The sequence below is a fragment of the Camelus ferus genome, chromosome 12 (assembly GCF_009834535.1).
Source record: "Camelus ferus isolate YT-003-E chromosome 12, BCGSAC_Cfer_1.0, whole genome shotgun sequence".
NCBI classification, from domain to species: Eukaryota; Metazoa; Chordata; class Mammalia; order Artiodactyla; family Camelidae; genus Camelus; species Camelus ferus.
The window spans coordinates 24356903-24428991 of NC_045707.1; the positions used below are offsets into that span (position 1 = coordinate 24356903).

Consider the following 72089-nt stretch of genomic DNA (forward strand, 5'->3'; position numbering starts at 1 on the left):
AGTCTTGAAGATATATTCTGGTATGCTTTTATCTTTTCTTTCTATGTGGATTTTGATTTTTTCTTTTTCCTTAAAAAGAGTGAGTTGACGTTTTAAGATCTATCAGTCACACATTAATTAGGATGAAGATTTGGTGCATTAATTCATAGCAATCTAGATGGTAAGTGTCTAACGTGACTTGTTATTTACAGAGTTTATACTCTCCAGTGTGTGTTTTTCTGGAATGTTATATTGGGAGCTACTTGCTTACTGTCATTTACATTGTCTCTTTCTCTCTGGAAATAGACTGCTGAACAAATGTTGAATTCCCCTCACAGCTGCCTTGCACTCTCCCCTTAAGGGGCACTTGTCTTAATCCCTAGTTTAGAATTAAAGGTTGGCTTCCTGAGGAAATACATGCCCAGGATGAGACAATTTAGACTGTCACATTTCCACAGGACACTTCGTTGTCGGCATATAAAATGAACAACCTTAAACTTTTCAGTAATGCAACATTCTGGGATGGAGACTAGGTGCCTGAATCTTGGTATCTGGAGTGCATGCCATGTGATAGACACTCCAGGAGTTATTTGTTGACCTTTCAGTGAATCACTTCTTTGTTTTCCCACAACCCTGTGAGAGAACCTTCTGTTACTGAATCAAGTTATGTTATTTTTCTGTGTATATATATATGTATATATATACACAGAAAAATATATATATTTATTGAAGTATAGTCAGTTTACAATGTGTCAATTTCTGGTGTACAGCATAATGCTATATATATGTATGTATTTGTTTTCATATTCTTTTCACCATAAGTTACTACAAGATATTGAATAGAGTTCCCTTACTACATAGTATGAACTTGTTATATTTTTATTGAACTACAGTCAGTTTACAATGTGTCAATTTCTAGTGTACAGCATAATGCTTCAGTCATGTTAATATACATGAATATATATATATTTGTTTTCATATTCTTTTCACCATAAGTTACTACAAGATATTGAATAGAGTTCCCTTACTACATAGTATGAACTTGATATATTTTTATTGAAGTACAGTCAGTTTACAATGTGTCAGTTTCTAGTGTACAGCATAATGCTTCAGTCATACATGAACATACATATATTCATGTTCATATTCTTTTTCACCATAATTTACTACAAGGCATTGAATAGAGTTCCCTGTGCTATACAGTATGAACTTGTTGTGTATCTATTTTATATATATTAGTTCATTTATTTATTTCCTCCCTGATCTTTATTATTTCTTTCCTTCTGCTGACTTTAGGTTTTATTTGTTCTTCTTTTTCTAATTCTTTTAGGTGGCAGGTTAGGTTGCTTGTCTGAGATTGCTCCTGTTTTCTGAGGAAGGCCTGTATTGCTATGAATTTCCCTCTTAGGACTGCTTTTGCTGCATCCCACATATTGTGGTTGTGTTTTCATTGTCATTTGTCTCAAGGTATTTTTTAATTTCTTTGATTTCATCATTGACCCATTGGTTTTTCTGGCAGTATATTTAGTCTGCATGCTGTCATTTTTTTTCTCATTTGTTTTTCTGTGGTTGATTTCTAGTTTCATGCCATTGTGGTCAGAGAAGATGCTTGAAATAATGTCTATCTTCTTAAATTTGTTGAGGCTTCTTTTGTGCCTGAGTATGTGGATATAACCTAGAGAATGTTCCATGGACACTTGAAAAGCATGTATATTCTGTTTTTTGGGCATGTAATGTCCTCAAAATATCAACCAAGTCCAACTGTTCGAGTGTGTCATTTAGTATCTCAATTGTCTTACTGATTTTCTGTCTGGAAGACCTGTTTGATGATGTTAGTGGGGTGTTAAGGTCTCCTACTGTTATTGTATTCCCATCAGTTTCTCCCCTGATGTCTGGTAGTATTTATTTTACATAGTAAGGTGCTCCTATATTAGGTGCACATATGTTAACGAGTACAGTAGCCTTATCTCGTTTTGCTCCTTTGATCATTACATAGTGTCCTTCTTTGTCTCTCTTTACAGCCTTTGTTTTAAAGTCTGTTTTGTCTGATGTGAGTATTGCTACTCTCACTTTCTTGTCATTTCCATCTGCATGAAATATCTTTTCTCCATCTTCTCACTTTCAATCTGTGTGTCCTTCACTCTGAAGTGGGTGTCCTGCAGGTAGCATATGGCAGGCTTTTGTTTTATTATCCAATCTGCCTGTGTCAAGTTTTTAACTGAAGTATTGTTGATTTACAATGTGTCCATGTTTAAAGTAAGGAAACTGAGTCATGGAGAATATTCTACCTAGGGACAGTTGTGTAGTAAGTGAAGGATTATGGAACTAAAGAGACATTTTCTTGTCAAAATTCACTGTGACTTCCATTACACCCACCTGGAAGACCATTCTTTTTGAAGAACTTTTTGCATTAAGAGAACCAGTTTCACAAAAGTTCTTGTTCATTTTAAATATCCATAGATACTTGCATTGCTCAAGAAGGGAGCCCCACGGAGCCAGTGCCACTTGCTAGCCTGAAAAGGAGAAGGGCTTTGGGCTCTAATGCCCCCAACACCTCCCCATTCACTTCCCAAGAGACCGCACGCAGCTCACTTACGCTCTCTGTATCTCTGCTTTCTTCAGCTGTAAAATTACGATATGAATAAGCCCTGAGCCCCCTTACAGGGCTGCCGTAAGGGGGCCGTGGATTTAAAGCTCTTTAAAGGTTTTGCAAGCTTGGCATCCAACATAAATTTAAAACTCCAGCTTCTTATTAAACTTTCTTGTTCTTTGCCCTAATACTGCTATGGCCTATATGACTTTGGATTTTTTAAAAGTCTGAGTTCCTTTTCAAAGAAAGTCTACTTTCTTATCATTTTACCAATTATGGAGCATGAGAATTTATCAGATGTGTTGAGGAATATTGCATTTAAATATCATCATCATAGGAAATATGATACCATTAAAACACAAGCTTGTTTCTCCGAGTTTTGGTGTTTCGATTTTATTAAGATACTTGTTCAGTAGGTGTCAGTTTAACACAAATCTAGGCCATTGCCGTGATAACAAGGTGTTTTGCAATGAATGCAGGTAACAGGTTATAATCTGTTATTAATTACTTGTAAGGATTATGTAGCTACCCTGGGGCCAAAGTATCTTCACACTTACCCTGGCCGGCAAATTACTTATCTATGGCACTAAGAATGCTAGGAAAGCTCACCTTCTGGCGAGCCTGGGGAGACCTTGATTAAAGTCAACTGAGCTTGTCTGTGTATCATTGATGCTGAGAACATGCTGATGAGTTCCCTCTGGAGACTGTCTCTCTGCTGCCTCCCACGGCCATCTCAGTATCAGCTTTTCCTGATTTTCAAGGAAGCCGTCGATGCCCTCTTTAGAAGGTCTGTCCACAGTCATTTTCCTCCAGTAACTGAGACGTTCGAGGGGCTCGGAGGGAAAGAACTAAACAGTCGCACGTAGGCTTCGGAGGCTTTGCCTTGAGCTGCGCTGTATTTCGGCGCTGCCTCTTCTTCTTTCCTTTGAAACATGACAGAAGACTCGTCCGGATGTGGCTGCTCTCTGGAGAGCGACTTTCCGCAGGGACAAGGGGGAAGAGAGGGGATGCGTGGGGGGGCTCCGGGAGTCACCTGGATGAGACCTGAGGGAGGCTTGTCCCGGACCACAGAGGATGTCCTCCTGCCCTTGTGTCTCGTGTTCACTATTTACAATGTCTGAACAAATTGCAAGGCATTTTATCTTCCTAAAATGAAAGTTTAAAAATGTCATTTCCTAATGTTTGTATTGGCTGAAGACTGTATTAATTCATCTAACAAATCCTTACTGGGCACTTCCAGGTATCGTGCTGACTGCTGGGGATGGAGGTGAACAGAAGCGATGCCGCCCTCGCCCTCACGGAGCTCCTGCTCTGACAGAGGAGACGGCTATTAGACGATGAAACATACTAACGGATGTAAAATCTTGTGATAAGTGCTCTGCGACATTTGATATAAACACAGGGAGTGAGAAGGAGCAGTCCAGAAGAGGAAACAGCACATGCAGAAGGCGAAGAGTGGGGAAGAGCTCAGCGCATTGGAGACGGAGAAAGAATGTCTGTGTGTCCGGGGCAGCGTGAATCTAGGGAAGAACGAGGAACTAGACCCAGAAGGTGCGAGTACTCACAGACTGCGGTAAGTAGTTTGGATAGTTCTACATCTTATTAGAAGGTTTTTCATATGATCCTGTTTACATCTTTTAAATATTACTCTGGCTACTCTTTGGAGGATGGATTTTTGCAGGAAAAGAGTAAGAAGGTTATAGAAGGGGTCTGGATAAGGTCTGTTGGTTGACATGTACTAGAGTCATGGGAGTGACCATAGAGAAAAGAAGTACACACTTTGGAATCCAAATGAAACATACTTGGTGTACTATGTATATGAGTATTAATTTCAGGCTTAAAACACTGGATGTTCTGGCTGTAAGAATATTGGGGAAGATTGGAGAAGAGCTATTGTGTATTGGAGGGGGAATTAACAACTTAATGTTCAGTTCTGTACATTTAAGTGTGTGATGCTTTCGGGGCATCGGTGTGGAAATTTCAAAGACAAATTTGATATATAAGCTGGGAACTCAAGTAAGAGATTGACTGGAGATGCAAACACGGACGTCGTCTCACAGAGCGCTGTGACACTCGGTGCAGAGTCACAGCACCATGTGGCAGTTAACACAGGGACACACGAAGGGATGCAGGAGGCAGCTCTGAAACTTCACAGATTTGGGTCTTAGCAGGAGAATGAGAAACTAACGGAGCAAGCTGAGAAGGAACAAAGAGAAGACAGCAAACAAGGAGAGTGTGGCGACGTGTAAATAAGAAAACGATATGCAATGTGATGTGTCACATGCTAAGGAGAGACCTAGCACAGATGAGCTCTACAGGTGTGCTTCAGGTCTGTCAACACACGGGCTGTCTTTGGCCACATCTGTAACAGTGGATTTGTGGGGACAGAAGCCATTATGGAAGGTAAAGAGATGGATAAAGCAGGGTCAGACCCCTTACCTCTTCTGCCTCCAACAGCAACCTGTTCCCATTGCCTTGGTCCCTCAGACCACTGCTGCATCCATTGGGAGTCACTGCGATGTGGCAACGATCCCTACTCTCCCCTGCTCCCTGCCTAGAGATGCCTCAGAGATTGGAGTCCTTTTCTTCCTCTGTTGACTTTGGTTGCAGAGAACTCTTTGCTAAGTTTTAATTATTTTTCTCCTTGGAGAATGGATGCAAAGTAGAGGCTAGAGAGACAACACTGTGTCACAGGGCGTGTGTGTGACATGTTTTGTCACAAGGCATGTATGTATGGGGAACACAGAAATATGCCACCCTTCAAAAGAAGGGACTCACTGGGCAGAGGGGGTTTGGTCACAAGGACACTAGCGGTCAGCTGCTCAGGGCACGCCTCACTCTGGAAAACTGCCTCGCCTGAGGCCATGCTGTCAACTAGCAACTGACTGAGGTGGGGACGTCAAGGCCATGCCATTTCGGTCTGCCGCAGGCTGTCTCTGACGGGCAGCTTTTACGTCTGAACTTCCCACGGGGCTGGCTGGGATTGTCAGACCTGCACTGCAGTTTGTCTTCATCCTCTTCCCAGTCTTGCTTTTCCATCCCCCACCGTCTTTTCACATGTGCTGACCCCCCATAAGCATCTATCATCCCAGACCTCAGTGTCTGCTTTCCAAGAACTCGACATACAACAGTGTATTCGTAGACGGTGACTTCTGGAGCCCTGTAATAATTTTTATTTCTTCCCATGGATGAAAATACACTGAAAGTTGAAAAAAGAAGATAATAATCTTTTGGACATTTGGGATACTTCTATTTGATCTTTTCCTCTCTGTCCATGGTGTTTGTGGATTTGCAATGATATTGGACGTGGGCATGTATATATGATTGAATAGCCTCATTTATCACTGAAAATCCCAACATAAATGCTTAACACGTGGATATGTTTATTTATTGCACTGGGATGTAGAAGTGATAATTGTGGAAGCTTCTGGGTGCTGAGTCCAATCTTATTTAACACTTGATAATAAATCCACAGGAAGGAGTACAAAGTGGAATCTCAAACTACATGATAGAGCACATCTTCAAAGAGACATAATGCATTCGTGGGTTTCAAATAGACGAGTGCCAGGAAGAGAAAGTGAGAAAAGAATTGCAGTGAGATAAATGTGAAGTGATGCACCTGGAAATAATTGCTTCCCATTTCTCAACCCAGCAGTCAGAGTGATCTCGTTAAAATGTGAATCAGATCATATCATTTGGCTGCAATCAGCTCTCCAGCGGCTACCCAAGTCAATCAGAAAAAGTTCCAATATCCTTATAATTGCCTACAAGCCCCACCATCACCTGGCTTCTTACTGCTTCCCGGATCGCATCTCTTCCTGCTTTCCCCTTCACACACCGCACTGTGTGCACTGACCTTGATGGCTGTCGATCATGCGTGCAGGTTCCCGGTGCCCAGCCTTTGCACTGGCTGCTTCCCCTGGGTGGTGTGTTTCTCCCCAGATATCTGCATGGCTCATGACCTCACCTCCTTCAAATCTCATGATATCAGGGAGCCTTTCCCTAAAAATTCTATTTAAAATTGCAACTCCATTGCCTTTCCCATTCCATTTTCCTCCAGATTTTTCATTGCCACCAACTGTCCCCTAACATACAACTTATTTTAGTTATTTGGACTTTTTTTCTGGCTCTCCCACCAGAATATAAAGGCAGATGTTTTTGTCTGTTTTGTTAATTGCTGTGTCCCTGCACCCAAACACAATGTCTGACACACAGTAGGGATCCAATAAATTTATTTTGGATGATTGGATAAATTATACTGCTAGTTTAAACAATGCAAGCACGATCCTTTTGTCTTTAGAAGCTCTAAATAGGGACAGTTTAAATTCCCACAAATGAGGACGTGTCTACGTGAAGGAAGATTTCTGGTCAATAGGATTCAATTTCTAGATAGGTTTCTTATGTGATTTATAGAGGCAATCACAAAGAGTGCTTCCTCGTAGAATTTTGGTGATAATTAAAGCCTTTTTGATATAAAATACTGGAATATGAACCATGCTTCTTAAAAGCACTCACAGTTTTCAAAGAAAATCTACATAAGTAAATTCATTAGAACTTTCATTTAAAGGAATGTTGTCAATAGGCCCTGATTGCCCACATGTCCTTGTGCTAGAGAGGATGTAAGCCAATTTTCTAGGAAGAGTCTGTATTTTACATGTGGGCCCTACTTTTGTACCTTCCCAGGAAGGGGGGAGAAGCTTTAATCGGGAACTCAGTCTTGCTGGTCTCCTTCGTTTTCCTCAGGGGCAGGTAGTGCTCGATCCAGGCTGGGTGTCCTTCAAGCTTGTGAGCCTGTATTGAACTGGTAACTCCAAACAGGTGCATTCCAGATTACTGTGTTCGCCACTGTACTGTATCTCTCTACCACCAGAGATTTACCAAGTCTGAGCTAAGGAGCCCTTGAAGAACAGACTATCCATTCAGTTCAATATTCTAAAATGTATTCTTCTTAAGTTTTTAATTGAAGTATGGTCAGTTATAGTGTGTCAGTTTCTGGTGTACAGCACAATGTCCCAGTCATGCATAGACATACATACATTCTTTTTCATTAAAGGTAATTACAAGGTATAAAATATGTTGTGAAACAAGCTGTATCAGCGGGGAGCTGAGTGCCACTGTAGCAGCGTATTGCCTCTCTCCTCCCACAGCGCCGTCCCGCAAACCCGAGCCTCTGTTGAAGGATGTTTAGAAAAGCAGCACCTGGAACTTCTGTTTATTGGAAGGATGTTGTGGAGGGGAAGGCTCTCTTACACTAAAAATAGCCGTGTGTCTCCTGAGTAAGTGGCTTTCTTTTATTTTCCGGGCACTGAGAACGATGTGACAGCTCTCGCTTTCTCGTATTCTCATCAGCAGCACAGCAGTCAGGAATCTATTTTGGTAAGCGTACCTGTTAGAGTGTCAGAGATTGGCCGGGAAAGCAGAAGCCATGCCAGGTATTCCAAACAAGAAGGATTTCCATACGGAGACTCAGTGGCTTGGATCGCTAGCTACCAGCGGGCTTGGGGCAGCGGGGCTGTTAGAAGTGGGTGACGTGCAACAGCTCAGCCGGAAGCCTTGGTCAGTCTCAGTCATCTTGGCTGCTTCCAGTCTCAGCGGCTCCCAAAGTAGATGATTCTCAAAACCTTGCCTTCTGCCCAGGTGTCCACCTGCAGTTGCATCCAGAGGATAATAATGGCGTCTCTTTCTCCTCTACCTTCCAAATTTCACATAAGCAGGACCCTACAGGGAAGGGCGTAGTGATGAATTGCAGTGGACCATAAGCGCAGAACATCTACTTGCAAGCTCTAGGTTACTTATAAATTCAATGGTTTATGAAAACACATGTGGCAAGAAAATGCCACTGGAAGGAGCATTCAAGTCAGATGTTAAGCGCAGCAGGCTGCCCACCTCCCTTCAGGACTGAGCAGTTCACCATACTTACCCTCTTGCGACATCGGAGTGGCTGGAGGACCTGAGAGAGATGTATTTGGAGAAACCAGCTGTCAGCACACTGGTGACCTAATTATGTCTGTATTTTTTTTTTACTGTATTTTTTATTCTGCTGGTGCTTGAGTGAAAGTTTTGTATACAGTCCAGAGTTGTGGCTTAGCCTGAACATTTTAACCCTCTCTGACTCTGGGATTGTAACCAGCCTCAGTAACTATACTACATAAAGCTCACGTGGAAGAGGAATGTTTTTAGTTACCTAGCGAAAGGCGTTTTCCCACGGTAAGTTTTACTGTCTGGCCCCTAAACTGAAATTTTCTTTGGTGATTTATCACAAAACTGCAGGAGGTCAGACCAGGGGGAAAAAAAGGTTTTGATAACCATCTCTCCAAAGAAAAACTTTGACCAATTTTGCGGTACAGGCATACCCTTATTCTCTGGCCAATTTTACAACTCTATTATTTTGCTTCTAAAATTAATCTGTGCTCTCTTATCTTATTTACATACCATTGTAAGTTACCTTGTTTCCTTTCTGGGACAAAAATAATAAATGTGCAAATAAACACAAACGTTTTTCATTTACTTGCAAATAAATGGGATTTCATTTTAAGCAATTTCTACCTTTTTGGAAATCATTTCAGACTCAGTTCTTGTGAAGGAAGCATTTTTGCTAAGATGAAGACTTCTTTAATCCTCACCTGGCTACATGTGAAGTCCAAACTGCGATGCATATTTATCATTAGAATTTTTTTTTTAAGAAGTACATGGGGTGTTGGTTTTGCCTGAGTGCTGAGGACGGTGGATACCCTGGTAGCAGAGGTTTTAGGAAGCTCTTTGGAGAGGGTGGGACTCTGCAATGGAGGAAAACCAAATGTCATCTCAGGGAGCTGTCAGTACATTTCCTGAGGCACTGTCAGGGAGTGGAAAGATTACAGAGCAAAGAATCAGGAATCCTAGATTTTTTGTCTACAATAGTCCAGTCTGTTCTCACTCTTGTAATGGTTTCTTTGTAAATCATTTAATTATAACAAACTCCTGTAAAAGTGAGACAGGATGGAAGGGAGCAGGGCGCAGCCATTCAAGGAATGCCACAGCAATTAACATCAAAATGGTGAGAGATTCAATCTCCAGGAGGCCTTGAGGCTCAGGATGATGAGAGATTTAACTTCTAGCAGATCTTGAGCTTCATTATACGCTCATTGTAATATATTAACATGGTGAATAACACACCCACAGGCACCATGGCGGTCCCAAGGCTAGCCACAAAAGGTCAAAGGGTGGGAAATGGCCAAATTCCTGGGAATCCCAGCCCCTTCCCCAGGGTAGTTAGACTGGTCCTTCTACTTATTATAAAGCTACAAAGCCCATAAAAACTAGCAACACAGCGCCTCCTGGCTGCCTCTCTCTCATTGAAGATGTCCTACATTCTGTCTACAGAGTGTGTACCTACTTTTAATCTGAGCACCCAGCCCCCACACCTCATGGCCTTTCTCTTGCCTTTCAATGTATCTCTCTGAATAAATCTACCTTCACTCAACTGTGGCTCGCTCTTGCATTCTTTCCTGCGCAAAGCCAAGGACCCATGCCTGGTGGGGCATATCCCAGGGGCTCAACCGAAGCCTGGGACATGGCCCTCCTCACGCCCCACGTCTGTTTTCCTGCATCAAAAGGAAGATATTTCTGTACTCTGTAACTCAAAGAATTGTGGACAGGATGAAATGTATGGTGGAAAGAATGCGTAATGGTGGAGTCAGGAGAAACTAACCTGAATTCTAACACTGTCCTGTACTAATCGTGACATTGGACAAATTATCTAGCCTTTGGGAACCAACTGCACTTTCTAAAACTAACTCAATTTCATTTCCAAGTTAAATAAAGTTTAAGGCCTACCTCCCAAAGTTCTTATGAGGATTAAATGAGATAATGCATTGGAAGAGCTAAGGAAACTTATAAACCCGATATACATTTTTACTCCAGCTCAGTAAGTAGTCAGGCTAGAAGGCAGAGAGAAACATTGATGCTTTTGTTGGGCAATGCTTTGAGACTCTCTTGGCATGCTGAGTTCACTGACTGGGGGCGGGGGAGCGGAAAGGCACCCACAGGTTTACTCCAACAATGCAATCCAACCAAAACAGATACCAGTGCTTTAGCCCCACCTACCAAAGCACAGCTGAGCCCAGCAGCACCAGTTACGCTCCGTTAGCATTCCCATGTCTTCCCAAATTGTTGGATTGACTTGAGTTCTTGAGAATGTTGACAGATTATAAATTTTATTATGCTAGTATCCGTGAATAATTCACACAGGAATCATTTTATGGTTGTGATTATAAGGACTTTATATTCCCACTGTTACTAAAAATTAGTATGTGTGTATTTTCCCAGATACGCGTGTATGTGTTTACATGGATGGATGGACAGAGTATATAATTTTACAGTTTGGAATTGGACTGTGTGGCAGACATTACTGTGGCTGTCTTTCTGCATGGGAGGTTGTACTTTTCAACCCTCTTGGAGCCAATGAAATGTCACTTTAGAGTTGGGGCAGGGAAACGCTTATGATTCTTCCATCTCTTGTGCATCAGTCTGGGGAAGAGACCTCACGCAGGTCACCGAGCCTGGGGGGCTGAGTTACGGCACAGAGGTCCTGTGCCCTGGAGAACTGTCAAGGTCCACAGCGGACTTCACTTGAGCAAGCGATACATGTAAGTTATGCCAGATCACTAAGATTTTGGAGTTGCCGTTACTGCAACATAGTGTAGCTGCTGGGACTGACCGATGAATTGCTAATACGTATACTTTATCAAAATGGAATTAGGATGTTTTAATCTTATTTTCACTGAAGACGTATGATAACCATGTTTCCTTGCTACTTAAATACTTTGTTAATATAATTTAAATACACAATGTACTCAGTAAATTTCAGTTTCCTCAGTAAATCTTCTATATTGCATACTTAACTGATTAATTTTGAACCTAATTATTTGTACATTTCCTTAATTAGATCTTTGAATGAAATTTATACTTGTAGAATTGTGCTGATTTACATTACAACCATCAGTGAGGGAGAATTTCTATTTCTTCACATTCTTACAAGATCTGTCAGAATGTAAGTTCTTACCAGAACTTTTTTCCAGTTATTAGCTAAAAATTTCACTTGATTGCTGCTTTAATTTACATTTTATCAATTTGAAGTAAGTTTGAATGTTGAAAAATGTTTTTTATCCATTTGTGTATCATACTAGGAAAATTCTTGTGAATTCTCCTGATCTTAAAAGATCTCAATCTTTTAATTAATCTTAATCTTAAGAGATCTTAATCTCTTAATTAATTTTAGGAGCTATGTACCTGTGTTTTCAATGAGTTGCAAAAATATTTATATTAAGAAAATTAATCCATTGTCTGCTCAGATGTTAATATTTGCAGGTTGTTTTCCTCTTTTTTTGCCTTCAGAGTTTGATTATCTGTATTTTAAGATCCTGGTGATGTGTTTTTACCTTGTTTTCTTCTTTGGGTTCATATTTATCTCCTCACAGTCCCTCTGTTGTATAGTCTCAGTTGTCAGATCACCATTTTTTCTAATATTAATTGTCATTATTTCTAATAATAGTATAGTCAGTATAAGAGATAATAGAATATAAAATAGTTTTTACAAATATTCTTTGCATGCATTTATGATTGCTATATCTTGAGGATAAAATGCAGAGTGAGGGCATTCCAAGTGGAAAAACTAATAAGCTGTCACACTGCCGTGGAACAGTGTGCCCTGTGCGGGACAACTCCAGATTCTGTTCGTGTGGCACTGCTCGTGTTCTGTCCTCTCTGGTTCTACATATGCTTTTTCATTTATTTCATAAATATTTGTTGAACAGTTATCATGTATCAGAGGCTGGTAAGCAGGGCTGGGACATATGGCTGTGCTTAAAATTTTGATTTTTTTTTTAATAGAAAATCAGCTTGAGAGAATATGTTACGCTGGTATTTGGTACATTAATCTGAGGAGTAAATAAATATATCCCAACTGCTTTTCACATAAAAGATAATCATGAAATTCATAAAATTTATATTTATAGTTCATACGTGTTTCTCTCTCTAAATAAAAATATATAAATATATATACATGTGAATACACAGGAAATGTCTATAGTCATTCAAGTTTTATTAAATAGGGGACAAATTCAAAGACTTTAATAGAAGTGACACTTTCATGAATTTATTAACACCTTTAAGAATAAATATTAGAAGATACTTGACTCCCACATTGCGGATCCACTTCATACCTGCTAGGATGGTTATAATCAAGAAGACAGACAATGAAAAAAATTAAAGTCCTCATGGTGGTTCTCAGCCACTCTGGAAAGCAATCTTCAGTTCCACAGAACATTGAGCACAGTGTGACACTCTGGCCCTGCAGTTGCACACCTGGGTGTACGCCCACTGGGATTGCACGTGGTGGTCGCAAGGCAGGTGGTGGACACTAGGCTGTGAGTTGTAGGGAGCGGAAATGAAAGGAGTCTCAGATGCCTTAGTGGGAGGCTGGGGGTCAGGACAGTCTTCTTTTGGGCACTCTGAGTTCTCTCTGAACTTTTGTATTTAGAGGGATCGAGGCCTGGGGAAGAATATTCTTAGTCTGATTTCTTGGGACTTTATCATTACCTCTTGGACGTCTGGAAAGGAGAGTTCTTACCCTTTCGCAGTTTAGACCCTCCCTGGACAGGATCGATCTTATTCGGAGAACTTGAGGTACACTCTTTATACCTGCAGTTCTTCATACTTTCATCTTAGTAGTAAACATTTCTACTCCCAGGAAGCTGTAATGAATCTTGACTTGGCTAGTTATGAGGTACGCAAATAAAATATGAAATAAAAATAAAACAAAATTGATAGCTGTATAAGGACAGATGTATGTCTGAAGTTCTCTCATGTTTGTTTAGATCAGGCAGGGAGAAAAAAAGATTTGAACAACACAATTCATGAGAATGATTTAACAGACAAAAATAGGACCCTTTGCCCAATAATTAGCGAACATTTTCTCAAGAATATAGCAGATATTTCTGCAAATTACTGTATATGTAACACAAGCCTTAACAAATTTTAAAGGATTGGTATCATACAGCAATATTCTCTAACCATCATGAAAAATGATAATAAAAGAGGAAAAAATACATTTAGAATTTTTTTTAAACCCAAACTTCCAAATAACTAGAGAAGCAAAGAAGAATTTTAATGACAAAGCAAGAAAAAACAAAAATCTCTGTACCCTATGTAGGGTAGCAAAAGACTACCTCAAATTTAGGAAAGAAAAACTTTATTTTCTACCCTGCGCAGTGACTAGATTTCAACAATAGTTTCTTTTTAAAGATTCATCAAAAAAGTCATTTGTTAAATAGCAGTAGACACATTCCTTATTCTGTGGCCCTTAATATTAGACCATTTATTTTCTTTAATTGGTCCCCATCTCTACCATGATTAAATGAACCATATGACACAAGTAATCAAAGGATGAATTTAGATTCCCAACCAGCTAAGATATTACAGGTAAAATAGAAGAAGGCATTGACAAAACGCAGACAGCGTTTGAAGTAGCAGATGAAGTAGCAGTACTCAGAAGTAGCAGATGAAGAGGATTTTTTCTACCCCTGCAGGAAAACCTGAATTCACTCTTTTCTCATCATAATTTGTGTTTCCTGAATGTTTTCTTTCCTTCACATCTTGAATTTTAATGCTTCACTAAAGAATAATGGAAAAATCATTTGATGAAGCCAAAAGATTGCATTTAATTCTACTGTGTGTTAATTGGCTTTATTAAAATTAGCATTTTTGAATTTCTAATTCTTCCTAATTTATGAAATGTCACTCACTTTCTCATGTATCATATTGTAATTAAATTTGCATGGGAGGAAATTTTATTTGTCTCCGTTGCTGAACCACTGAAGATTTGTCTGCACAACAAAGGCAGGGTAGGGTATTTCTACATTTTTGTGTTGACAATAAAATATTCATCAATTTTAAACATGGCGACAGCAGTACACGGGCCGCAATTCTAATTACCGTTGCTTAGTAATGGCATGTCTCTGAGTGACAATGGGGATTAGCTGAGTGCCTATTCCATGTGCTTCTGCTTGCAATATTGTATCAGTGTAGTTCTGATCCCTGTTTAGGTGAAGACATTTGGGCCAAATACTGATTCTGCTCCATAAACCATCATTGTAATCAGTCTAAGACCAACAGCAGCCCACAACTAATCACATAATAATTGGATCGTTCCTTCAGTGTCAATACATTAGAACCTGCATGCAAAGCATTCGGGAAAACTGTTTACCAGACTTAAATTTCTCTAGAGAAATCAAACACTGTACAATTAACAGGAAAAAAAGGAATTGTTCATTCTGTGGTTTAATTAGAAATGCATCACATCTGAAGTACACTGCAAGTTGCTTTTGTTGCCCGATTCTGCTGTTACTCCAGCGCTGTCTTTCCGTCGAGTAGACTTTGCAGCCGACCTTCACCCAGATCGATAACAAATGTAGGTGACCGTCTTCTCTCAACCCTCTGAGGTTCTTTATTGTAGAAGTTACAGCAATAAACCAAAGTCACTGATGTAAAATTGGGGGGTCATTTTTATTTTCTCTCTAGAATCTGATGGGCATTATGCATTTTCATACCTTCTACTAATACAACTGACTCTTGGACAGAGTAGTTTTTTTTTTTATCACAAAACCTGAGATCAGAAGTGCTGTTTTTTATGATTCTTTTGGAATCAAAGAACACACACCCCTGTTTGGTGGAGGGGATGTTAGTGAGTGTCCTTGTGTCATGTGCCATGGCTGCTTCCTGTAGCGTCCGTCAATTTACAAGCACACTCAGTATTCCTGGGGCAAGAGTGATTAACCTTCTCTGGAAGAGCCATGGGCAAAGAGCAAGCAACAACTGTAGAATCAGGAATAGAGACCCGCTGACATATCTCCCCCAGAAGGCAAAAAGGAAAAATATTTCCAAGCTTGGAAATAAGACCCCAAAATAACGGTATGTCTTTTCAATGTCAGATTGGAGCGTTGTCTGACCAGTCTGCCTGGGAGCCATCTGACTACTTAGGGACTTGTAACGTTCTTTGACTTACCACTGTATATTGATTAGGGCCTGTAAAATTAGACGCTGCCCTGGAAAATGAGAAGTTACAATTAATTTTTGCCTAGTAAAGATGCAAATATATATGTTTACATTATATATAAATATGTGTATATCTATATGTATGTATATATCTCTCCAAGCATTATAGCTTTACTGCCTTTTAAACAGTCTTGTTTCTACTTTAGTAATCTCATTTCAGCATCCATCCTTCTGTTGACTATTTAAACATCTCTCATGGCCTTTTGAACCAGCTTTGTCCTCTTGCTAGTTTTGTCATTGATTAATAATTCTCTGACACAAACTCACTGTATATTTCTATTAGAACTAGACATTTTCTAAAATTATATTTTGAAATAATTAGGCTCAGAGGAAAGATGCAAAAAATTCCAGAGTTCCCCATTAACCCTTCACCTGGATTCCCCCAGTGATAACATATTATCCAACCATCGTCAAAACCAGGAAATTAATATTAGCATAAAATACTATTAACTACAGACTATATTCAGATTTCATCAGTTTTTAACAAGCAGTCTTTTGTGTGTGTGGCTCTGTGAAATTTTATCGTACATACATATTTAAGTAACCAGTACCATCATGAGAATCAAAAATGTCCCATCATCCCAAAGAAACTCGTTCATGCTGCCGTTTGTAGTCACACCCTCCATGTAAACCTAAGCTCTAACAACCACTGATCTGTTCTCCATCGTTATAATTTAGTTATTTTGAGAAGGTTATATAAGTGGAATTACTCCCATATGTATTCTTTTGAGACTGGCTTTTTTCATTTAGCATAATTCCCTTGGAATTCATCCAAGTTGTAGTAGGCATCAATAGTATGTTCCTTTTTATTGTTGAGTAATATTCGATTCAAAGAGTGAACCATGGTTTATTCATTCATTCATGCGTGAAAGTCCATTGGGCTGTTTCCAGTTTTCACTGTTATAAATAAAGCTGTTATAAATATCCATGTATTCATGAAAACAAGCTCTTATTTCTCGAGGTTAAATAATCAGAAGTTGGATTGCTAAGTCGTATGATGAGTGTGTGTTTAACTTTGTAAGAGACTGCCAAAATCTTTTCTGAAGTGTTTGTACCAGTTTCCATTCCACGTGCAATGTCTGAGAGATCCAGCTGCTCCTTGTCTTCCCCCTTGTGATAGCATTTTCCATCTCAGCAATTCTACTAGCTGTGAAGTGATTTCGAATTGTGGTTTTGAGTTGCATCTAATTAATGGTTAATGATGTTGGACAGTTTGTCATGTACTTATCTCTATATCCTGTTTGGTTAAGTACCTGATTAAGTTTTTGCCTTTTTTTGTTTGTTTTTTAGCTTTCTGTGTTCTTACTCTTACGTTTTGAGATCTTTATATATTCCATGCATATGGACTCCTGAGCTCATCTAATGAGATGAAAATTTTTCAATTATTGTATTTTTCACTTCTAAAATCTCCATTTGGTTCTTTTTTTATCTTCTATTTCTTTGCTGAGACAAGTGTCTCATTGATTTCAAGAGTATTCGTGATTGCTTATGAGAGCATTTCTATAATGTCTGCTTTAAAGTTCTTGACAGAGAATTCTAATATCTGTTTTCTTAGCATTGTCATCTCCTGTGTTTTCTCATCTGACCTGAGATTTTCCTGGTTCTTGCCATGCTGAATCATTTTAGATTGTGTCTTGAATATATTGAGTATACATTCTGTACCTCTGGTTACTATTTACATCCTTCATCGGAGCTGGCAGATGAATTTAGGTTTGGAGTGCACATCCCATCCCCCTCTCCTGGTCTGTAGTTTAGCTTACAGTGCCTCTGCAGTGCTCTTTGCTTGTGCACTACAGAGAAATCAACCTGCAACCTTCTGTCAAATCTTTTGCTGTTTTGATTATGGTTGGTTTTATGAATGGGCCACTTGGGGAGGAGCCTAAGCTTCATACACAAATTTAAAGGGTTCCTTTCTCTAGCCCCCTCCTCCCTGTCACCCCACCTTGTGCTCCAGCTCAAAGGGGAAATGATACCAGGTACCCACTGTCATTTGCTTAGTGCAGGGCAGGGACTGTCAACAGGGATCCCCCCGCCAAGTTCCTATGTTCCATTAACTACACGATTTTCCCTTTTTATTCTAAACAACATAGTTTATATTTTAAAACACTAAACATCAATGATTTCTCTCTCTTTGTCCAGTAATACTTTTTTTGTCAGTGCCACAGGGATGCTTCTGACTGCTTAAAGGCAGGTTTAAGGTATGTATATGAAAGAGAGAACACGCAAATTCATATTTCAAAATTTTATCCTATATATACCTATGGGCAGTTCTCAATGTTGAATTCCAGTTAGCTATGGAAATGTACTTTTTTTAATCATTGTTAACAGCATCCACTTTCTGTTTACATTCCTAGTGACACATCACCCCAGATGTTGGCTCTGACACCCACTTGCTGCTTTCATGCAAACACTTTCTCTGGAGCTGTGTTGTGAAGTGTATGTATGTGTTATAAAGTGTATGGTCATAAAGTTTTAGTATTTTTACACAGACCCAATGATGCAATGGAGGATTGCATTCAGATTTAACATTTGGACACAAATAAGTCACAGATGGGATTAATAAAAGACTGTTGTAGTAGGAGCCACAAGGACTTAGAAATTAAGCAGTCGTCTTTGCAAATCTTAGCTGTGCAATAGACATGCGAGGAGATCTACTCCCCGAGAGTGCATTTCTTCATTTTGGAAGGGAGGCGACCACTAAAATGGCAGGGCTGTGCAACCTAGTTAACATTTTACATAAAAGCCCATCTGGGCTACCTCCTGGCACACTGACTGTCAACTCATTTCTCTAATAGGTACAGAAAGCAGAAAATAACTATAGCATTTGGCAGTGATGTAAAGTTAAAATTCAAGACGTAAACATTTTGATCTAAGCCAGAGAATCATTTAGAATCAAAAGGGGCTCTTAAATGCAACTCCTCATTTTACAGATAGCAAAGTGAGCCTCCAAAGGGTTACGTGCCTTGCCAGGTGTATTTCTTGTGTCCAGAAGCAAATCTGGGACCAGAACGCTAATCTCCTCATCAGTGGCCGTAACACTATGGCACAAACACACCGTATAAAAACCCTCTAAAATGCAATAAATTATATCCATTGATCTTTACAACAGGCCCCAACATACTATAAACTGTGTACATGGCATGTAAACTTCAACTGTATTGCATCATAAAAATATTATTAACTGATATGGTCATTGCAGCAAACATTAACCATTTAACTAAAAACACCACTTGCTTTAGAAAACCGGGAACTCTTGGGGATGATATAGACGATTTGGGTCATTTAAAAAAGCTATCATGGGAAGTTTAAATAGATTCTTTTTCTATTTGTAGACAAATGTTCTTACACAGCAAAGAAACATTAAAAAATTACGCCATTGAATATTTCCTTACGAGCATGGTCCCTGCCCCTAGAATGCTTGAAGACATCCTTAGGACTTTGGGAGGACCTGGAAAGAGACAGTTTGGCAGAGTGTGGCTCTGTACTAGCTTGAAATTTCATGAAAAGGCTTTTTCAGTTTCTACTAGCTCAGACCTTATCTGGTGCCTAGAACAAACAACAGCAAACAAATGAGGCCCATTTATTTCATTCTGAAGGCAAAGAAGGAGGAGACGCCGTGTCTGCTATCCCTTCTGTTTATCTCTCCCCCACGTCATGGGAATAAACACTTTGTAGGTATTTTTGTTATGTATGTAGTCTTTGGCTAGCATTGTGTTGGTACAACCTCCTAGACCGTGACTCAGTTTTGGTGGCTAGCTCTTGCCCTGAAACTAGCGGATGCTGGAGCTGAAGCCGGGTTGGTTATTTATACAAGATGGTTCGATGACCAAAGGTAGCAGTTCCTGTCTGTTTCCAGGTTTCTGACTTGACAGTACTTTCCAACCCCGACCCAAGTCATCTTCTGTTAATCAGGGCAGATTCAGACTTTTCCTAGTTCCTATTCTCCAAGGCCTGTCCCTTCACTTGTAGGAAGACTGTTTCTCATTGGGTCATTTCTTCCTAAGACGTAGGCAGAAGAGAAAATCTAAGTTGTATATGCTCTCATTGTTATCTTTATTAAATCAGATTTTTTTTGCCTAGATCATATTGACCGGTACAATTCTATCTTTGATTCATTATCTGTCTTTGAGACAGACATCCCATTGGAATTCTGACATTAGTGGGGCTTTCAATTCTGTTTTTCAAAGGGAAGAAAAGTGAAAATATTTCTCAGAAAATAACTTTCTTTCCCCGTTTTTATTCTCCACTATTAGATAATCACAGACGGAAACTTAGCTACTAATGCAGATAAGGAACACCTCATCATTAAATGCTCTAAAAAAAGTGGATCATTCAGCCTTTGCCCCAGACTGCTCTAGTGTTCCATGTTAGCAATTACTTGAGTGCTGTTTATCAAAAATCCCAGTTGGACTTTTTTTCTGTGTGCAGCCTAGCTTTGAAGAATACTTGGATATGTCTGGCATTTTTGCAGGTTGACCATTCCAGGGCCCTGTTTATATGAAAACCAAGAAAACGTATAGTTCACAAGATTCTACAAGTAAAAATGCACTAGTCTGGTTCAAAAGCAGTAGATTCCTGTTGGAGGGCGAATTTGAATATAGCCTGATGCCCGTCACTCAAGTTCTTCTCCATCCAGTGCTTACCAAGTATTGAGAGCTTTGGGCATCAGAAGCGTTGCCGTTGGCGGCTATGAAGGCAGGGGCGATGACGTCATCACCCCCCCACCCCCCACCCCCGGGCGGGATGAGAGGGGATGCGGGAGGACAGACGGCAGGGAGCGGCTGCCGCGGTGCAGACTGGCGGGCGCTGGCCCCGGAGGCGGGACCTCCAGCTGCTCGCTGCAGCAGTATCCGCGGTGGCCAGGGCAGCGAGCAGAGCAGCATCTGCACGGTGCGTTCAGGAAGCAAGGGCTTAAGGGATGGGCAGTCTTGGAACACGCCCTGGGTGACAGGCAGCGGCGGCAGCAGCAGCAAAGCATTCTGTGTGCTTTCTAGCTCAGATTCCTTTTCTGGGGAATAACAGACACTATGTGTATTAGTCAGGGTTCTCCGGAGACACAGAAATACCGTCCTCGAAGCTGAAAAGTCGCAGGATCTCCTGTCTGCAAGCTGGAGACCTAGAACGCAGGTGGTGTAATTCAGCTCCAGTCCAAAGACTTACCCACCAGCGGAGCCAGTGGTGCAAATCCCAGCCCAACGGCAGAGAAGAGGAAATGAGATGTCCTAGCTTAAACAGTCGGGCAGGAACTAACAAGAGGTGAATTCCTTCTTTCTCTGGCTTTTATCCAGTTCAGGTCATCAATACATTGGATAATGTCACCGTCACTGGGGAGGGCAGTCTGCTTTACTTAGAGCTCAACTGATTTCAGTGCTAGTCTCATCTGCAAACAGCCTCACCACCCAGACACACACAGAAGCAATGTTTGATCTGAGCACCCTGTGGCCAGTCAAATCGACACATGAAAGTAACTCCCGTACCATCAAAATCAGCTAAGGCAGAAGAGGAGCCAAAATGTTAGCCTGGAGGGTGATTTGTGCCATATTCCTTACGCACCTCTTGGGAGAGCTCAACCATATGGCAGAATCTGAAGAAAACCAGTTATTATTAAAATAATAGGAGATACGTGAAAATCCAGAAAAATAATGGTTTTGTGACCCATTATCTCTCTGCAGGCTGGTGTGGCCAGGGAAGGATAGATTATATTTCCTTAAAGAGTTAACTATTACTTTCAAAGGGAGCTTTAGAGAGAGACAAAGAAAGGTAGAAAGGCCACTTTAGAGATGTGTAATTTGGGGAGAAAAAGAATAGTCTTTCTTTTTTGATTTGCTGCTGTTGAGGTAATTTTAGATCATTTTACAACATTTGCTGGTAAAGAATCCTAATTCTTTTTCCTGCAGACATTGTTAAATTGGTAGATAAATGTACTGAGTTGTCTGAACTGTGACTTGAGTCCTGCACCCCAAATGCAAGAAAACTATTTTTATTTCCTTTCTTAAAGCCCAAATAACTACCTTTTCTACTCTCCAAGGGAGTGTGCACCAGGGAGTCTAATTCACGTGGCAAAAATGTGTACGTGCTTTTCTTTATGTAGTAAATTCCCCATAGGTAGTTTAAGTGTTTACCACTTCGGGGCAGAAAAAATTTAGAATGAAGCAGGTGACACACTGAAAATGAAGCAATTCCAATTGGAAACATATACTGCCAACAGGCTTTGTCATTTTTAACTTTTATCATGAGAACTGAACACAAGATCATTGTGGATTTCTCCCCGCCATGGCACAAAACCTCCCTCTCTGTCCTCCAGACAGCACTAGCAGATCCTATCTATTAAAGACCAAAAATGAGGATAAAACATCTTTGAAGCAATAAAATTGATGGGGAAAGATTTCATTTACAGTTCACATTCAGCTTTTCCTGAGCTCTCTAGGCGAGGTCTCCCCTCTGCAGTATTTCCTGCAGGGCTTGTTAATTGCCCTTTTAAACTAAGATGCATTGAAAAGTTTGCTTTTTTTCTTTTGAAGGGGCCATAAAAAGTACTGACTGGTCATCATTTTTGTTATATGTTTACTGAATACAAATCTAGTGGAGGGGTTTTTTTATTTTGTTTTGTTTTTTTGAAAGTGATTGTTTTCTAGCCAGTTGAGTCCGACTTCTGAAACCATGATGGTAACTAAGCTTAAAAGAATTTAATGAAAAAAATCTCTCCATAGCTGTCTAGAGATACAGACAAGTCTAGGAAAAAAGACACACACACACATATATACAAACATTGTGTATATACAGACATTTATAAATGTATGAATGATACGTAGGTGGGCAGATAGATGTCTTTTTTGTGCATATGTATTTTTATATATATATAGTCAGTTTACAATGTTGTATCAATTTCTGGTGTACAACATAATGCTCCAATCATACATGAACATACATATATTCATTTTCACATTCTTTTTCACCATAAGTTACTGCAAGGTATTGAATATAGTTCCCTGTGCTACACAGTATGAACTTGTTTATCTATTTTATGTATGTTAGTTAGTATCTGCAAATCTCAAAATCCCAATTTATCCCTTCCCACCCCTGCCCCCCATAACCATAAGTTTGTTTTTTATGTCTGTGAGTGTTTTGTAAGTTAAGTTCATTTGCTTTCTTTTTTTAGATTCCACACATAAGTGATATCCTATGGTATTTTTCTCTTTCTGGTTTAATTCACTTAGAATGACAATCTCCAGGTTCATTCATGTTGCTGCAAATGGCATTATTTTATTATTTTTTTAATGGTTGAGTAGTATTCCATTGTATACATATACTACATCTTCTTTATCCAGTCATCTGTTGATGGACATTTAAGTTGTTTCCATGTCTTGGCTATTGTATATAGTGCTGCTATGAACCTTCGGGTGCATGTATCTTTGAGTTAAGGTTCCATCTGGATATATGCCCAGGAGTGGGATGCCTGGATCATATGGTAAGTCTATTCCTAGTCTTTTGAGGAATCTCCATACTGTTTCCACAGTGGCTGCACCAAACTGCATTCCCACCAGCAGTGTAGGAGGGTTCCCCTTTCTCCACAGCCTCTCCAGCATTTGTCATTTGTGGACTTTTGAATGATGGTCATTCTGACTGGTGTGAGGTGATACTTCATTGTAGTTTTGATTTGCATTTCTCTGATAGTCATATTGAGCATTTTTTCATGTGCCTATCAGCCATTAATCTGTCTTCATTGGAGAATTGCTTGTTTAGGTCTTCTGCCCATTTTTGGACTGAGTTGTTTTTTTCTTATTAAGTTGTATGAGCTGCTTATATATTCTGGAAGTTAAGCCCTTGTCAGTCTCATCTTTTGCAAATATTTTCTCCTATTCCATAGGTTGTCTTTTTGTTTTGCTTATAGTTTCCTTTGCTGTACAAAAGCTTAAGTTTAATTAGGTCCCATTTGTTTATTTCTGCTCTTGTTTCTATTGCCTGGGTAGACTGCCCTAGGAGAACACTGCTGATATTTATGTCAGATAATGTTTTCCCTCTGTTTTCTTCTAGGAGGTTTATAGTATCTTGTCTTATGTTTAAGTTTTTAAGCCATTTTGAGTTTATTTTTGTGTATGGTGTGTGGGAATATTGTAACTTCATTGATTTCCATGCAACTGTCCAGTTTTCCCAACACCATTTGCTGAAGAGACTGCCTGCCTTTCCTCCATTGTATGTTTTTGCCTCCTTTGTCAAAGATTATAGACCAAAAGTTTATGGGTTTATTTCTGGGCTCTCTTCTCTGTCAGACCGAGAGATATAGATAGATGAAGTGAGACTCTGAGATAAACATGCACACATCCATACACAGACACACACAAAAATGAGGGACTGAAATATTTGCATAACTCAGGGAACTTTGCTGTGTAAAATATACCAAACTATTTACTTGCAACCAAGTAAATATTTTTGTGTATATTTAAGAAGATTCAGCAAATACACCCCACTTTCCTGTCTGAGTTCTCTTGGTAAGAGACAAGAGTGAAGCTAATAGACAGAAAAACCTCATCCCCTTAGCACCAAAAGAGACTGCTGATGGGTGAGGATCATGTGCGAAGCACCCTTGTCCTTCTTGAAAATGAACCCCAGTGTTGGATCTTTTCTGTCCAGCTACAAGCAATGCTGAGCACTCAGGACTCCTGAGGGAGAGCTCTTGGAACCCGGAGAAATGTTCTCTCCTAATAGGAATGTGTGCAAATACATTTGCTTGAAGCTTTCTTGTATGCCAGAGCCTCTGCTAAGCACTGTGTATAAATCAATTAATTCATAAAAAGTGTCGTACATACCGATGGTCTTTACTGATGAAGAAACTGTGGTATTGAAAAGTTAAGTAACTTGCCTAAAATCAGGGAGTTTATTATAGATAAGCAAACTACAGCTCAGAGTTTAAGGAACTTGCTCAAGGTCACAAAGCTCGGAATCAAATGCAGGGCTGCTGTAATCAGCACTCCATTCTGTTCCACGGCATGACACTGCCTTGCAAAGAAATGATAGAGGCCCAGTTTAAATGCTGACTGGCCCGATGCGCCTCAGAAGCCCGCCCTTCTCTGAGCCTTCTGAAGGGCAGCAGGTGTACTTCACATCACAAGACCCTACACCAATGGCTAACTGGACCAGGAGTGGCCCCTGACACAGTGGTGACCATCCAGAGACTGCCCACTTAACTATGATTTGTGAGGCTTGGATCACGGAAGTTGAAATCGAAGAACTGAAACACAGAACCTGAGAGACTGGAATTTACGTGTGGTGGGTCATTATTATAAGGGATTCCCTGATGTGGAGTAAAGCTCCTGAAGCCACGACAGGTATCAAGTAAAATCGATATTTTAAAAGTTAGATTTTCAATTTTACATTATGGTAACTATATGACTTAATAAAATAATATTTAAAACCCACTACTTTTTATTGGCCATGCAAATTAGTTAAATATGTGCCTCAGATTCTTTAAAATGTAATGAAAAAAGATTAACTTATTTTTTCTCCCTGAAAGTATGGATGTTACTTAACAAGCATTGTTAAGGAATCAGTTGCGAACTAGAATAATTTAACTTCTTTTTTCTGGCACTGAACTGCCCTTTAAAAATGATGATTGGTAAGTTAGGATTTTTATTCATATGAGCTTGCCCTTTGCAATGGCTGTCTATCAATATTATTTGTCAATTTTTTATATAATGAAATGATCTTGGCATTTCTCTAGCACATCAAATAACAATGATTGTCAAAATGTGATAGCTACTTTTACATAGGTATTTTTTAAAATAAAAAAAACTATTTGCTGGAATAATCATCATTAGCAACAATAATGGGGGGAACAGAAAGCAGAAGAAGAAATGATTTCAAAACAGTAAATAAAAAGGCAATAACGATGTTCTGAAGGTGGCCTGAGAAAATGAGATGTAGTGTATGAAAAGTTAGGGAAGATGTGTAGGATGGTAACCTGGGTCCTGGAGCGTTCTGTAAATACTTGTACATTCTCATAAGCATATTTTTCAGAAACTCTCTAAGGTTCGTGTGTCAACAATTAATATTTGGGGTTTATAAGTGAAAATACTTCATATGTTTGCTGCAATTTCATTGACTGTGAATCATTAGAAGAGCTTTCAGATACCAAGGATCTCTGGCTACACTGGTTTACAGATGACACTTTTATTTTTCTGTATGTAGCTTTTAAAATAGCCACCTAGGTTTTCTCTCCTTCTTATTTAGTGGATATTAAAGAAGGATATACAGAGATTTCCAGCTAATGCTTTTATAATGACCTTCACTTACCTGAAAGCAACAAGAATACGAGACATATACATATACAAATTTTGTCTTTAGTTGTGTGCAGAACAATATTTGGCTAATTTATTAAATTAGTTATTATGGCTATTTTAGAACAAATAAATCTATATTTTCTAACTGACGACTCTTTTGAGAAAAACATGGTTTCGAGGAGTCAATCAAATAGGACGACTTTAATCAAAATCCTATATTATTAACACTTTTGTTATGGCCTGATTGGTAGTCTAATCTTGTCCAATTTGATTTCTGATACTGAGTATATAATCGCTAGAAATTAGGGCCTCGGCACACATTTAGAATACCTCAAATAAAGTATTTATTAGATACTTAAGTATAACTTAAATGTTCGTGTTTTTCCTTCTACAAACTAAAAATATCTTAGCTCATAATAAATTGAAAAATAACTCATATAACCAAGAATGATATTTGGAATTGTCACAGTAATAGGATGTCATAGATAATGACATGATATTCAATATAATTTAAATGGTGAAACATGCAATGTTCAAAAGACCTAAAGGCTTTTATTACGGAATAAATTCCTTGTGGCAGATGCTTTGGAAGTAACAGATCTGATTTGGTGGACTGTTGTTTCAATAACTAGCTGGTATCTATTTTTGGAAGTAAGTGACAAAGTGACAAGTTTAACTACAGCGACTTACTTAGGACTGCTACCCACTTGGACCCTGGGGAGTACTGTTCGCTTTACCCAAACAGATGTTTCAATTGACTGGAACAGGATAATGAAGTATGCACATGCTAAATACCTGTGAGGTTCAAACAAGTACTGATTACTAGACTCCAATTAAATAAATGAGCCAATCACAAAAGACATCACGTGTATAGATTTTAGCCTAGGAAATAAGTTCCAATTAGTTTAAACAGTGAAATCTTCAATTATGGTTTCCCTTTAAAAAATCAACCAGAAGAAATAGTCTTAATGTATAGTAATAATTCTTGGTACCCTAATTTCACATGACTGATAAAATCAACCATCTTTCCAGGCAAAGAGAATGCATTATTTTTCTGGGGAAAACTGGAGAATTACGGTATCAATGGGCAACAGACTAGCGCAGACCAGAAGGATAACTTGGGAATAAGTCACTTTGAACCACATTGGTTTGGTTCCCTGGAGTGAGATTTTTATCAGCACTGACGTGCCTCTGTCTCATGTCTTGCTCTCTGGTTTCGTCGTTTCTTACACTTAATACCGTAACACATGGCGGCCTGGTCCTGCACATCCAGCCAACGGCATGTGCAGCCAGCTGCTTTCTGCATTCCAGCTTCTTCATGTGCATCTGAGTGGGGAATGCAGGCGCTTAGTGGAGGAGGGTTATCTTTGATCAGCGGCAAAGGGAGAGGAGATTCTTCATTCTTGACTACAAGTCCAATGCTTTCCTTTCTAATTTATCTTTTATAGAACTGATATTTTGGTTCCTGCTTTTTCTTCTCGTAATTGTTTAGAATCTGGAAGGGAAGAGAAATGTGCAATTGACAGTAGTCTCCAAAAAGTAACAAAAAGTCACCCACGTAGCAGAAAGGGCGGGAAAGATTGAAGCAGAAAGATAATAGCTCAGTAACCAACAGACTCAACTTAAAATTCCTTCCCTCCGGCTAGGACCTCAGCTTCCTCTCCTTTGCTCTGAATGCATATGTCGTTCCCAAGTGTCCCAAGTAGAACACTAGCTCTGCTTGCCCTCACTTGATTCTGCAGTTTCCATATCTATTTAAGTAAAAGCAGAGAAAGCAGCAATCATTTTTAAACGCCCAGTTTTGGCAATTATAAATAAAGCTGCTACAAAACAGTTGTGCGCAGGTTTCTATCTATTTGCAAGTTTTCAGTTCGTTTGGGTAAATAACTTGGAGCATGATTGCTGGATCACATAGTAAGACTATGATTAGCTTTGTGAAACGAAGATGTAGCTGAGTTACTTGCTCTGAGAGGAGTGTTTCATGGGGAAGTGAAATTTTACTGAGGGTGGGAAAGTAAATCTATGATTATGATATATGCTTTGTCCTTAAGATAGCTCTTCTTTTGGCCAGAGGACTAATTTAATTCTAGCTTACTAGTTTGCATTATTTATTGATTATTGAAACTCAACTGTTGCTCTCTCCTTTGAAATTAAAAATGAAAAAGATGATTTGACTGTCCCAACCCATATTCTGTCACCATTCTAAGCCCCTACGCAAGATTTCTGTTAATTTCCAGGAGCTTTCCATTTTCAGAATGAATTCTGCTTCTGAGTTTCCTGACATCTGAACTACTCATTTCACTTGCGTCTCACAGTGCCTGGCTGTCATTCTCCCTCTGTTCTTACATGAACATGGACGTCAATCTCTTTATAAGGTTCCCTACAAACACACAGGGGCACACACATACATACAGACACATGAAAAAGAACTTCACACATAGCACTTGTGGGAAAAGCGAATTTCACTAAAGGTTTGAGGAAAACAGTGGTTTCCTGTCTTGGAGTTTTTCATCCCCTTTTCCTCCCAAGACTGATAAAAACCCAGTTTTGGCTCTTCGTTAACCCCCACCTTTGGGTTCCTTCACAGATACTCAAAGCACTTTGTTATGCTGAACAAGTTAGTCCTCTAAATCACACGTGGCATGACTCCAGGCATAATTTTACGTTTCCCAAGGCTCCACACCTTTGCTAAAACAATGGGCTGTTTACGCCCATTCTTCCCTCTCTGTAGCATGCAAAAGCCGGCAGAAGCTCTGACAGCTCACTTTTCTCTATTCTCTCATCCCTGTCACACTCTGAATTAGAGGCAGTAGTGCAGTGATTTATTTTCCCTTTAATGTGAAATAGGTTATCCCTTCAGAGTGATAATTAGTTTGATTTTTAAATAATATTTTCTCTTATTATCTAAACATCTGAAGAATTTTCCAAATGGCTTTCCATAATTACAGCTAAACTATTTCATCATTGTTTATAAACTTTACCGTAGGTGAAAGTTATTTCAAAATACGTTCCGTTCAGTTCAGCCGGGGGGTGTAATGTGTTGCATTAATGTAGTATTAATGGCTCTTGTTCTGAGAATGACACATTCTCCCTTTCTGAGACTCACCACACACAGACACACACTCCACAAGAAAGTTCAGAGGGCTTTCAAACTACTTTAAAAAAAGAAGAATATTCATGTGATTTTTTCATTAAAATTATCAATTAGTGTCCTCACTTTTCTTTAGTATGTCTACTAACAACTACGCTGACATACACATATCTCTGATGGGGATTTTGCAGAGGAGAACTTGCCTACAAAAGGAGAAGGAACTTGTTGGTCATCATATGAGTGTGAAGATACAAAAAAAACAGAAAATGAGTGTCTTATGTGGAAAAGAGGATGCACTGGGCTGCTTAGCTTTATTTTACCTTAGCCATAATTTACCTTTATCCTGTTGGTCTGCCACCTCACTAGCTTCATCTTGTTCCATGTTTTATTTTCTTTGTGGTACTTCTTCCTTTCCTCCAGTATGTTGTTAACTCCTACCACAGGATCTTTGCACATGCTGATCTTTTTCCTGGACAATTCAATTACCACCTATTCCAACACTTCACCCCACATTTCCAATGACTCACTTTTACTTGTTTTTCAATCTCAGTTTAATTAAATCTTACTCAGAGATATATTCCTTACTTTCTATCTAAATTAGGTATTTCTACCACGTTGTATTTCCTTTTTAGAAAATCTTATTCATTTTCTTCATATCATTTGGTATAATTCTATTTATTAATTTATTAATATAAATTATAAAATACTCATGGCAAAATTATTATTAAACTTTTTAAAATTGAGGTACAGTTGATTTACAATGCTGTGTTGATTTCTGGTGTACAGCATAGTTATTCAGCTAAACATATATATTCTTTTTTCATATTCTCTCCTATTATGGTCTTGTTGTTTATTTATTTTATATATAGTAGTTTGTATCTGCTAATCTCAAACTCCTAATTTATTCTTCCCCACCCTTTTCCCTTTGGTAACTGTAAGTTTGTATGTCCGTGAGTCTCCTTCTGTTTTGTAAATAAGTTCATTTGTGTCATTTTTTTAGATTTCAGATATAAATGATTTTATATATTTGTCTTTCCCTGTCTGACTGACTTCATTTTGTGTGATTATCTCCAGGTCCACCCATGCTGTTGCAAAGGGCATAATTTCATTCTCTCTCTATGGCAGAGTTATTTATTAAGGTTTTGACTTACTTATTTCATGCTGACTTCTCCCTGTGCACTAAGATCCGTGAAGGTAGAGACCATGATCACCATTGTAGCCCCAGGTCCTGCCACATCAATTGTCTGTGTAGACAGTTACTGAATAAATGAACACCGATGGCAAAGAACAAGGAAACAGGCTACAAATAATAATATGCGCTGTGCAGGGCTTATGCAATACATTATATCTGCATAAGGTAGAATAAGCCTTCTTAAGCAATACATTGTATTTATCCAGAGGGATTTGACTTCAGTGAAGTACACATGCAAGAGAAGGCTTGCTAAAGGAGAGACAGTTGCTCATGATTTTGGAAAATATCAAATTTGGGCTTACTTTTGGCTGCAGGGTTCACTCTACTCCTGCATCCCTGTCAGAATGTGCCCTGCGGGTCCTGTCCTGGCTGTGCACGTTCTTAAAGACACTCTCTCCCATGGCGTTCATTCAAGCCCTTCCACAGTTGTGGCTGGTAATGGCCATCTCTGCTGGGAGACAGGTCCTGAGCAATGGTAGCATTCCTCAGAACGTGAATCTTGAGGAGACTGAATATTGTCAAGGAATGTTATAAGGAAGAAAGTCTCCAGGTAAAAGAAAGATGTTAACTTACTTTAAATGGAGTTGTTACTCAGAAACAATTACTTTACACAGAGCATTAAAGTACCAACCGAGGCTTTGCCGTATTGATTTTGTGTCATCGTGTCTCGTTAGCATTTTTAATGGAACGCTTGTAATCTGACAGTGCTATAAACATTATTTTTAAGGAAGATGATGAGAATATGCACAGTTCTAAAGATCCTTCTGGTGTTGTTATGCTTACTTGATGCAATAACAACTAAGTTATTCTCATTTAGAATGCATTGATTTTCTGTCTTTGGGGAACTCTAATTACCTTCAAGATAAGAGACAGGCAGACTGACTTCCACACTGAATGCACACCTCTTCACAGTTTATGCTGCTTTCAAATGCCACCTTCCTAAACCAATATCTTCATTTTAACTCTGGGGAATTTAAATTAAACACATCAAGCCGTTGTAAATGTAATTAATTACTCCAACAAAGCTATCACATTTTGAAGTTTGGGGGATGAGTTACTCTGAAAAAAGGAATTTATTGGAAATATATCGAATAAAAGGGAGGGTCTCTGAAATTTGATTTTCTTTTCATATCTTTCCAGAGGTAATTTTTAAAACCCCCCTTTCAGTGACACAAAAAGGCGTCTCGTTCATAAACCCCCTGACTTCATTACGTAACTAACTTTTCTAACCTGTTTGCCTAGTAAGTTTTTAACTCTTCAATTCCAAAATCCTCCTCCCAACACACATGTTAACGGAGATATTCACATGCTGGAAGAGCTCTGTGAAACTTCCATCTTGTGATCTCAACTTCCCTTCCCTCTCTGACTTACTACTTTTAAACCAACTCCTTGGCCTCATTAAACTTTCATTTCCTCAGTCCCTGTCTGCTCCCCCCATCCATTAGCTGCTTCTGGATTTATTTGCTTTCCTCACTTGTCTAGATGCCAGTCGATCTTGACAGTAACTACTTCAAGAACCCCTGTACCATCTCCTCTCACTCTCCCTCCAGCTTTATGTGATTATAATTTGAAAACTGCAGCCTGTCTCCACTCTCAGGTTTTCTAACAGCACTTGAGAAAATGAAGAACTTCTCATCTTTCTCTGTAGGTTCATCCTAGCTCAACTCAGTTGCCACTTACTTGTCTTCTGTTGAATCTTCATAATATTTCTACAATTTATTTTCCAAAATTATGCTCTTTGTGGTCGGTTAACTCTAATTTTCCTATCTTCCCCTTTGGTAGATTATTTTGACTCTTTGATCCACAGAATTCAGAGACCTGTGAGGGAAAGTACTTTACCTCCTCAAAGTAATTCCATTTCCCTACACTCTCCCCACTTCGCTCTTTGCATCAGAAAGAAGAGTATGCTGGCCCCCTTCTTAGGACTTATCTGTTCAATGTTCTTCCTTTACATCATTTCTTATCTCCTCTGAAACTTGCTTATTTGATTCTACTGTCCCTCTTGAACACTGAATACTTCTCCCCTGCTTCCTTCCTTGTACACATAAACCGAATTTCTCAAATGCCTTATATTTTCAAAAAGAGTAAGAAATTCAAAATCCTCCCTTGACCTCCCAGTCATGTCAAGGTCTTCTCTCCCTGTTTTAACCATTTTTCTTGAAGATACCATATTGCTATATCAGCTTGTTTATCCAATCTAATCACTTATCTTTCAGTTGGTGAGTTTAATCCATTTTATTTATTATAATATCCATCATATGAGAAATTATTTCTGCTCTCTTATTTTATACCTTTTAAATGTTATTTATTTATTTATTTATTTATTTATTTATTTATTTATTTATTTACTGATTTTTGTTTTAATCTTTTCTGCTTTCCTTCAGATAAAATCTTCCCAGAAAGACAGATACTCTAGTTAATATGCTCTCATGTTCTTTTGATTATCTCTTTTGTCTGCTTTTTCTTTTGCTTGACAACTTTTTTTAAGCCACAATGACCTTCCCCCTCAAACTGATCACAATTAGCTCATCTATCTCTTACAGCATTCCCTTAACATGTTTTGTGTGGGATTATATCCTCCAAAAATATTATCAGTGTGCGTTCTTAGAGGACACACTTCCTTGTAATGTAGGCTTTTTGGAGTCTCTATTGCTGTCGAACAGCGTGCAGTCAAGCTGTACGTAATTTCTCTGTGAGCAGTCTCGTCTTTCTATGAGCTTTCAGAAATTATCTTCCTTTAATATTTTTAAATTTAAAATAAATGTGTGAGTTTCTCCACATTCCCCTCGCCCCATTTCATACTCTAAGAACTTTTTCAATCTGAGATTTTTGTTTTTCTTGAATTCTGTAAGCTGCAAATGCATAATTTATTTTTCTCTTGGAGCCCAGAGTCACGGCTTGATTTAATCATAACCTGTATTCAGCGTGCAGCATGCTCATTTGTCTATGTGTGGTCTTCCTTTTTATTTATATATTTAATACTTTAATGAGCAACTACGAAGGTAGAATCCATCCAAATATTTCAAATATTTCTAAATAACTTACAGCCCACAGACGCTCTTCTGGCTTACATCATCTGAACCCCATCTGCCTCCTCTCCCCAAGCCAGGTAACCAATACTTAAAATGTTGTATTTATCATCTACATTCCTTTATGTTTTTATATATACCAGAAAAAATAATTTCTCAAAATCATTTCCATAATAATATATAATCATACATGTTATTTATTTTTCTTGTAGTTTATGAATTTTGACATCTTTTAAATATTCCAGTTTGTGACTATAACACAAATTATTTTATTCATCCTGTTGATGAGTGTTTGGATTGTTTCCACTTATTTGTTACTATGAACAGTGGTGCCTAGAATATTTATCTATTCTAAGTCTTGGGATTTAAATTTTTACAATCAATGCTTATAAAATGAACATTTCAAGGACTTGATCTGCATGCTCCCCAATTATTACTGATGATGTGACATATGTCTTTTTTATATTTATTGGTCACATATATCTACTCTTCTGTGAAATGCCTATTCATGTTTTGCCCACTTTTCTGTTTGTTTAAAAAAAAAATCTTTTCACATTGCTTTTTTCACCTTAAGGTCACTTTCGATGGGTAAAAGTTCTTAATTTTAGCACAGCAAAATTTATTAGTTATTATTTTGTGGTTGGCACGTCTGTGCCTTGTTTTAAAAAATCATTCCTTATCACAAATTAAGAAATACATTAATATACTTTCTTCTAAAATTAAAAAATTTATGCCTTTGTACTAGGAGCTACTAATCCATTTAGAGTTGATTTTTGTGATGATGTGAACGAGAGATTTATTCTCTTTTTCTTTCCTACGTGGGTAACTATAAATTCAAGCCCAGTTGTTCAATAATCCCACCTCTGAACTGTACCTCACTACATCCCCTCTGTTACCTGATAAAATTGCACAGAGACACGATATGCGTCTGTTTCAGTTGTCAGTTTGTCTATCCCTGTGCCAGTAACACAAGCTTTTAAGAACCATAGCTTTATGATAAGTTTCTGTATTTTGTAGGGCAGACCCTTTCTCTTCCTATTTCCTCCTCATCCTTCTTCGCAACAGTCTTGGCTAAGTTCAGCACCTTGATCTTTAATATCAATTGATTAATTCCTATGAATAAACCTACTAGAACTTTAATATGTTTTAAAATTTAATAAGTAAACTTGGGGGAAGTGGCATCTTTCAACAATGCTCTCCTCCTCTGTAAACGTGGGCTGCCTTTCCATGTACTTAATGTCCTTCAGTAAAGAATTTCAGGATGTCCTTAAGCTGTAAAGGATTCTGAATATTTCAGTCAATTGGATAGAACACAACCACTTGGAAAACGCTGACCCCCACGATAAAATTGCAAACAGCCAAAAGTTGAGCTCAAAACGTCAGGAAACTTTAAAGTAGTACTTAAAGGACAAAAGCAAACATCCATTGTTGGATGCTTACGAGCACAGCTCATTTTTTTTTTTTTTTCAGGGAAGTCTGTTTGGGGAACATAAATAAAGATTTTAAAATAGCTCTCATCTATCCCCTGAAAAGCAGAAAGGTTGCCGCATGGAAAATTAACATATACAGATGTGTGTAGGGACTCTTTAACCCATGGAACTCACATAAAGCTATTTTTGATACAGAAATATAATCCTGGAGTCCCAGAAACAGCCCCAGATGCAGCACTGTGCCACTTACCATTATCATAGACAATTACCGAAGTGCATTACTCCCCATCACCTTCTGCACCAGAACGTTTACCAGACCTCACAAATAGCAAAACTGACGGAACTGAAATTATCCTTCTGTTCCTCTCCTAACCTTGATTTGGAACAATTAGACAGTCTACCTATAGGCAGGAAAAAAAGGAAATGATTAGATTTGGATTGTAAAGCTGCTCAGTAACTTTCTGGTTGGAAGTTACTAAGTTTTCCTTAATGGAACCAGCCCAGAAAAATCAATAATTTAAGCGATGGATTCCATAATTTCCCCAAATGTGTAGGGATGTTTTGTAAACAGTAGTAAAACCGTATTCCCCCTTTATGCACAGAGAATAAAATTTCAGCCATCTAATCAATACCTCCATAGATGAGGTACCAGTTTACTTCCATGAAATACATCTTCCTAAACTTCCACCTGTAAATCCTACCCAACCTTCCAGGCACAACTCAATGCAGTATTACACTTCCCTAGCCAACACCAACAGCAAAGAAATGTGATTTATTTTCTCCCCTGTCCCCCTGCCATCATATACCTATTTATGACATCTGTGACATTTTACTTGTTCCTATAATAATTTTTGGATTGTCTCATTACACTCATCTATTGTTAGAGGCAGAGAAACTCTTGGTAATATTTTTAATGGCAATTTCATAGACTCAACCAATGAAGTGTTGACTCTGTCTCATAGTATAACACTCAATAAATATTTCGTCAGCCGGTTAAATACTAGGATACCATGAGAGAGCAATCAGTTGGTTTTCTCAAGTGACCAAATGTGATGATTTGCATACCTACATGTAGCACTTCAGTCACTAGAATGTGAACCACTGACACTGATGGGAAAGAAGCCAGGATTATCACTGACTGCCGGGGCACAGCGGGAACTGGATGTCGCTGGAACCAGCTCAGTCTAGTTATGCTGACTTCATGGTGCCTCTTAGAAGAGTGGCAGGCAGCCACCCAGCCCTAATTCTCACGGCAAAGAGGGCAATACTTTAACTAAACCTTAAAATGTTTTTGTATTGTGAGACTTTATCGATAGCATTGTGGTGTTTTTGTCCAAATGTGGAAAAAAAAATCTATAAGATAACAATGGAGAACAAATATATAACAAAAGATTAGACCCAGCTGATTGAGGATAGAAGTGGTTCCTTAAAAAATAATTAATTTTCATTACATTTCTTAATAAAAACAAATAAACATTTAGAGGTGATATCCAGAAAATGACATATTGCTGGTGTAGAAAGAATAGGTACTCAGGATATTAAGCCCATTTTTGTAAATCTGATGAATAAAGGCATATGGGAGCCCTAACGGGTTCCCGTAAGATTCCTGCTACTGGTCCTCCTTAAAAATGCATTGGTCACAATTATCATCAATCAAATTTCATGTACACATGTAAATTACAAGTTTGTTCTTTCAACAAAAATGTCTCCTTTGTGCCAGGCACTGTGGTACCAAGTTTTATGAATAAAAGATTAAGAAAATCTCCCATTCATGAACCTCAAATTCAGGTTAACAAGAAAAAGGAACATTCCATAAATATATGCTAAAAAAAAGAAAAAAACCCAGGATTAAATCAGAAACATTCAATTTTTTAGTAGGATAATTCCACAAACATAGTTTTTTCTTTCCTCCTGGCCATTAGATGTGGCCAAATGTATCTCATTATAAACAATTAGTGTCTTTGCTCCATATTTATTGATGGTGTCATGAAATTAAAGGAAATTCAGAGGAGCATGTAAGCAGTTACTTGAATAAATGCACAGTTACTGAAGCTACTTAGCCCTTCACTTAAAAATATACGAGCAACAGATTCATTTTACTTTCCCAGTATCACGTCTGCATCACCCCTTAAATCAGAACACCAAATACAATCCATGAATTAATAGCATAATTTCTCAGATAAATACCATAAAAGAAACTGTCATTACTGATGGTTCAACGTAGTAGGCAACTATTATCAACCTGCCAAAGAGAACTGTGCTTTTTAAAATTGTATTAAAAATTGGTAAAAGGACGAGACTATTTATAACATATTTGAATTAAAAGAACATTTTAATGAAAATAAATCCTTTCAAATGAAGGGCAACACTGTGTTACCGAGGTATGTGGGGAGTTGGCGGGGGGGGGGGGGGGGTGAGGCGCGAGGCGTGATGAGTCAGCGCTTACCATTTCTGTGTGAAGCATCTCCACGAAATGAGACCCCTGGACTGATGGTCACCTGTCGCTGATGCTGCCGTTATAGTAAGTTTGGAATGTCTATGACACATCTTCTCTGGTCAGATTAGGTTTGGTGTCATTTAGTTATATTGTGTACTCTTATTTTGTTTTTACTTTTATCAAATTTCCTGCATCTAGTTATGGGGCTGTTTCCCAACTCCTGTTTTTGTAATTGAGAATAAAGCAGCTCTCTCATTAAATGATTCCCTTCTACTTTGATTCAGATAAAGGGTAGTTTCTTTAAGGTTTATGTAAGTTCTCAAAGGCAAAAAAGTTATTGCTATTTCTAGGAAGATCTTACCTAGGAAATTATTTATTTCCTAACATTGTTCTTCTTTCTATATGAAAGGGACTTGTCAAAGCACCTAGCCCTTCACAGTTCTAGTCATTTATCCACTTAACAGGAGACAGAGGTAAAATAGTGGTGATGTTTGTTTTTGAATGGAATGGGTCCTTTTGGTCTAGAAATAAATTAGTGAGCAGCATGACGAATGGAGTAGGCAATGAGTATAAACTAAGTGGATAAAGGTCACTCCCATCAGCGGAAAATGTGTGAGATTCAAAGCAGGAGAGACCTCCTCACTCTGTCATCTGCTGCCTGGGAGGCCTTTATGCTTCCCTACCTACTTCCTTATGAGCACAGAAATTACACAGAAAAAGCTGTCATTGAATTTGTACTGAAAGGCATTGGAAGGTTTGAGGAAGCAAAACTGAGAGAGTGCTATCTAAGTGGGGTCTACTATGTGTGTTAGATCAGGTGCAGTTCTGGGGACTTATTAAATTCTCAAAGCAAAATTATGAGAGTATTTCTGAAAGAAAAATGTGTAGAAAAGGAGACAAAAAGAACAGATTTTTTAAATGAAATTACAACAAATTTAGTGTGGCTAAAATCAGTGTGTCTGGGTATAGAATATAAGATATATAAGACAGAAAGAAAAAATATGTGAAAATGAAGATACAGAAGTTGAAAGGAGTCAGATCACCTTGGATGAAAAACTTAAGGAATGTTAACATTATTTTTTGGGCAATAAGGATGGTGTTAAAATATTTCACGTTCTTTAATTTAGCACCATCTGTGAAAGGACCTTTTCTTCAGACACAAGAGACCAGTTCTTTCAGATGGGCTAATTTGTTAAAATACATGGCTCCTCCTATCATGAAGTTCTGTAGAGCAAATTACAGAGCAGGCAGTGTACCAGTTCTGAAGGCTGTGACTTCTATTCTTGTTGCTGTGTGTTTCGGGGGGTCTCCTAAGGCGTTCTTGGAAAACACCTAATTGACTTCCAGCCAGAGATGTATTATCTCCATCTTAACTTGATGCCCCTCAGTAATACTGTCCATGGGAAGGGTGGAATACATCTTTGTCTAAAGTATTAGCGGCAACTTTCAGGCACGTCTGACATGGTGGGTGTCCTACCTGCTCCCTGAGGGAATTTCTTGACTTGGCTTCCTGACAACTTCATGCTTCGTCCTGCTCTGACTTTCTTGGCTCCCTGAGTCTCCCTGGCTGGACTGGCTCCCTCTGCCCTACTTCTGAACATTGCAAAGACTCAGGACTCCAGCACATTTCTCTTCTCCTCTCTAAAATCACATCTAGGCGACCGTATCCATTGGTGTCCACCTCTCTCCTGATCTCCAACTCATATATTCAGCTGTTTATTCAGTGTCTACCCCTGCACTTCCAACAGATGCCTTAAACTTAAGAGGCCCAAAATAGAGCTTATTTCCCCACTCCCCCGACCTCCAAATGTGCTCTTCCTGCAGTCTCTCTCAGCCCAGAAGTGAAACTGCTCAGAAAAACTCTTTTGCAGTCATATTTCACAATCTCTGAGATGTTATATGTATTCCATTTGAACACCTATTGTAAATCTAATAATTTCTCTCCGCCTCCACTGTTAACATGCTAGTCTAAGCCACACCATCTGCTGGTAGACTGTTTAAGTAACTTCCTAACCTCGCCTGCTCCCACCTCTGCTCTCCTCTGAGTGGTCTTCCGTGCAGCGTCCTGAGGAATGTTATTAACATATGTAACTGATCATATCTGTCCTTTGCGCCAAAGTCTCTTGAACACACTTAAAATAACCCAGAATTCTTACCACAACCTACAAAGCCCTAGACAATTAGGTTCCCTGGTTCCCTCTCTGGTCCCATTTTTTCCCCTCTTCCCACCTATGTATTCATCTCTGGCAAAACCAGCCTTACTTCTGCTTATCAAAGACATTCATTTCTACCTCAGGGCCTTCGGATTTGCTTCCTTTTGCCTGAAACACTCTTATTACGGATAAGCACATGGCTTATTTCCTCATTTTATTCTCATATCAAATACTCCCTCTAAAGAGAGCCCTTTTCTGTCGATCTATTTAACATAGCCCGTTGTTGCTCTTATTCAGTTGATATTCCTGTATATTACCTATCATTACCCAACACTGTATTATATATTTGACAATTATCTATTGTTCCACAGAATGCAAGCTTCACAGGGAAAATTTGCCTGATTCATCAGGGCACCCTAGCACCTGGAATGTTTCCAGGCATGTAGTAAGTACTTATTATTTGCTGAATGAATTATTAAAGGGAATGGAATTCTAAAACAGCAGTGGAAGTTAGAAGACTGTTTTTAAACCAGTGTGAACTTGGTGTAGTGATGAATAATTAGACCAGCAGAACAAAAGTGAGTGCTCAGAACCGGAACCAAGAATCTGTGGCAGCTCGAATATGTCAAAGGTGCCATCATGGGTCAGTGCAGAAAGGATGTACTATTTAACAAATATTATTAAGTCAATTGGTTAGCCATAGGAAAAATTTTAAAGCTGAATCTCTACCTCTCACCCTATTAAAAAATTCCAGAAAGAGTTCATGAAAACTTAAGACTAATTTAAACATATATAGGGGATATAGAAAATGTCATTATAACCTAAGAGTAAAGGTAGATTTTTTAACAAGATGTAAAGGACAAAATCCATAAAAGAGAAGATTGGCATATTTGACTAGGCTCATAATCTAAAACTTATTTTTACCAAAACAACACCATAAGACATATGACAACCGATTACAGACTGAGAGAAGCTATTTGCAACACATCTAATTGACAGATGATTAGTAATCTAGAATATGAAGAACTTTTATATTCTCTGGGTGTACAGCAGGGGAAAAAATGGGCAACAGACACCAACTAGCAATGTACAGAGGAAACTGGAGTGTCCAATCACTAGAAGATGCTCAGTCACACCAGCAAGCCAGAGAGTAAAAGGAAATAAATGAAAACGTAAGCTACTTCTCTTCTGTTCCCCTACTGCTTTTTCTGGCTTTCGCAGTTGTTCTCGGTGAGAGAGTTAGTCTAACGCAAAGTTCTCTGTCTTCAGTAGAAGTGGGATTTTTCTCTTCTTGATTTTCATCTTTTATTTTCTTCAAGGTAATGGATATACTATATTCAGGATTGGTGGAATAAACATTTTTCTACTCTATTTTCATTCCTAATGACAATAACGCCACACGTAGAAAAAACAATCATTTGTTCCAAAATACAGCTGTCAAACACAACACAATTTGCACTAAGTATATGGCCACGTGCAGGAATTGAAGGGCAGAGAAAGAAGTCATTACTGAAAGAAGGCAACAACATTGGCAGAGACACTGCAGAAAACTCTCAGAGGCATAAAACACGGGCTTGATAAAAAAACAAATCAAAATGAAGTGACAATGAAGAGCTAGAAATGGCCAGAGAGGAAATAATTGATACAAGATAAAAACCAATGTGTACAAGTATGCCTAAAAGGTTTCCATGAGAATGAAACAGATTGAAATAAAATCAACCTTATAGTTTGATTTCTGAAGAAAGGTTGTATTATCTTTCTGAAATGAAGTGCAGCATTGTAGGCAGACTTCAGAGCCACGCTGCATCACAGGAAGAGTGGATACAGAATTATCAGTATTGAGATGCATTCTGGCAAAGCTCCTGTTTTCCAGTAGGAGAATCTTTTGGACACTCTGGCAAACTACTAACATAGGAGAGGGACAAAAACTTCAAGCTAATCTCAGACTCCTTCACCCCAAATGCACTGGTAGGTGAGTGTGATAACAGGTCCATAAAAACTTTAAGGTCTTAAAGTTTACCATAAAAGTAAAGTTTTCAAGTAAAGAAAGAAAGAGAAAAGCACGCTCAAACATGCTAAAATTTTTAAAAAAGTAGCACCTATAAATTCCTCTTACATAATTGAGCAATGATAAAATTCTGCTGAAAAATATTTGAAAATGATGAGTTCAGGCATGGCGACATAGTAGTAAACCTGTCTAAATATATGACTGTGGCCTCACAAATAGCAGGTGTTAAGGTAACAGAAAAAAATGTAAATGTTATAAACCTTAACAAAATGAAAATTACACAGTGAATAATATATCAGGAGGTCAAAGAATAAAGTTGTAGAAGAAAAAACATACACTGTTTCCTTTACCTATTATAAAGAGGAAGCATAGAAGTTTTTAATATATCCTTATATGAGTTTTGCCACAAGAAAATGAAAAACAGAAAATCTAATATAAATTAAGATGATGAATTAAAACAAAATTGCTTATCCCATTATTAACTTACCAGGAGAAATTAATTTAGCAAATAAATACTATCAGATTTTATATATATATATATATGAAAGTCAAGCATAATTATAGAAGATAAATCTAAAACATTTATATTGCAATCCCTAGGTGAAGTACAAACATAACTAGAGATAATAAAGCAAATTTCAAAAATAAACAATAAGAAAGCAGTAATTGCACCATCGATATATGCATAGGTTGAATTTACAGCAACATTTTAAGTAAAAAAGCATACTTTATCATAAAAAAAATCCAAAATCCAGAAAAATACAAGCCTAAACTCTTTGACGTGAGTATTTTTACACCAAACAACATACAATCAAAATCTATAAAGTAAAACCTGCTAGAAACAGAAGCAAAAATAAACAAATCTGTCATAGAAAAATATTTGTATCCTCAACTATTTTTGTTTACTCTTCCCAACCAAGACAGATCAAGTAAACAAAACAGTTGGGGGTACAAATAATACTAGGAATAAATAAAATAAGCTAAATGCACACATTAAACTACATCTGAAGAGAAAAGAAAACACTTTTTCAAGTTCCTATAAAAGATTGACCAGACATTAGGCCCGGAAGGACACTTTCTTAAGTTCCATGTTGTTGAATAAAATGGACCACATTCCCCGACCAAAGTGAAAGAAAACTAAGACAGATATGAAACCGCTCCAAATCCAGCCACATCCATTTCAAAAGAATCCTTGCCTTTCCCCCCTCCACCAATTTGGTCAAAGGAGAGATCAGAAATTAAAAGATTGCTAGGAAACACTGGTGATGAAAATATAGTACTTTCATTTAAGGATTTAATTAAAGTCTGTGTAAATAAGAAACCATAAACAAACAGAAAAGAATAGGAATACATAAGTTAGACATTATCATCTTAAATTAGGAAAAAATAAAAGTAAGGAAACCAAAAGAAACTGAATATTTACAAAGAAATTGATGATCAGGAAAGCTATCAAACTAACCAACACATATAAGCCTGCTTCTTGGAAAAAAAAAAAAAAAAGTAAACAAGTAACATAATCTAGAATAAAGGTGGGGGATCCCAAATGCAAAAAAAAAAAAAAGAAAAATTAGAATGAGAAAGGAAGAAAAAAATGGCAAAACATGAAGTAAAGGAGAACACTTAGCTTAAATCTATATGCATCTTGATTTGTCTTTTTCTAGGAAAATATAAATTAAACAGTGACTCTAGAATGAGTTAAATAAACAGATGAACTTTTGGTTTATAAAATGAGAAAAGTTGTCAAACAGCTGCCCCTTGCCCTCTCCAAATATAAACACTAGGGCATTTTTCTCTGGTGAATAAAGCCTTCAAAAACATACAGTTCCTATATTATTAATATCTGTTCTCAAACTTGCAGGTCACCTAGGGATGTTATCAGAATGCAGATTCTGCTTCACTCAGTCTGGGTAAGAGTGAAGATGCCAGCAAGCTCCCAGGTGATGCTGACACCAATAGTTAAACCACATTTCGAGTTGCAAAGGTTTAAACTGTTTCATAACCTAGAGAAAGGAAGCTTCCAAACACTATTTACCAAGCGTACTCTAAAAGTGATTTTAAAAACTTATATTTATATTTATATAAATGTAAAAACCAACCATAGACCAATTTCTGTTTTATTGATGCCAATGATGCTACGGCAAAATAAAATATTTACAAATAGAATCAAATAGTGTTTATTAAAAGAAACACAAAACACAACCATGCAGAGTGATTTTACAAATGCTTACATGGTACTGGTGTTAGCAAAACTTTGCTATAATTCACCATATCAATACGTCAAATAAAAATAACCAATAATTTCCACAGATGCTCAAAAAACACTTGAAGTTCATGACACATTACTCATTTTTTAAAATTTAAGTAAAGTTAAAAGTATAGATATAAAACTGAACAGTAAAAATAAGAAATATTTCAAAATTAAAATTAGGAAAAAGATAAGGGTTTCCACTGCCACCATGGTTGTTTTATTCTGAATGTAGATGGCAGTGAAATAGGCAAGAAAAGAATGAGATATTTTTGAAAGAGAGAAAAAAAGTATTATTATTTGTAATCAACATAAAACCCAAGAAAATTAATTAGGAACCAGAGGAAATTTAGTTATTATAAAGGCTGTATTTCAAAACAGTGGAGGAAATATTTTCAGTATACTGGCATGGATCCACTTGGAGAGGCATTTGAGGGGAAAAAAAAAAAAAAAAAACTGGATGTTTGCTTTACCCTGTACAAGAACAAATTCTAGTTAGAACAAAGGCTAAATGTAAAATAAAATAATAAAAGCAAACAATAACCATAGTAAACATTCATACAAGTTATAGAAAAACTCATATACATACACACATAAACAATCATAAATGTAGCAAAAGAAAATAGAGACGTAACCTTATATAAGTAATCTTATTAAAACCCAGAGGAGAAGCTTGTTACGGGTACAAGGAGCAGCACCATGAGGGCTAAGTCGGAGGAGTCCGGAGCCAGACTTTGATTCCCACTCTGCTGTTTACTAGCTGTCCGACCTTATGCAAGTTTTTGCCTTTTCCTCTGTGCCTCTTTTTCTCGCCTTTGACAGAGAGTAAGTACTCACAAGACTGTTCTGAAACTCTAAGGATTAAAGTAGTTAATGATGTAAAAGTGCTCAGAATAGAGCTTGGCATACAGCACAGTGTAAATATCTGTTAGCTATTCTTATTTTAATAAATTGTTGATTTTTGATGAAATATTGCTTGAAGAGTTGTGGGGGCAGAGTGGCCAGAGCTTAGCAAACGGGTCAGGGTGATAGATTTGTTTTTCTGGACTGAGGAGTTTCTTGGGATGTAGGAGTTTCAGAGCTAGAGCCCTGAGTCACGCTACCTCACCTGGAAGAGGAGACAAAAGTGATGAGAAAGGCAGTGCTCAGCACCACGGACAGTGTTCTAGGCCGGGGCAGTTTGTGTCATGTCCTGAGTGGACAGATATTTGGAAATAATACCATGCACTTCTGCCTCTTACCAAATCATGAAGTACTGGGGCATGGCAGTGCTGGGAGTGAGATTCCAAACCTAGCTGTGCGATTTCCACATGCTACCACTGCGTCCCCCGATCAAGTGATCAGGCCACCCGTGCCTAGACAGAGAACTATCCTTTTACTTCTGTGTTAGTTGGCCTAAATGCGATCTTGAGAATTATTAAACACACTGTTTTGTTTTTTCTCTCTAACACCATAGTCTCTAAGCTCAAAGAATATCTGAGTAAGAAGCAACTCAATTAACCATCAGTGTTAATCCTTAACAATCTGGTTCTTTTCCAGTCCATGGAGTTTTAAGAGAGCACGTCTTTTTCCAACCATGAACCTCTCACAGTTCCTCAAAGTCTCTCAAAAATTTCTCTTTATCTCTTTGAGGTGTCCCTCCACCAGAGTCCCACAAAGGAAATTTTCTGTTAGATCATTGCAAACACACCATGACAACTTATTGTAGCCAATATTCCATGATGTGTCATCAGATACATGGGGACAGGGAAGATATATGTATATGACAGATATATACCTCTTCTTGACCAAAGTTATCTGAAATTTCCCGTCTCATGGAAATTTCTTTTTTTTTCCCATTAATCAAGGGAGTTTGTGTTATAATTTGCTTTCAATACCAAAAATATACACTGAACTTTGGTGGAGAAAACCAGTTAAAATTTATAAATTTTACCAAAATATTAGAGCCAGAAGGGGGAGGGTCAGGCAGTCATTCCAACTTAAGCTATAGTTTACATCACCTCAGTTATCTCAGGAGGAACATCGCAGTTTTTTTTTGTTTTTTTTTTTTTACCATTCAAAGCTCAAGGTGACTTTAAGCTGCAGGTTAATCTCTAAATCAGATGCTTGAATCTAACATACTCTAAAAAAAATCTATGTACAATGTTTAAAAGAACTGATAAGAAAGTTCATGCTCAGGTGAAGTTGGAAAAGGTCAACAGAATTTTGTTTCAGTTTGCTATTTATATGAATATGCACACAACAAAGGCACTGGAAATGTAATGTTGAGTAAACTCTTATGAGGAAAAGTCCCCAATTTGAAACTATCAGTACTATTGTTCACTATTAATTAAACTGACATCATACTCTTAGATTAATATTTTATTGAAGTAGAGTCAGTTTACAATGTTGTGTTCATTTCTGGTGTACAGCACAGCGATTCAGTTATACATACATATTCCTTTTTGCCTTCTTTTTCATTATAGTTATTACAAGATATTGAATATAGTTCCCTGTGCTATACAGTAGGACATTATTGCTTATCTATTTTATACATAATAGTTAGTATCTGTAAATCCTGAACTTCCAAATTATTCTTAGATTAATTTTAAATGTATTTTCTGACATAATGTACATTGCTACTGATGACCCAGTTGCAGTACTGAATAGCCGCCATGCAAACTCAAAAGAGAGAAAAAACTTCATATTTAAAGACATGAAATTCCTATATGTACGTATATGCATGACTGGGACACTGTGCTGTACACCAGAAACTGACACATTGAAACTGACTGTACTTCGATTTAAAGAAAATTCCTAAACTTCCAGTTACAAAATAAATGAGTCACAGGGATGAGATGTACAGTGTGGAGAATATAGTCAATGATAATGTAATATCCTTGAATGGTGGTGAAGGTGGGCAAAAGGGACGAACTTCCAGTTATAAGATAAATAAGTAATGGGATATAATGTACAACATGATCAATATAATTAATACTGTTGTATGTTACGTGTGACAGTTGTTAAGAGAGTAAGTCCTAAGAGTTCTCAACACAAGGGAAAACATTTTCTTTTTCCTTTTGTATGTATATGAGATAATGAATGTTCACTAAACTTACTGTAGTAATCTTTTCCTGATGTATGTTAAGTCAAATCATTATGCTGTATGCATTAAATTTATACAGGGTTATATGTCAGTTATATCTCACTAAAACTGGGGAAAAAATCCCTCCAAATTCCTCAGTATAGCATAGTAAGATGCCTATAGAGAGAACCATGTGAATTATCATCTTCCTGTAGAAAGTACTTAGTCAGAAATCTCTTAATATAAATTGAATCCCAGCAGCGTATTCACATTGTGCCATTATCAAGGCACACTACAAAGAATAGTCCATGCACAGAAGACACCATATTCCAATTTATATAGCAAATATTAACATCTAATAGCTTGGCATAAAGCTGGTATAGAGCAAACTTCAAACAGTTCTTTTAAAGGGAGCTAACGTGAGAGGAAGAAGTGAAGCAACGAAGTGGACAATTCTCCATCAGACAATTTAACGTGACAACAAGAACTGGTATTTTCTTGCCAAAAAATGCCTGTAAGAAGTTGTAATTGTGGAAGCATGAGAACGTACAGCAATAAGCCGAACAAAATGCTTAAAATTCAAAATGCAATTCACCCCAAAGAGCTTGAGATGGAAAACGAAATCCAACTCAGAATATACATATTTACACGTATCTCTTGTAGAGCATATGTTCCCTTCCAAGCTATGCGAGGATTTACCGCTTGCCATGTCTTCACAGATTAAATATTGTTTAATGCTCCAAGGCACAGTTCGTAGCTACTTTCAAGATTAAAACTGACAAAAAAAAAAAAAAGTTTTAAATACATCCTTGTTATTTGGCACTTTAATGGCTCTAAATCATGTAAAGACAGCCTATTTTATTCCTCTACAATTCAACACAGCAAATGTTAGCATATTGAATGTTAATATGACCAATAGCAAAACATCTAATCCACTTGTATTTCTTTTTTTACCTCCATAAGGTAATATACTGGATACTTTTACAAAGCTGCGAGGGGTATCAAAGTCTTGAATATTCATTTTACTTTGCTTTTTTTTTTTCCTATTTGCAACTGTGTGTTTATGTTTTTTTTTTTTAATCACTTTTTGCTTTTTTCCTAGGAGCCCTTAAAAGAACAAACAGTAATTATTTAATATATAGGGCGCCTCTTGTATAACTTTAATCTTTCCTCTTGTCTCTCAATAGCAGATTTGGAATTTGGGGGTGTCATGCGTGAAGGGTCACTTCTATTGAAGGGGAGAAGAATGTGCAACCCCACTTTGGCATGTGGATTATTTTGAGCTGAAGGTAAACAGGACCCAGCAAATTCAGGAAAAAATTTACCTCTCCCTTCAGCCAATAAGAATTTAAATAGGGGACCTGGTCCAGAAAGAGAGCAACTAGCCAAGATACCATTTTTATCTGGAAGACTCATCAGCGTGGCAGGGCAAACGTCTAATTACCACCCATCTGTTCTCATCTCCCTGTGAGTAACCCTCCTTCCCTTTGAAGCCTCAGGCTCCTACCCCGTTTCTCAGCTTAGGATGGTGCATCCGTCTCAATTGCTTGATTGCCTTTGGGCCTCATATTTTTATGGGCCTCCAGTGTATACGAAATTAAATTTGTTTTTCTCCCGTTAATCTGTCTTATATCAATTAAATTATTAGACCAGCCAAAGAATCTAGGAAGAAAAACTTTTCCACTCTTCCACTATATTAGCAGCAAGTTCCTTAAGGTAAACAACACTGTAAAATCGTAATAAATGTCTGCATTGTGACTACATCACTGTGAGTAGGTCAAACTGTGCTGATTTGTTTATTTTAATTAATTTTACAATTTCACCATTTTTATGTACAAGTTACTCTTGGTTGGCCTACCCAGGCTGGTGTAGACATGGATAGCATATGTTTATACTAAAAATAAAAATCTTAACTCTGGAAAATATATCCATTACTCCAAAAATCAAAATAACTTTTGTGGATGTGTATCATTTAATGGGCTTACATCTAAATATCCAACACAAAACATCCAGTATTTGACAACTTGGGAATGCAAATCTGTTTAATACAGCATCCTATTACTCAGATGTGTAGATACTTCACTGAGATTAAGTATTTTTTGGTAATGGACTCATCTGATTAACAGTGTTCTAGGTTACAATTATTTTGTCATGTTGTGTGTGTTAGAACAGACCCAGAGTTGTTTTCTGAGAGACATGTCCGTCTTATTCTTAGAAACCCTACATTCAGCTCTGGAATCTGAGCAGGTTCTTGAAATTATGACAGAACAGGTCCACCTGCCTCCTACTGAATCTTTCCCTCAGCTCGGCTTCTAGCTGGGTTCAGATTTCTTATCTTAAAATAAAAGTACAAGTACTTACCTCATAGGATTATTTTGTTGATTAAGTAAAATACTTGAAGGCTTGTATGCCAGTATGTGGCATTTGTAAATTCTTCAATATTAGCTATTTTTATTCATGCATCATTTTATTAATACACTATGTTACTATAGCATATTAAAGGCTCTAAGAAGTCCTTAAGGAGAGATACTTGCTTTGCTTACCTTTACCTCAGTATTTCCTGATCTTATTGGATGGAACCTATTAATACTCCAGTGTTTATTTAGGAAATAAGACTTTCGGACAGTTGTTCTGCCTATCTGTCCATGTTGTTTTGTCCCTCTTTGGAGGGGTGTGTGTAAATTGTCATTGGTCCTTATACCACTGGCCAAGTTGAAGCATATTTTATAAAACAATCATGTGAGACCTCTTGTCTTAGGTATTGAGTTCCATGTGGTAACATTGCCCCCTAAATCACCAGTGTCCCCTGTATAGGAAGCCTCTGCAGGAAGTGTTCCTATATCTCAGGACCAGGAAAAGCAACAGTCTTCTTACGATGTGATTTTTAAAAAAAAATTAATTTTGAGTGCACTACAAACTGGAAGCAAAATCATTTAGAGTCTAAATAGCAAAATAATATTTTAATGGTACCTTTAACATCTACACCACTCAGAACCAAAAGAACATTTTATTCCTAGTTTCTAGCAGCGTCTTGGCCAACAGTAAGAAAACGAATACTTTTCTAATGTCTATCACTATATTTATTTCATCTAGATGATTATTTTCATAATTATAATGTAAAGCATCCTGTAAAATTATTTATCTTATTTAAAAACAGCGGATGGTGCTATACACGTGAGGTGGTCCATGAAAATCCATTCTCCACCTCGCCTCTTTCCATCCCCTGACTTCTACCCAAAAGCTTTGATTTTGTTCAGATTTCCCTCCTCCTTTGCACTCAGAGTCCGACCCACCTCTAGTACCAGCAAGTGAATCCTAAATTGTCTAAACTAATCATGGCAATTAATTCTAGACAATGATACGTGAAAGAAAACTTACTGAGGAAACACTTGGAGCAGATTTCTTCATTCTTTAAAAATGAAGATACAGAGCTTCCCTCTTTTAAAGATGGTCATCACTACCATCCCTGGGTGTGATCACTGGAACTGTGGGTCAACCAAGAAGGAACACTAGTAAATGTGGGAACCGGGGGTGGGGAGCGGGGTGGTATAGCAGAGATATGAGAATACACCAAGTCATTAATTTTCTTATCATGTCACGAAATAAACCAACCCTGGAGTTCTCCTTTCCTGTCTTTCTCCGAGCCTCTTGTTAAGTGAGAATCTTATTAAGTAAATTAGTAAATTTTCAAATAAAGTCCAGTTAAGGCTATTTAAATTTTACAGTCAAAGCACCCTAACTGCCATACTCATCTAGCTTCCAACACTTTCGCTCAGAGTTCTAATCGCTAAATCCAGTTTTTATATTGTAAATTTACTAGATAGAAGAATTTAATATCACTAGACTTTAATCTTCTTATTTTACTAAGATTACAGAGGCCAGATAGTTCTACTCTCAGATTCAATGGCATTGTCTTCTCATTAAGTTTATTATGTCTATCTTGAGACATGTCAACATGAATTGAAACATTCCATCTTTAAACATAAACACATGAAACTTAAGCTTCCACAATAAATAAATGTATTGCAACTTTATAAATTAAGAACACTTTTCCTGATAAAATTTCAATTTTTTTCAGTCATAGTGATTTTTTTTCCTTAAATATACATTCACAATGGTGAACATTTTAGTTCTCTGCTTTAGCAGAGCTTAAAAACATCCAAGGGTTGACTGACTGACTGAAATTGAGATCTTCTTTACTTATATCTGTAATGGACACTTTAAGACTATGTCTTTCTAACTGAACCTTTCTGTCCTTAGAGTGGTATTTCTTTTAAGAGGATTTATTATGTGGAATTTAGTACTGTGGACATGGCCTTTGCATTGACGTCTGTTTCTCATCCTAGTATTTGTATGATTCAGTATTTTGAACGTGAACATCCTGCTGGAATCTGCCCTTTCTTTTCTGTTTATGAAACATACTAACTAAAAAATAGTCTATTTCTCCAGAGGGAAAAACTAAGCCAAGGACAATGTGTCCTGTCTTTATGTTGAAATGTGTCTCTCCCATAAAGAGAAATCCAACATATCCAATATTGAAGAGACTGACACCCAAAATATATTTTTTGACTAGTTGTTTGGGACTCTCAGAAGAAAAAAAAAAACAAACCAACAGGCACCCAACAGAAATTTTTTAATTGGTAGCATTTTCATTCAGTTGTGAAGTAATTAATTTTTCTTCCATGTTGAACTTCTTTCCAACATTTTCTATTATGTGAGTCAGATGAGTATTGATGGACAATGAAGCTGATTAATGTGACCTCCTTTAATTACTAATTTCACACATACATAGGCAGTTGATGAAGAAAGCTGCTTGTAAAGCAGAGGAACGGTCTTCAAATACAGGAAGATGAAAACAGTTTGAGTCAGCTCACACTGATATAACAAAATACTATAAACTGGATGGCTTTAACAGCAGGTATGTATTTCTCACACTTTTGGAGGCTGGGAGGTAGGAGGTCAGGGTGACAGGGTGGTTGAGCTCTGATGAGGACCTACTTCCCGGCTTGCAGACACCTGCCTTCTTGCTGCACCCTCCCATTGCTACCTCGTGGAAAGAGAGCAAGCTCTCTGGTCTCTCATAAGGGCACTGATCCCATCATGAGGATCCTGCTTTCACGAGCTCATCTAAACCTCGTTCCTTCCTAAAGGCCCCACCTCCTAATACCATTATATGAAGGGTTAGGGCTTCAACTTCTGAATTTGAGAGGGGGTGGGGAACACATCAGTCAATAGCAAAAACTTAGTAATTAAATAACTTTGGAAATCATTGATTCCACAAATAAGATAATTTTAGTCACACTCATGATCTGATGTAATCTTCCCATGTCTGTGTATATTTACTTATTGCCAAAGATATGTTCTGTGGAAGTTGGTTAGTTACTTTAAAGAGGGAGTCCTGCTTACAGCAGCTCCATGAACATTTATCAGCTCTGCTGATGAATCTTCATAAACTAATTGAGAGCATTAAATAAGATTATGTAAATACTTTATAAAATAGAATAGAATCTACAAATGCCCACTTTATTGAAAGATCTGAATAAAATTTAAGAAAACAAATTTAGATATCAATCAAGATACCCTCTCCTCTTTTAAGCTATAAGCATTATTCTCACTGTTACTAGTTATTGGTAATAACACAGAAGAGCATATGATGACATCAAGTACATAAGATTTAAATTTGACCAAATTCTGTTCTTTCAATATGAAATCCCGCTATTTTTCTAGATTCTTCACTATGTAGTTCAAACTTTTAAGACACATGATTAGCAAGTTTCCTTCATCCAATTTTTCTTGATTCCAAGCTTGCAAATCCTGTTTATGGCACCATTTGGCATTTTTACTTTGAATAGGAGAAACAATAAACCATATGGTGAGACTATTTTAAAAGTCAATTTAAGCATATTTCTGGAGCCGTGAATAATCCCAAAACATATATTATTTAGAGGCTTCCTTCAAATGCTGACCTTTTATTGATTGCATATATATATAGTATCTCCCATCTATTACTTTTATCCTATGTGCTAGCTGTTATATTTCTAATCTTCATACAAGTTACAAAAGTGAATTTTCTAAATTTTATTTTGCCAATGAGACAACTAAGACCTAGAGAGGTTAGGAAACCTGTCCAAACTCTCCCGTTTACAAGTCATGAATGTCCTGAATTCAAACCTGAACCTGTCTAATTCCAAGCACACGCTCTTCAATATCATGGTGCCTCTATTGACTGTAATCACCTTTTCTGATGGGATATGATTTGAAGGATCCAAGGAAAGGCTCCAGTTCTCTAAATTCTCCAATACAAGATTACCACAGTTCTGAATTTCCACCAATACAAAATCAATCACTTGGGTTACCATTTTAATTTTTCTACCAACTAAATTTCAGAAAATTTTAAATAGAGACTGGAAGTCACTCACACATTAGTATAAATTTTTCATCAGAACTCTTTCCTTTTGAAAAGGTGTTCAGAGATGCTGTGTGTTTGTTGTATGAGAAGGATTGGGTCAAAAAAAGTAATTTTGAAAGACTGCATCTTCCCAAGTTGGATTGTCCCTTGGTGGGACAGCACAGTGGAGAATAATGGGTTGTGTATATGTTCTGTGTATTAGAGGGCTCAAGAATTTAGAGAGATTCAGAAATTATATATCAAAATACTTTAAAAACAAAAACACTTTCTTTATAATTTTGTTCACAGTCAGGCTCACTTTACTTACACTCTTAAGTCAAAATAATATGCACCTCTGGGAATGACCCATTTTTTTCTACCTACAAAGATGATCAAAATATTGTGAATCATTTTTGATTTTTGATATACTGAAGATAACAAACGGACCTTCCATTTCTTCTGTGTTTCAATGCATATCTATTGTTCCAACTAATCTTCCTTATCACATGCATATTTTAAATAGCTGATTTTTTAAAAATAGCAAATAATTTTTCCATCTTTGGCATGTATTAATGCAAAATGGCTTTTCACTTCTTTTCATTGCATTATCACCACTGCCTCTGTGTGTTTTCTTTGGATGTGTGCTAACTGCCTAAGTATGGATAGATGTAAAACCAGAGGCTCTCGGGGCCAAAATGGTTTACATTAGCTTATGAAGAAAAAAGTAAGATGAACGATTTCAGTATTATGTTTATTAACTTACACAGGATTATTTATTTTCCACATATTTATGAGAATGATGGTTTGTAGAAATTAAATATTTTGGTTAAATACAATATCTGAACCAGAATGTTACAAATATATATGTATATATGTATGTATGTGTGTGCGTATGTGTATATAAGATATATATATATATACAATAAAAATATAAAAATCACATTCTAAAGCAGAAGTAAAGCCTCTGTCTGGTTTATTGCCATTTAAATCTCACTGAGGAATCATCCTTCTGCTTATAATCTCAAACTGCTTCACTAAAATCTGACAAATCTTGTGTTACACACATTAATATAGAAATATTCAAGTAAATAATTCTTGATCTTCTTGGTGATTATAAGCAAGTCCTGCAAACCTAAGATATTTTTTAAGACCTGACTTTTACAATGAGGTCCATTTGGTTTAATGTTTAAATGAGGAAACATAATCACAGATCAGTGCAGACAGCATATCTGCACTCTGGTCTGTTTCGCTTTTTTCTCGCTAAGTAATATGTGGTGTGAGTGTAATTTTTTCGTAATTTTTCAAGAAATAAAATTTTGAGCCCTCATAAAAAATGATAGTCATATATATAATAGACTAGAATGTAAATAATTAGTATCTCATAATATTCTGAAAAGTTGCTTTATGCTCCCAAATTATCTATATTTAGATACTGATTTGTTTGTTTATGGTAATTTCTAGTGCCATCTGTACACTCACAAATGCAAGCTAAATTTATTTTTTGAAAAAAAAAGTGAGGATCCTTGTTTACAGTGTTGCATTTTAGAAAGACGCAAGGATTTTTAGAGCATAAGATGTGTACCGTGCCTTATTCAGTCTTGGTAAACCAGTGTCTCAGACGCTTGAGGTTCAAAGTTTAATGCTTTGATTGTGACACTTGAGCAAGTTTCTCTCTGCCAGTTTCCCCACTTGAAAAATGGAAAATAACATTGACCTCACAGAGTTCTCAGATTGAAAAGCCAATGAAAGCAGCAGCTTTCTCAACTGTGGTGGCAATGATTCAAAGCGTTTACGATCAGAACATCTGGGTCGTGATCTGGATGATGTGTTAATGCCAGGCGAACACAGGGTGTAATCAGGGACTCTCTTCTAACCTGAGAGAAAACAGAATTCTTCCAGGAACTGTGGAGGGGAGGATATGATCTGTTTAAACAACCTGTACAAATGCAGGAAATGAAGATGATATTCTGTTACAGGGAAATTTTACTAAGCCTTAGCCACACCTTTCATTAAGAGTAATAATTAATTCTAGGCCCTCACATAATGTACGTGGAACCCTTTTCACTGTTACATGAAAAAAACAGAAGGGTGATTTATTACATCTGTTATAGTTCATTGGCCAGTATCTTTCCTTTCAGACCAGTATCATAATTGATTTATTGTATAATTTTGTTAATTCTGTGAGGCGTAGTGAAAAAATGAACCAAGGCAATTAAGATATTATAAGAATCATAATTGGCTAATACCAGAAAAAACTATTTTTTGAGATATAATGATTTACAATATTATATAAGTTTCAGGTGTACAACATAGTGGTTCACAATTTTTAAAGGTTATCCTCCTTTTATTGTTACTATAAAATATTGGCTATATTTCCTGTGCTGTACAATATATCCCTGTGTCTTATTTATTTTATACATAGTAGTTTGTACCTCTTAATCGCCTCCATTGCCCCTTCTCCCTTCCTTCTCCTGACTGGTAACCACTGGTTTGTTCTCTGTATCTGTGAGTCTATTTCTTTTTTGTTATAGTCACTAGTTTATTTTTTAAGATTCCACATATAAGTGATGTCATATGGAATTTGTCTGTTTCTGTCTGGATTATTTTACTAAGCACAATACCCTCCAAGTTCATCCATGTTGTTGCAAATGGCAAAATTTCATCCTTTTTAATGTCTGAGTAGTATTCCATTGCATATATCTGTCACATCTTTATCCATTCATCTGTTGATGGACCCTTAGTTTGCTTGCATATCTTTGGTGTTGTAAATAACGCTGCTCTGAATATTGGGGTGCATATATCTTTTCAAATTCATGTTTTTGTATTCTTCAGATATTTATTTAAAAGTGGAATTGCTGGATCATATGGTATTTCTATTTCTAGTTTTTTGAGGAACCACCATACAGTTTTCCACAGTGGATGCACCAATTTATATTCCCACCAACAATGTTCAAGGGTTCCCTTTCCTCCACCTCCTCACCAGCATTTGTTATTTGTGGTCTTTTTTATGATAGCACCTCACACCTGTCAGAATGGCTATCATCATTGTGGATTTGACTTGCATTTCCCTGATGATTAGTGATGCTGAGCATCTTTTCATGAGCCTATGTCTTCTTCGGAAAAATGTCTGTTTAGATCTTCTGCCCCTTTTTTAGTGGGGTTGTTTGTTTTTTTGATGTTGAGTTTTATGAGCTGTTTATCTGATTTGATAAACATTTTTCCTTGTCACTATTACACTGCATTGTTACTCTTTAAGAGAACAGGGGGCAATGATATAATTTTAAGGTGACTACACCTTAGTCACATAACTACACCTAAGTCACATATAACAGGAGTAAAACCTGAAAGTGAAAACAATAACTAAATGAAATCATCATAAATAAATGATCCTGTGTCCTCCACTTTCTTGGCTTGTAGGAGCTTGTCCTTGGACAATTTGCTTTGCCTTCACTTTGTAAGGCATTTTGTGAGAACGGCATTAGATAATCTAACATCTATTATATTATCTAATAGTTTATAATAGATAATATAGAAAAATGATTACCATGTATTTTGAGTATCAGAAACACTTGATAAATGGTGGTCTATAATTTTTAAAGTCTACATGTATTTCCTTTAAAGAGATGGGAAGAAATGACCTCAAAGAAATCAAATAAAGGACAGGTAGACTAAAAATATATTATCTAAGAGTATGATGTCTGACAGGTGGAACTCTGTGATGCTCATTCAGTGACATTAATTGACTCAAACCACATTTACTTTTCAACCTTGCTTCTGTTCTTGGAATTCACATCCTCTGTACACCACAGTGTTTCTGCCCAGCTTATACAACAGTCCTTTCTTTCCCAAATGGCTTCTTTTCCTTAATGACTTCTTCCATTTACAGTCCAGCCCTGTGCAGCTCTTCCTAGACAGCTTAAGTACCTTGGTCATTATCTTTGCTTCTTCGATAGGTCATTACTAACCACTGACTTCTCAAAACTACCACCCAGCCCGTCCCTAATATATGGCATCCAGTCATGGTTTAGAAACCTTACCTGAGCCATTAGCCATTCTCTGGTCTGTTTGAACTTGACAGCCTCCTGAGTCCAGCTCCTGCTCAAAATTAGCCATAATATCCAGGCATGCTCCCCTGAGAAGTCTCTTTTTCACTATTGCTATATGTAGTGGTTTCTCAGTAAACGAGCATTTTCCATAGTGTATTCTATTAAATATGAGTTCTGGAACAATATTAATCAATATTCCTCTTCCTAAAGGGACTCAGTGGTCAAACTGTTTCAGAAATGCTGGCCTGGAATCATTCCTCTTGAAGATTCACAGACCAGCTTGGCCTGCCAAAGAAAGACCTTGAAAAGTCTTGAAGCAAAGATACCCGATTAACTAGAGTTACCTGAAGGCTACGCTGAAGAACACGGTAGATTTAGCAGTTCTCTTTTAGCCTTATACTAATATATATTTCTATGATTTTCCTTTACCGTCATACTTTGTAAGAATAACAGATAAACTAGGCAGAACTCCATGCTGCTTCTGGCAGAATGTGCATGGGAATAGATCGTTTTTGGTAATTTGTCAAGATGGAAGTCATTGATGGCTCCCTACAGAGCTCAGTTAGAACGTCAAGGGCCACATGCAGCAGGAAGCCAGAAGGGAAGAATTCTCAGTCCAGGGCTTTTGGGAGAGCTTATTAAAATGCAGATCTTAGCCTAACGCCATGTCTTCCGAATCTGTTCCCTGAGAGTGGGGTCCAACAATCTACATTTTAAATCAAATCCGATTGTTAGAGCTCACCAGCTAGAGCCCATTCTGAGGGCATAGCATGCCCTACCACAGCAGAATGAGAGAAATTCTAACCGTACGAATAACTGCGTTCCATAAAGTTATATAATTCTACAAGCGTAAGCACTCCTAAAAAGAGACCATTCACTGACAGGGCAATGGGTAAGACTCTTGGTTAAAAATCTTAAACAGCTTGGTTCACCTTCTTTGGAAATTATCTGTCCATTGCCTGGGACATTGACCTAATTCTTTTTCCACTGACTCTGCTGCTTCCCATCCAGTCTTGGGCAGATGAGAACATTCTCTCTCTTTGCGTCCTGTATCTAACCTCGTTCCATCCTTTCTGGCTTGTATATACTTTCTAGTGGGTTCCTATTCCTATCCACCTAATTGCACCTCGGCCTTACATAATTTTGTCCATGAATCCTTACACAACTTTGATATTTACTTGAGTCAACCCTGGTCACACTTTGCTAGAACATTACAATTGCTTTCTGCCTTCCTAGTGTATATACTTCACTGGCTCAAACTCTGACAACTCCTGAATCTATAATCTTTATACCGTTAACTTATTTTGAGACCATCCTGTTTCATTTGGAAAATAAATATTTAAGTAGGCATCTCAGAAATAAAGATATTTCATGGGTCTCATCTCTCCTTCTGTCTCATCTTTGGTTAAAAAAATCTAAATACTATCTTTGGCTTTTTCATTTGTATGCTCATCAGTTTTCTGTTTTGCCAAGAAAATAGAGGGCTTGAAAAATATGCAGAAATTGTGAAGGTTGTTTGCATTCCATTGAAATATTTCTTCCGCTGGAGGGGATCAAATCAATAAAATATGATGAAACCATATGCTCATTATTTCAAAGGAGAGCAGCTGCTTCAGGGAATATTGGGAGATTTATTAATTCTACCACTACCTCTCATTAAGGCTAGATAGCTCCAAACCTGATTACCTAAATAAAATGCACCTCATTAGGAAAAGCACACTTGCAGGATTTGTACTGATATTCTATTTGATGTATTCCCATGGTTACTTGTATGGTTGAGAAAGCATTGGACAATCTGAAATTATTAAGCAAAAACCAAAATACAATTCATTACGTGGAAAAGGTTCACAGCATAGCCATGGTTTGGAAATGCCATAGAGAAATGAGTCTTGGCAAAGATGAACGCTTACTGCTAAGGACCATATGTGCATATAATTGAGTTTGCAACTTTCCAGGCAAGATGCCAAATGAATAGTCTACCGTCTGGTAGGAGAGGTGGTGTGTTCTCTCTTCTTGTTCTCACCAATTTTAGACGCACAAGAAGACTCAGATTTGCTCTTTGGAAGACCTCTATCCAAGTAAAAATCAAGTAAATGAGCAGACCAAGTCAAATAACCAATGCACCTGTTTTAAGTGTTTAATTAATTGGGTTTAAACTCATGTCCACATACCCAAGGGAGTTCAAAGTCATAAAAATTCCTTGCCCAAGTAGTTAATCTGAATTATAAAAATTTAAAATAATAGAAAGGAGACATTTAATCTAACCACCTATCTCATTTTTTTTAAAACAAAATAAAGGAAGAAAGGCAAAACAAACAACAAAAAAACCCCAAAATCCCTAGGAAGAAGTTATAGAATCTCTACAGGATTTAACAGAGTTTTTAACAGTATATATTATTATAATATACTGTCTCATGTAACTATATTTTACCTCTTTATTGAGGTATAATTAACATACAAGAAACTACACATATTTAAAGATCTATTTGATAAATTTGGGTATCAACATAATCAGGGTAATGAATACCTATCTATTAGTTTTATTTTTCCCTAGAATTTTATATGAATGTATTCCTAGAATGGCCCCTTCTTTGTCTGACTCCTTTTATACAGAATAATCGTTTTGGGAATGGTCAATGATGTTCCAGTTGTCACAAAAGTTTATTCCTATTTTATCGTTGAGTGATATTTCATTGCCTAATTATACCACAACTTTTTATGCACTCATCTGTTGCTGGACATTTGTTGTCAACAGTTTTTGACTTATCACAAATTAAACCACTAGGAAAATCTGTGTACAAATCTCTTTGTGAGTGATTGCTCTCATTGCTCTTGGGTAAATTCTTGGAGTGATATAGCTGAGTCATAGAGTAAGTGTATGCTTAACTAGTTAAGAAACTACCAAACTGTTATTTCCCCAAAGTGATATTCTATTTTTCATTCCTGCCAGCAGCGTACGACAACTTCCAGCTGCTCCAAATCCTTGTCACCTCTTGGTACAAGCAGCTTTTAATTTTAGCCACTCCATTGATTGTATAGTAGTATCTCTTTGTGATTTTAACGTGCATTTCCCTAATAACCAGTGATGATGACTATGTGTTAATGTGCTTCATTGCCAAATATATATCTTCTCTGATGGCATGTGTATTTAAATACTTTGCCCATTTTAAAACTTGGTCATTTATTTTCTCATTACTAAGTACTAAGTGTTATCTGTATATTCCACATACATGCCCTTCATCAGACATGTGCTTTGCAAATATTTTCTCCTAACTGGTGGTTTGACTTTTTATTTTTGTAATGATGTCTTTCCAACAGTGTTTTAGATTTTGATGAAGTCAAATTATTGATTTTTTTAAATATAGTTTTTGCTTTGGCAGTCATATTTAAGAAAGCTTTGCCTTATCCAAGGTTATTAATGATTTTCTCCTGCTTTATTCAAGATTTTAGAGTTTTAGCTCCTATATTTAGGTCCATGATACAGCATGAGTAATGTTTTTCACATGGTATGATAGCAGGACTGAGATTCACTTGTTTTTGCATATGACTACCCATAAGTTTCAGAAGCATTTGTTGAAGTTTATTTTTCCTCCATTGAATTGCCTTATAATATTTGCCAAAAATCAGGTGGCCATATATTTGTCAGTCTATTTATTTCCTACTCAGTTCCACAGATTTATTAGTCTATATTTACATTAATACCAAAATGTCTTTTTTACTAAAGCTCTATAATTCTTGAAATCAGGTAGGGCATGTCCCCCAATTTTATTTAATGTTTTGAAATTGGTTTTTGCTGTTCTAGTTCCTTTGCATTTTGTAAATAAATTTTAGAATAAGCTTTCAATTCTTAAAATAAAAAGTCTGTTCAAATTTTTATTAAGGTTATATTGTACTTATAGATAAACTTGGGGAGTATTGGTGAAGATATGGAACAACTGGAATATTTATATATTCTAGTGAAAATACAAAATGGTACAGCCACTTTGGAAACAATTTAGCTGTATTTTATAAAGTTAAACATATACTTACCATATGACTTGGCAATCCAACTCTGAGTGTTTACCCAAGGGAAATGGAAGCATATGCTTAAACCAATACTTTTACTTGAATGTTCATATCAGCTAGAGTCAAAAAAGCCATAAAATGGAAATACATTCAAATTCCTATACACTAGTGAATGCATAGACAAATTGTGTTATATGTTATATTCACATAATGAAATACTACTCAGTCATGAAAAAGAACAAACTTTTGATACATGCAGCAATGTGGATGAATTGCAAAAGCAATATACCAAGGGAAAGAAACCAAACTTAAAATATTACATTCTGTATTTTTAAAATTCTATTCATATGAAATCCTAGAAAAGGAAAACTATAATGAAAGAAGATCAGTGGTTGTCAAGGGCTGGAGTGGCAGGGAGAGAATTTGTTGCAAACACACAGTAAGGAATTTTTTAGAGTGATAGAAGTATTCTATAACATGACTGATAGTCATAACATGATTGTATATATTTGTCAAAGTTCCTGTGATTGTACACTTATAATTACTAGATTTTGTTGCAAATAAATTATAACTCAAAAAAGCTGACCCCAAAATGTGCAAAACTACAAACATCCTGGAGCTCTCTGGCTATAATCAAAGTTGAGAAAATTTCATGTGATTCTGCTCATCTGATTTAAGGTGCATTACTTTCTGACGTTCAGCAATATGAGCTAAAGTAGAAAACCCACTTAATTAAAATTACAGGTGAAATACAGGTAACTAGGAGCCACTGGTACAACCTATGATCTAGTACAGACATATGTTCAAGAATAAAACCTTTCTGTCACAACCAGAATTTTTCCAATGAAGATGTATAATTAAAAGATATTCATATTATTATTACTAAAATAATCTTTGTATGACTTTGTGGCATAAGGACATGACATCTTTGACTTGAGTGGTCACACCTGATTTGAGTTTTAACTCAGTGAACTCCAGTGCCTAAGTATGTTCCCTTGCTGCAATCTGTTTTCCTCTCATTATTATGAAAATGCTCCTCAATTTAAGAATGCTTAACATTTGGAGTGTTGTCACATAGCCTTTATTATGTAGCATCAACATTTGGTAATGATTCCAAAAATACTTTTGAAATGTTTACTTGGAGTTTTGTATTAACTGGTGTGCATCAAGGGACCATATGGTCAGGCATTTTATAACTTTTTCTTTCATTGGTGTTATGGCAAAACTACTGCACTGAATGTAACTGAGAATTTATAAAGTCTTACTAAAATTTAAATGTTCAAACAAGAGACACAGTGAGTAAGTGATGATACCAGGATACAAGAAAAGCTCTTTAATTTACAAGCTACCAGAAGCAAACACACTTTAAAGTTGGTGTAAATCAAGAAAAAAAGTTTGACTTTTAAGTAAGTGCGAGAAAGATACAATCAAAGAAAGGGGCTCTCTTGTTAACACAAAGGCAGAATTAACGTTCAGACTCCCAGTAGCTCCTGTAGGATATAGATGAGGACGCTATTTTCTTCCCTTTTACTCTCAATTAATTTTTAATCTGTTAAAGATAAGTAGGCAGAGCCTAATTCTGAAGATGTCTCTGTTCTAGAATGTATTGACATGGCCTAATTCCAAAGTTTACCTTTGGGGCCAATGACAACAATTATTTTCAAGGGACACTGCTAATGAAACACTAATCGTAGAGCTGACACAGTGCGGTGACATGCATAGAAAATCGGAGAAAAATGACAAAAAGTAAAAGCAAATCTTATCCTGCTAATTTTACCTCTGCTAGAGGAAAATGAACAGAGAAAACGGGACACGGACAGGAGGATGTATGGGAAATGCTATTGCTGTGTCACACTTAATATCCAAAGAAATTTGGAAAAAATTCAGTTTAATACTCAGATATTTTCTGAAATCCAAATACTATATATGCAATCTACATAATATCACATATTTTATACATATATATGTAAACATTTTCACACACTGATATCAGATAAATTTGTCTACTTAACAATCACTTCTTCTGGATAAAGAAGATGTGATATATTTATACAATGGAATACTACTCAGCCATAAAAACCGACAACATAATGCCATTTGCAGCAACATGGATGCTCCTGGAGAATGTCATTCTAAGTGAAGTAAGCCAGAAAGGGAAAGAAAAATACCATATGAGATCGCTCATATGTGGAATCTAAAAAACAAAAACAAAAACAAACAAACAAAAACAAAGCGTAAATACAGGACAGAAATAGACTCACAGACAGAGAATACAGACTTGTGGTTACCGGGGGGGTGGAGGGTGGGAAGGGATAGCCTGGGATTTCAAAATTGTAGAATAGATAAACAAGATTACACTGTATAGCACAGGGAAATATACACAAAATGTTATGATAACTCACAGAGAAAAAAATGTGACAATGAGTGTGTATATGTCCATGAATGACTGAAAAATTGTGCTGAACACTGGAATTTGACACATTGTAAAATGATTATAAATCAATAAAAAATGTTAAAAAAAAAAAACAAACAATCACTTCTTGAACCCTTATACACTGCTGAGTACAGACACAGAGATAAGATATTCAGTCATTAAGAAGTAAGACAGGGAAGAAATGATTATTATATATATAATGACATCAGATGCAATGGGAGCAGAGAGGATGGTGTTCCTAGATTCTACGCTAAATGACAGATTGGATGGATTGGAAAGCAAAGGGAGACAGAATCAGAAAGAGGATTCTGGGCACAGGAAACAGGTTATGCAAAGACAAAATTATGAGCATATAGTCATTGTGTAAGCAGTTTTGTATGACCCAAGAATAAAATTTTCATCTTTGGAAGGGTGGTGCAATGCAGGAAACTATTAGAAACAGGGGTGCTAAACTAACAAGTCATGTGGTTAAGCACATATTATGCAAGCCAGGGGGGTTAATTCATGGGAAACAGAAGCCATTGTTGAAGATAGACCCTGATCAGATTTGCATTCGTGAAAGATTTCTTGATATTGAAGGAGAGCAGAATGTGCCACCCCCAAAAATGTTACTTCGGTATATTAAAGTTTTGAATTAAAGTTACTTAAGAAACAACTGGTATAAGAAGGAAGGATACTCTGACTTCCATTGTCTCCTGAAAGCAGGAAAGGAATCCCCTACGTGAAATTTACCTTCCCTCTACTAGGAGGGTAGAAGGCATCCTTACCACCAGAGACAGAGAAATTAGGACCAAGAAGGCTACATAAACAAACCTGGTTACTTCACCAACTTGCTACCCCAAGTCCAAAGCCCTTCGCCATATCAATTCTTCAGAAACTGTTTCCTTGCCTAAAAGGTAGAAAAGTTGCCTGTTTTGTTCACTTTTTGAGTTTCATATTTTTATAGGATCTTATACGTATGAAATTAAATGTACTTTTCTCCTGTTAATCTGTCTTATGCCAATTTAATTATTCGGCCAGCCGAAGAACCTAGAAGGGAAGAAGAGAAAAGCTTTCCTCCACTACAAGATCTAAAACTACTCTGACTTGCATTGCTCTGGATCCCTTTTAAGGACCATGACCATCCCTTTGCAAGCTAACTCATCTATCTAGAGAACACATTTAACATTGCTTGTGAAAGATCATGATTTTTTTTCTCTGAACCCTGAAGACAGAAGAGAAAAACAGTTGATCCTTGAACAACACGTGTTTGAACTACACAGGTCCACTTTCTATGCGTATTTTTTCAATAGTGAATCCTACAGTATTATATACAACCAGCAGCTGGTGGCATCCATGGGTGCAGAACCACCGATGTGGAGGAACCACACACATGAAGGACTGACTATAAGTTATATGCTGATTTCTGCCTGCACAGAGGGTCGCTGCCCCTACCCCCTCACTGTTCAAGGCTAAACTATGTTTTTATTATTTGGATTAAATAGTATTATAATTATTTTCACATAAGATATTTGCAAGTAGAAATCATTTTGTTTGCCTTTACTTCTACAGTGGTAGTTCTCCAACAAATGGCTGAAGATCCAGTACAAATGAGCCAAAAGGAAGGACTGGTAATGGAGAACGTGAAGACAGACTAGACGCAGGAGAGCATCTGGGGTAAAGAGAGAAACAGCCGGATAAGAGCAGGTGCTGACAAGTGACTGTTAGCTTCATGAAAAATTTTGCTGACAGGTAGGAGTTTTGACATCTTAAAATCATATTTGCTTTCTGTGCTATATACTGTTATGTTAGCTAGCTTAGTTCATGAGCATGAAATTTGCTTAGAAGACAGAAATGTAATGCTTATTTCTACAGAGTCCAGTCCCAAGAAATGTCATAATTACTTTTATATTAACTGAAATAATTGAGTAAAACCAAAATATTAACTGCTAACCCGGGTCCTGAATATGCAAAATTCTTTGTTTGAGAATTTCAATAGGAAAAGAAATTTTTTTTAAAGCAGGAAAAAAATACATTATGCATCTTATTGAGTACTCCCAGAAGAATAATGTGCTATTAACTATTAAATGGAAAGACTGATCCACTCAGAAGACCAAGATAGCCAGTGAAAAGTGAATGATGTTGACAAAATTATAGGGTAAGAATACAACAGGTATGTTTTTCTATCAGTTTGTTTTTCCAAAGATTGCAAGAGGAATTTAACAAAGAATGGTAGCTACTTGGTAATTCCAAATTACTATATTTTTTCTTTAAAAAGGTTAATTATTGTGACCTATTTGACAAAAGGCATTATGGAAGATTATTATTTTGAATTTCAATAATATCTCAGAAAATGCTCTTGATCTACAAGGTGCTGAGAATTTCTTGAAAAAGAAATCTTTTTAAAAATGCTTTCTTTCCTGGGGTATACAAAGACTAATTAACACATTAACATGTAATTATACTGTGGCAAACAGCATTATAAAGTATCATGAACACAAATGAGAAAAACAACTTTTTCTGGCCAGGTATGGGAAGAAGACAAGTTGAAGTAGCTCCTGGGTTGGACATTTGCTGTAGGTAAAGAACAAATAGGCAATAGTTTATTTTTGCTATATTTGTTAATAGTTTTTTTGAAAATTCTTTCATAATGGTAGAAGCTGTCTATTCAATGGAAAATATGGGAAAGGAAATGGTGGCAGTGAAAACTAAATATAACATAGTGTGAGGCATAAAATCCAGAGTATAATCAGAGCCTCTATTCATTTGTGCTTACTAGTTATTTTTGGAAAATCCCTCCCTTCAAAATGCAGCAGTTCCGTGAGTACTGAGTTTTCCGTGTGCCAAGCACACCTCCTATACGCCAGGCACTCTTCCAAGAGCTAGTCCTCAGGCACAGAGGTGAAAAGAGCCTTTGCCGTCAGGGAGCTGGCATTGCAGTGAGGGAGGCAAACAATACATGAGATGATATTCGCCCAGACAAGTGAGTGAGAAGCAGGCATCCAGTCTGTGACTGCTGGAGCGACTGGACTTGGCTGGTAGGAGTCCCTGGACAGAAAAACAGATCTTGAGGTTTAGGAAATCTTGATGTGTGTAAGGGGAAAAAAGCCATATTTTTCTTCTCGATATAAAAATTCCAGTGACTTTTCAAGAAAATTGTACTCTTGTATTAGGGAAACTGCCTTTGAATGTACCACTTATTTATATGCACCTATGTTTTTAGAAAACAAAACCCATATTGGAATGTAAATGTTTATCTGAAGAACAACACTGATCTTGCAGGTAAAGCACCACACTCTGTGTTATTTTCAGCATGTCTGCAAAGCTTTTGCCCACTTGGAAGAAGTGTTTCTTGGTCTTGGAAGAATTCAGAGTTCACTGAACTGTAAACAGATCTTTCATGAAGTCTTATGTGAATTGGTTTTCAACTACTTGTGGATGAAATTATTACTGCAAAAACAACAACAACAACAACAACTATGGGTATGAGCTTCGTGCCACACAAAACAGGCTGTGAATCAGAATTTGACTAGTTATTAAGTAATTTACCAATGTTATTATTTAGATGAACGACTTAGAAATACCACTCTTGGACTATCATGTTCCAACTGATAAGGCTGTGGTGGCTGGAGGATGGTTCCACATCTTTTGGGGGAGATAATATAGAGTTTTCTCTAAGTGGTGAGGCATTTAGAAGTATTCTAAGGCCTTTGTTGGAGATAAAAATAACTCTCTGTTCTCTGACTCATGGCAATTTGATTTTCAGTTTGGAGTCATAGATATGCATAGAATACTCCCAGAAGTTTCTCAGATTTATGACTGCGTGGGCATATGAGGGTGCGTGCACGTGTGTGTGTTTCCAGCCGGAGCTGGCATCTTCCCGCAAGTCACACAGGGAAATCAGAGACGCTGAGAAGGGCCCTGGACCTGCAGACCCTGAGAACAGGCACATCCAGAAGCTAGTTTTACCTCACTCTTGCTGCTGTGTTTCTCTGTTCTTAACCTCGCATCTTCAGTGAAGCATTAGCAGAATGGTCGGCATCGCCTGAGTTGCGCAGTGAATTACTGAGACAGGCTTGCTCCGTGTTAAGGATGTGGTGACACTGGAGAGGATGGAGAGGCCATCTTCTGAGTGCTGCGATGAGGGACCACCGGGAGAGGCTGACGGCACCCTGTGGACTGGTTCTCTGCCGACGTATTAGCGGCAACGTGAGTGCTAATGAATTAAGGAAGAAGCTGAACTGGAAAATTGAGGAACTTATTCCTGAGAACTCCTAAGACTGCTCCTTGGAGGGCTCTCGAAATAACTGGAGGACCTTGCGTAAGGGGATGTTAGACTGAACTGGGGCGCTTAATGAGAATATAAACTAATTTCCCCCACTGTAACATGAGGCCAGGATCTGTAGGTAACTTGGAAGATGACAAATAAGAGGGACTGGGTCAACACTGAGAGAAGGGCAAGTGTCTGTGTCACTTTGGGTAGTGATACTAAACTCCTTGGAAATGGAAAATCAGCAGCTCTAAAATGAAGCCAGAATAGCCACAACATGGAGGGCAAATTCCATCTTCTGAGGCTTTAGAAAAGGTGACATCACTTGCTTAGAGGAACTTACCTTATACTAACCAAAGAGATAAAGAGTGAAATTTCGAAAGAATTGCAGTTATCTTATTTATCCCTATGTTCCCAGCTCCTAGCAGAACATTCCACATAGTAGGAACTTTTTTTCATTGAATAAAATCTAAATTATTAGTTTTTAAAATTGGTCTCCATCGTTAAAGGAATAAATCACAAACTCCAGAACAGAGCCTGGCCCCAGTCGACTTAAACAATCTCAGCTCCCGAGCCTTCTCTCTATGAACCTGTAACCATATTAACCCCCAACCTTTCACCAATCACAGCTTACCTAATCCTGTTGCTCTAGTTTTTCTCAGCTCTTCCCTTAACTAAGGCTACACGTCTCTTAGTCTCAGTGTCCATCTATGTATTTCTGCTTGATCTCAGAATCTCTACTAACTGCCCATTGTTTTCAGAAGTGGTAAGTCCACACAGACAATTATTTCTTCCTTTTGTTGCTATGACACTTTGGACTTTGGAGGGGTGTAATTTTTGATTGGTGCTTTTGTTACTCCTACTTATGCCCTGCAGTTTTTCCCTTGGCATTAGCCAGAGAGAAGTTTCATGGGTTTCTGTTTGTTTGTTTGTTTAATGTAAGTTAGGTCATATCACTCTGTTGCTTACAATTGTCCAGTGGTTTGCCATCACATTTAAAATTCAAGTCTTCATCGTATCTTTCAAGGTCCACCCCTCTCTGGTACATTGCTTCCTGTCCAAAGTCACCACCCCCTCACCTACTCCCTTCCAGCCGCATTAACTCCTACGGTTCCTTGAGCCCACCCCATCCATTGTAGTTTCAGGGCTTTTCAAGTTGCTTTTTCTCCTCTGCCAGGAAATATCTTTTCCCAGCTCTTGTTTTTGTGTGGCTCATTCTTTATTCCCTCTTTCTACTTAAATGTCACCTTCTAGGAGAAATGTTCTCTGACTTACCTAATCTAAAATAGCCCGTATTCCTTTACCCTCCCCATATTCTACCCATTAATTAACAAAGAGCAAATATTTCACAATGTATATTATAAATTCCAAAGACTGTCTAGTCAAAAGCTGATATATTATAAAAAAAAAACTAAAATGGATTAGAAATAACTTGCTGATTAATAAAAACATTGACAGTAGGTAATCTCACTCTCTAACCTGTGTGTAGCTATTTTGTTCAACAACTTGAACCTATAATAAAACCTAGATAAAACCTTACCCTTTAGAGAGGAGTGAGGTGAGTTTCTTTTTGATCAGTAAACACTCATAATTATTGCTCCTAAATAATTACAGGATAATTACTAGCTCAATTCCAGTCTCTCTTCAGTGAAGCTTATCAGGATCGAGTAAAAGTAGACCTAGACTTGGAAGTGGTTTTGATATATGCACTTGGTCTGGATGAGGTTGATTCACTAAGTAGAAAATTTTGTTCTGACCAACCAAAATCTGCTTCTTTTTTTCCCCTATCCTTAAATTGTATTAGCCTTCGCCTTCTAACCTTTGTTTAACCTTGTCAAAACCTTAGAAGGCCTCTGCCCTTGACTTTTGAACCATGAAATTCCTCTCTGCATATAATGCTAATTTTCATTTCCTGTTTCCCTGGATCTTTAGTTTCTCCTGAGTAGCTGCTACAAGTCTGTGACTACTTTTAGTTGAAGCTGCAGATTCTTAACTCCCTATTTGAGATGCACATACATAGGCTTTGGGAAGTTCAACTAGTTCTCATCCCCTCAAGCAGAGAAAATAAATTTTTTAAAATTTGTATTACTTTGAAAATTACTTTGTGGTGCAAAAGTATGCTAAATTTATGGTGTGAAGTTTTTTTTCCTCTAAAAGAAGCATAGAGTAGCCAACTATTATTTATATACAATTATTACTTCCATATTTCATCATTTAAAATAGCCCACCATTAACAGCACTTAAGGGAAAATATTTCATTTATGGATAGCTATACATTATTTCACACTGGAGCATGCTTCAGGGCTCTTGACCCAGGATTCACAGATTAAATAACTCCTGTCAAGGTGAAGGTTAGACAACGCCAAGTCCTGTGGCTTTGGTAAAGAAAGAAGGTCCACAGTTTCAGGCTCACTGTTTCCATCAAAGAAAATTGTTTCTGTCCCAAAGGACACTGTTTCTGTCTAAAAGGCTCTTCCAGCTGAAAGAAGTCTGTCAACTGACATGCAGGTTGTTGACTTTGCGAGATACCACCTAATAAATCCTTTATCAAACGATTTGTCAAGAAATGAGAATGCGGTGTGAAGGTTTTGTTCTTTCTAAAACATCTTTAACCTTACTTACCTGCCATGTGGAGAATCTTGGTTCACTTTGTTTTCCTTTCAGCTCTTTAAAAATGCCACTAAATTGTCTTTTAACTTACATGATTTCTGGTAAGTCTTCTATAATTCTTATTTTTGTCCTTTTGGATGCAAATTATCTTTTTTTTTTTTTTTTTTTTTCCTGGCTGCCTTCAAGATTTACTCTTCACCTCTGATTTTCAGCAGTTTGAACATGATGTGTTTATGCGGGGGGTTCATGTTTGTTTTGTTTTTAGTATTTATCTTCTTTTAGGTCTCCTGAGCTTTCCGGATATATGACTTTTATTATTTTTGGAAAATTCTCAGCCATTATCTCTTCAAATGTTACTCAGCCATTATGTCTTCAAATATTACTTCCCCATTCTCTCTCAATTAGCTTCTGAAATTCCAATTATACACGTTATATTGTTTTATACCCCACAAAATGTTCTATTTTTTTTTTCTGCTAATGTATTTTTTTTGTGTTATCATGTCGGTAATTCCTGTTGATCATATGTCAATGTTACTGATCCTTTTCTGAGCTGTGCCGTGTCTACTGCTAAGCCTGTCAAAGGCTTTCTTCAACTTTCTTCTTCAACCGTTTATTTCTAGCATTTCCATTTCATTCATAACTCTGCCAAACTCTCCCATCTGTTCAAGCATGTTGTTCACCTTTTCCACTGGAGCCTTTAACTTATTCATCATGATCATTTTAAATTCCCTGACTGAGCCTGATTCTGCTGATTATTTTGACCCTTAATAATAAGTTCTATTTTTGGTTGTTGTTGTTGTTCCTTGATAGTCATTTGTTTCTTGTTTTGTGTGTGCTTTATAATTTTTTTAACAGAAGAGACTGAGGTAAATATTTTTGCCAGAAATTGGCATGCTTCTCTTTCTGCTGTGCCTTAAGTATGCTGGGTTGAGTTAATCTAGTTGGGAGTTAAGCTGGGCTTGGGTTTTATCACTTACTTTTGTGTGAAGTTTGTTATTGATCTTATTATCCACAGCACACTACAAGCTTCAGATTCCTCCAACATGACATTATGCTTAATGTAGGGCTAGGCTATTTTTCCTCAATGTCCCTGTTTCACCCTCAGCTTTAGGTGTTTCCTCTAAGCTTGTGCCTCAGAGAAGGATCTTCTTCATGCTCCTGCCCATTCCCCAGTGGTAAACCACTATTATTTATGACTTAATGCGTATGAGTCTGGTGGGAAGTGGTTTGTATTCTCTGTCGTCATGATCATCCTACTTTAAGCAAGCTTCATATCCTAGATATTGAGGATGGGACCGGGACCCTGCCCCTGAAAGCAGTCGTAGGATGCCTTTAATTATCCAAGCCTAGGATTGTTTCTATTTGAAGCCCAGCAGCAGAGAACTTTTTTCTTTTAACTTCCCCAAGCCAAAATAGGTTTTCACTGGATCCTTGTGGGTGAGAGAATTTGCTTTCCTTAAGACTATAGTGTAGTGGGACTTTGTGCCTTTCCTTCCACACTTGAGGGTGGCTTTCCCCATCCTTCCACTCTGCCTGCCATCTTTTTCATGAGACTCTGAGGAAATCCGCTGAGAAAAGACTTCAAGTGGATGCAAATTCACATGCTAACCCATATTTGGCTTTTAACCCTGGTTAAATTTAGCTGAATTATTTTTCTGGGTCAAAAATTCTGAGATATAAAGATAGATTTTTACCTTTTAAAATGATGTTTGTTTGTCTTCTATCTTGTGTAGTTTCTTATGAGAAGTCTATGGTTCTTCTTTGTTCACC

The 72089-nt window shown here is 37.3% G+C and overlaps 1 long non-coding RNA gene across 1 annotated transcript; it reads right to left on the reverse strand.

The window, feature by feature from the left end:
- Nucleotides 1–24866: 24866 nt before the first annotated feature.
- On the reverse strand, nt 24867–50072 carry LOC116667641. Its single transcript, XR_004324569.1, has 3 exons — nt 49966–50072; nt 34931–35081; nt 24867–27433 (listed from the first exon to the last, which is right to left on the reverse strand). It is a non-coding gene; the product is annotated as an uncharacterized LOC116667641 (long non-coding RNA).
- Between the last annotated feature and the right edge of the window lie 22017 nt (nt 50073–72089).